The sequence below is a fragment of the Xenopus laevis genome, chromosome 7L (assembly GCF_017654675.1).
Source record: "Xenopus laevis strain J_2021 chromosome 7L, Xenopus_laevis_v10.1, whole genome shotgun sequence".
Classification (NCBI taxonomy): Eukaryota; Metazoa; Chordata; class Amphibia; order Anura; family Pipidae; genus Xenopus; species Xenopus laevis.
This window is the reverse complement of record NC_054383.1, coordinates 118358970-118431058: the sequence shown is the minus strand read 5'-3', so window position 1 is coordinate 118431058 and position 72089 is coordinate 118358970. Positions and strand designations below refer to the sequence as shown.

At 40.0% G+C, this 72089-nt stretch overlaps 3 protein-coding genes across 3 annotated transcripts; 1 reads left to right on the top strand and 2 right to left on the bottom strand.

Moving 5' to 3' along the window:
* Positions 1–14917: 14917 nt before the first annotated feature.
* Positions 14918–33319, bottom strand: LOC108696752. The gene is made up of 4 exons (XM_018226367.2): positions 33043–33319; positions 30105–30598; positions 16973–17143; positions 14918–16209 (listed from the first exon to the last, which is right to left on the bottom strand). The coding sequence occupies exons 2-4, from the start codon at positions 30592–30594 to the stop codon at positions 15995–15997; spliced, it is 876 nt and encodes a 291-aa protein (XP_018081856.1). The 5' UTR covers positions 30595–30598; positions 33043–33319; the 3' UTR covers positions 14918–15994.
* Positions 33320–36353: 3034 nt separating this feature from the next.
* LOC108696751 (uroplakin-2-like) lies at positions 36354–47247 on the bottom strand. The gene is made up of 5 exons (XM_018226365.2): positions 47073–47247; positions 43708–43866; positions 41249–41414; positions 38537–38613; positions 36354–36660 (listed from the first exon to the last, which is right to left on the bottom strand). The coding sequence occupies exons 1-5, from the start codon at positions 47149–47151 to the stop codon at positions 36518–36520; spliced, it is 624 nt and encodes a 207-aa protein (XP_018081854.1). The 5' UTR covers positions 47152–47247; the 3' UTR covers positions 36354–36517.
* A 4862-nt stretch (positions 47248–52109) lies between these two features.
* LOC121395628 (tuberoinfundibular peptide of 39 residues-like) lies at positions 52110–58661 on the top strand. Its single transcript, XM_041569618.1, has 3 exons — positions 52110–52504; positions 57255–57361; positions 58065–58661. Exons 2-3 carry the CDS (start codon positions 57258–57260, stop codon positions 58510–58512), a joined length of 552 nt encoding a protein of 183 aa, XP_041425552.1. The 5' UTR covers positions 52110–52504; positions 57255–57257; the 3' UTR covers positions 58513–58661.
* The last annotated feature ends 13428 nt before the right edge of the window (positions 58662–72089 follow it).

Here is a 72089-nt window from a genome sequence, read left to right as displayed (position 1 = left end):
TAGACCGAAGAGAAGAAGATGGCGCCCGTGAGCTCCACTGCGCTGAATCTGCAAAGAGAGGAAAGTAAAGAGTTAGAGGCATTTACCAAAGGAAACAGCTAGGCTGGGGGGTGGGGGAGCATGGAGAGAGGTCTTTGTAGGGTTGGGGGGTATGGGTTTTATAATTAAGGGTTTGGTTCCCCTTCAAATATCCTGTCAGGATTTCCTAATTTGGAAATCCAGACAGGTGGCATACCTAGTTCAGCAGCTCTCCAGTTTGGAGTTTCAGCAGCTATGGTTGCTTGGGTACATACGATCCTAGCAACCAGGCAGTGGTTTGAAAGAAGGATTGGAATATGAATAGGAGAGATAAGTTGAATAATGAGTAAAAATAACAATAAAATTGTAGCATTATGGAGCAATAGGTTTTTTTAGCTTATCAAAGGTCGAGTTTGTGAGGTTTTTTTTATACCTCAAATTAACTCGAATGTTTTCTGATTTATGAAAAAACTTAAATGGGAAAAACTATAATCAGTGAATTTGGGTTAAAAGATATGAATACTCAAATTAATTGAGTTTTCAACGCACCCAAAAAAAAAACAAATAACAAGGTTACATGAAGGTTACAAACATCTTCAAATACTTCAAAGGGCCTCTGTCATTGACTTCTACATGACCTCAACAAGTTTTAGCTGGAGTATTTTAATATTCGAGCCATTTCCAGCTTCATAAATCTCAAAAAATTTAGTTGTTTTTTTTAAAAAGCCCCAAAAAAAATCTTTAACCCAAAAATTTGCGTTTTGACTGAAAAATACCATCAAAAATTCAAATTTTTCAGGTAAAATACAACTCAACCTTTAATAAATAACCCCCTAAGTGTTCTTAACACAATTTGCATAAGGTTGCCTCTATGTCTATGTAAATAAAGTTGCTGCAGTACTTGATTTTATTCGCCTTATTTGTGCCTGCTCTAAACTCCTTGTTCGCTATCAATAGGAGAGGCCTGAATAGAAATACGAGTAATAAAAAGTAGTCACTGACCCCATCTAAAAAGCAAAAGCTCTGTAACAATACAAATGTATTGTTATTGCTACTTTTTGTAATCTATCTTTCTATTCAGGCCTCTCCTATTCATATTCCAGTTTCGGATCATATCAATGCATGGTTGCTAGGGTATTTTGGACCCTAGCAACCAGATAGCTGAAACTGCCGAATAAAAAGTTAAATAACTCAAAAACCACAAATCATAAAACATGAAAAAAAATTGCAAATTGTTTTAGAATATCCCTCTCTACATTATACTAACAGTTAATTCAGAGATGAACCCTTTAAAGACTATGGCAGGGAATAAAGATAGCCAGCCCTAGGTCATACACTGTGGAGTAAACATTTGAAAATTAACTGCAGTTGCATCTTGGGCTTCTCCCCCAGTCTAACCCGTGTATAGGATAACATATAAATATTCCCAGTGGTGCCCTATAGGGAAACATTAATCAAATCTTATTATTATGCCCCCTTGATTGCTATACGTTGTTAGGAAAGTGATGGAGAGGATAGAAAATCTCTACTTTAGACAGGGTTGTCATGGGATGTGACTGTGGGCTACAATGTTTTTACACAGGACAACATGGCTGTGTGTTAGTCCTACGCTTCCGATGGTGGCTGATTTTTTTAATGTCACTGTGAAACCACCTTAAATAAAAACAGATTACAAAAAAAATGTGACTGCTGCTAGAAGAGTATGTGACATGACCCTGCGGGGTGAGGAGAGGTGTTTAATAATGCAGCAGTGAAGGAGAAATGGCTCTCTGCAGCAGCCACTGGGAGGGGATGAAAGGAGTGATCTGTCAAACAGAAATAGTAACCTACTTACACTGGGTGAGCTTTGCCGCAGGGCTGGGGAATCATTTGGCGGGTGTAAGGTTTTGGCTAATGGGAGCCTGATAATAAGCCTGAGAAATAAATGGGGTTAATAAAGATTGCTTCTCAATGCAGTGCTAATCAGTTCATAATAGCAGAACAGATTCACTTAGGTCTTAGATTTTCTATAACCGGGACTCTGTCTCTGCTTAGTTTTATTCAAATGGGTTTTTTTTCTACTTTAATAGTTACTGGGCTGAATGTTGAATATGTTTTGTTCTTATATAAAAAGAACCTTCAAATATTTTTGTATTTTTATGTATAGTCTCAAGCCCTGAAAGGAAGCGGTGAGATATAGGAAGTGATCCTGTGAGCAGAATGAGGATGGTGGGGATGAAGTGAGATGAATGAGATGGGAAGTAATCCTGCAAGTAGAATGAGGATGGCAGAGAAGATGGAGGATGGAGGATGCAGGAAGTGATCCTGTGAGCAGAATGAGTATGACAGAGAAGATGGAGGATGGAGGATGCAGGAAGTGATCCTGTGAGCAGAATGAGAATGACAGGTAAAATGTAGGGTACAATACAGTAAGTGATCCTGTGAGTGGAATGATGAAAGCAGAAAAGATGTAATATACAAGAAGTGATCCTGTGAGCAGAATGAGGAAGGCAGGGAAGATGTGGCATACACCTGAACAGTAACATATCTCCCAACATTTTGGAAATTAAAACAGGGGCAAAGATAGTAGTCGTGTATTTGCTGTTATATCTGTAACTACCTGTCATTCCGCCCTTGGCCCAATCCCTGCCTATATCTAGGGTTTATCGCCCAAGGATAGGCCACATACATTAATACTCCATCACATTTTGCATCACTGCCCCTCCCCAAACATCCTCACCCCGCCCATACACATTACTGACCTGCACCCTCTGGTCCCACCTTGTGATGTGACATGGCCTGGTAGAGCACTAAGGAGAGCTGTAGGAGAAGGGCAGTGAATTAGGAGTGCACATCAAGTTATGCTAAGAACCATGTGCATGGAACTGGGGTGGGGCCCAGGCACATGATGTTACACTCCTGCGTGCACCTCTTAATTTAGAGGTAATTTAACAATGTCCTGGATTCAAATGCTAAATTGTACCCTTAAGTGTCCTTCACTGACCATTTGTGTCTGGGATACAGCAATACTCTGCACCTTGAACAAATAAAGCTCCTTTGTAAGGTGCATATGAAATTACAGGGCAGGCTGGGATGTGAGGTGCTTGATGAACAGATATACACACATATGAACATCTGTTCAATCTAAAAATATGCAGAGGTCTTGAGGAGAAGTGTAATACAGCATACTGCTGTACATCTCAAAAAAGGCAACATTTTGGTTAGCAAGATGGACTGTGAAAACACTTATGGGTGGATCGTTATGAGTTCAATTACAAGGGATAGCAGCAGCAAACACAGCCCAGATTGTATTCACTGTGCCGCAGGGAAGTGTAGGTGCAACGCAACTTGAAGCTCTTAATAAACGATGGCCGTGCCCAGGACCACCATCAGAAATCGCAGGGTCCCATCCGACAAAATTTCCTGGGCCCCCTTGGCTGCACCCACCGCAAGCCCCACCTACAGGTCCACCCTACCCACCCCCACAGGTCCACCCTCACCACACAGTAAAAAAACGAAAAAAACATTGGTGACTAGGGTTCCACATGTTAATAAAAAATAATAATATATTGGTGGTCAGGGCCCCCTATAAAAAAACTTTTGTGGCCAAGGCCCCCACTATTAAAAAATATTGGTGGCTAGGACCCCACATGAGAAAAGAAAAATTGGTGGCCAGTGCCCCCCCCACATTATGAGAACATTGGTGGCCAGGGCCCCTTAAACGTCCATGCCTTCCCGAAGTCAGCAGCTCTCAGAAAGATGGGGGGCCCGGCTAATCTAGTAAGTGTGGCGTGGCAGGGCCCCCCTTACCCTCGGGCTCCCTACAACTCTCCCCCTGTCCCCCCCTGATGGCTGCCCTGGCCGTGCCAGGTCAGGGTTGACAGCTGGCCAGCAAGTGAGGGAATTTTAGAATGGCCTCTTAGTACATAACACAAATGTCATATTATCAGTTTAAAGGTTAATGAATGAATGAATCAATTAATCAATAGAGTCTGCTGATTGGTATCTTGAGTGTCTCCCGAAAGACAGGCACAATAAATTGGTATTCAGAAGGCAATTGGTCACAATGCAGATAATGGCTTTAAAACTCTTGAATGTACACCATTGTGACATTAATCTTACAGCGGTACCATGACAAATGTAGTTCCTTTATTTTATCAGTGTCAGACTGGGGTACCTAGGTCCTTCAAGTACGTGACTTTGATGTGCCTACCCTTCCAGTTTCCATCAGTGTCACTGCACACCGCAACTGACAAAGCCCCCTTCCTCCCCTAACACCACACACTTTATCCTTCACCCACCCCTCTGGTACAAGGAAACAGAGCATGTCGATGGCAGGGGAAGTGATATCCAGTGCCAGTGCCCAGCAGGATTTTACCTACTCTACCAATGAACCAGTCCGACCCTGTCATTTATTCACTGCCAGTTTGGTCAGGTTATAGGAAGCAGCTATGATTAATGCTGCCTGGTTACTTTGCTGTTAGCAGTTTTATGCCAAAAATCACAAACTAACATTTGCCTACCACTTATTCCATTGGCTGTTATGTACAAGTCAACATACAAGTCCCTCCCAATTAAATATTTAAATGTATAACATGATATAGGCAAGAACAGCTCATGGTTTAGTACCTTTTCTTCACATTAATTAATAGTCACTGAGGTGGTTTCATCATGATGATTTTTTTTTATTTGCTGGACCTTTAAGAAAATTGAATGTCCAATAGGATCTAGAGCACATATTGCTCTAATCTCCATATACATACTTTTTTTATTATTCATCTTTATTTTCAGGCCCTCTCCTATATGTATCCTAGTCTCTTTTTTAAATAAATGCATGGTTGCTAAGGTAACTTGGACCCTAGCAACCAGATTGCTGAAATTGCAAACTGGAGAGCAGCTGAATAAAAAGCTAAATAAATACACAATAAAAGCCACAAATAATAAAAAAAGAAAACCAATTGCAAATTGTCTCAGAATATCACTCTTTACATCATACTAAATTTAAAGGTGAACAACCACTTTAATAATCATCACAGTAACTATAAGCTGCAGTTTTCAGTGAAATGCATTGCTGGACTTGCCCTGCTCTAAACATGTTCTAAGCAGCCAGGAAGCTTCTCATAATCCTTTCCATTAGTTTATTTTTTAGCTGAGGAGAAGATCACAGAGCTTTGCAATCTGTCATTGGGAGCAGTCCCTGCTAATCCTTCTCACCGCACCAAATGTTGAGCGAGAAGAGACACAGAACAGGTGACAAGAGGAGACAGGAGCTTGGTAAAGGCAGTTTATCTGGGATTTGGTTATTTTCTTTTATCTTTCCACTCCCACTCACATACAGAAACACTGATGACAGACGCCATTGAGGGACGGTAACACCAAATGCTGTATAAGGAAGGTTGTGGGCTGTCCTATAATAATTATCATATATATTATGGATTGCAATAAAATGCGATGCCAAAAAGGCAGCACAGTGGTGCAGTATTTTTAACATAAACACTGATAATATATATTTGTTATGATTAGTTATAAGTCACTTACAAGGACATTTACTGACCAAAGGAACCAGAAAAAATAGGCATCTCTCTTTAACCCCCACAACTTGCCCTGTAAACTTAAGACAGTGTAGGGAATGTGTAAGAATCGACATGCTCTAAAGTAGAGGACTCCAATCTTACCCATGAGCCACATTCAAATGTAAAGAGAGTTGGAGAGCAACACAAGCACACACACAAAAAATATTCCTGGGGGTACAAAGTGAGGATTGTGATTGGCTATATGGTAGCCTCTATGTAAATTGGCACCCTAAAGGAGACTCTGTTTGGCAGTACACTTCTTTTTTATACAACCAAAACTTGCATCTAAGCCACAAATAAATAAATAAGCACCCGTTTTGAGGCCAGTGGGAGCAACATCCGAGATGTTGTTGAGCAACATGTTGCCCCCAAGCCACTGGTTGAGGATCATTGTTCTAAAAAGCAATGAATGCCTTCTAGGTAGGGATGCACCGAATCCTTTGCGAAAGATTCGCCCGAATACCGAACTGAATCCAAATCCTAATTTGCATATGCAAATTAGGAGTGGGAAGGGGAAACATTTTTTACTTCCTTGTTTTGTGACAAAAAGTCATGTGATTTCCCTTCCCGCCCCTAATTTGCATATGCAATTTAGGATTCTGATTCGGTTCAGCCAGGCAGAAGGATTCGGTTGAATCCTGCTGAAAAAGGCTGAATCCTGGCCAAATCCTGAACCGGATCATGGATTCGGTGCATCGCTACTTGTAGGAGGAATGTGTTTCTACTGCCCCAGTCATGTTATGGGTGTAATACTTGTGATACAATGGTAGCAGCAGCTCTTTAGTCTCTACTTCAGGGGTTCCCAACCTTTTTTACCCGTCAGCCACAATCAACTATAAAAACAGTTGGGGAGCAACACAAGCATGAAAAAAGTTCCTGGAGGTGCCAAATAAGGGCTATGATTGGCTATTTGGTAGCCCCTGTGTGGACTGGCAGCCTACAAAAGGCTCTATTTGACAGTACAACTGGTTTTTATGTAACCAAAACTTGCCTTCAAGCCAAGAATTTAAAAAAAGCACCTGCTTTGAGGCCAACATCCAAGGGGTCAGTGAGCAACATGTTGCTCACGAGCCACTGGTTGGGGATCACTGTCTACTTCATGGAGAGAGTGAATGCTGGTGAAGGTAGGAGGTAGGAGGCCTCCATAGAAACCTAATGTAAACTAAAAACTTTGACTCTAAGGTATGGAGAACACCTTAGTGGAGGTTGGGGAAATGTACTCCATGAATGAAGGCTTTTGGAGTGTACCTCTTTTTTCTTCCTATTTAAATTAGTTATACCTGTTTATGAACCTCTGGTGCCCAAGAGGCTGCAGTTTTGAGGGCATGCTTGTTGGTGGCTGCATATTAATAGACAGTCATATTGATTTTGTGACTCATGTCACCTAAATGGCAAGCAGCTGATTGTGGGACACTAGAATGACTTATTGGATAAGAATTGGCATAAAAAGAGAACAATGATGACTTAGTGAGGCTCAGTCTCCCCAAAAATAGATCACCTACTACATATTCACATACAATTCTGAGTTCTCTGAATTCTACTAAAAAACTGAACCCTCCTTCCCTGGTCCGGAGTGGAACTAACTATGTAATGCATCAGAGAATTGCTAGCTTGCTTTCAGCTATTAAATACACACTGAAAATAGCAATTTCTTGGTAAAGAACGCTGAATGTAACAGTAGGTTGGAACTAACTGTGATCTCTGTGTCTCTCATTATAAATGGAGAGGCACAGGTTTTTACATCATGTTACCCCTCATATTGGGGCTCCAGGACTCCTGCAAATCCAAGGGCCCCCTTTTTTTCCTTATTTCAGATGTATATCATTGCCATGTATTTTAACAAGGAGTTGAAATGAAATGATTTGAATACAGGTGTGAAATAAGAGCGATGTGTAAAAGAAAGGCAGATGTGAAAAAATGACTAATAATAGCAGAATGTGCAAAAGACTGTGCAAAACATCCTGGAGGTGTGAAAAAAGGAAGATTCCAGAATTTGCTTTTGCATCTGTCATGTTTGGCTCGTTATAAATAAGTGAAAAATATAATTGTAAAAAAAATTCTGGGTATAATTTCTAGCTTGTGATGCCCTCGGCAACTCCAGAAGGGGGTGTCTCCCCTAGCCAATAGCACAAGTGTCATCAATATATCATTCTCCCCATTTACAGATCTCTGCAGCCAATGCATGATTAGCCTCAAATCTAGCACCAGACTGTCCGGCATCACATCCAGATTTCCTATTCTCCATGAATAATCACTTCCACACTGAAGTATTCCTGAATCATCCTGAATCGATATAAAGTTACTCAAAGTGCTACTATGAGCACTTTTGCGATTTACAGTTTGAGTTGTTTCTGAGATATTAGCAGGTTCAGGCAGTTTTAGACTGCTAATACCAGACTTTCTGTTCAGCAGCTCTTATGAAGGTCAGAGTGTCCCAATACGCTGACACTGCTCAGACAATCACTCTGGATAAAAACACATCAACTCGTATATTCCCTTTAACTGTTGTATCTTTGTACTGCATATCATGTGCATGGTAACGTATATCTTCTATGTGGTATGTACAAAAAAAGTAGTTGCTTGTATCCAGACTGGCCCCGGATATAATCTCTGGGTAATTTGTGGCCATGCACTGATCTGCCTTGATTCTGCCAGATCCAATCAGACTCAGCTATGCACAGACCATGGTATAAATAGCGGCATGATGGGGTTAGAGGTCTATGTGTAACGGCACACACTATTCCAATAAGCACACTTCACTCTTTATAGCTTTTATCATTATTTTGCTTTAGTCAAGACCCCCAGACAGCACCGAGCAGCCGCAAATCTAATGAATGTAAAAGTAGGAAAAGAAAAAACATATCTGTCAGCCCACCTGTCTTTCTCCTCTTTCCCATCTGTCGCTCTGTGTTTCCTGCACAATTGTTCAGACAGTTCCACGTTTACTTTTTTTGGGGTTTTATTTTTCTGCCATAGAAATAGACAAACCAGGTGCCTTTAGTCCACGGGTCCCCAACCTTTTTTACCTGTGAGCCAAATGTAATGTAAAATAAGTTGGAGAGCAACATAAACATGCAAAAAGTTCCTAGGGTGCCAAAAAAGGACTGTGATTGGCTGTTGGTAGCCCCTATGTAGAACTGGCAGCCTACAAGTGGTTCTGTTTGGCAGTACACATGTTTTTTATACAACCAAAACTTGCAACTTGCCTGGAATTGAAAAATAAGCACCTGCTTTGAGGCCACTAGGAGCAACATCCAAGGTGTTGGTGAGCAACATGTTGCTCGTGAGTAACTAGGGGAATCACTGCTCTAAACAGAGCTCCCTGGTAAATAAAGAGTAAGGGAAACCTACCTGCTAGGATGATATTTGCCTGAGGCTAAAGTATTTGTAAAGTTTGGATGGACCCACTGAATAAATCAGGGGAAAGTGCAGCAGCAGTAGTAGTAGTGTGGGGTCATTCCTGAGCATGTGGTGCCAATAACATGCAATATGGATGTGTCTAGCAACACCCACTAGGAAAACCCTGGAATTATCTCCTGCTTAAGGCATGGTTCCCTTTCAACAGAGTGCACTGAAGGTGAACTGAAGGAACACGAAGGTCATTTAGTGTTGTGGCTCAGCCATGGTGACTTCAGGACAGTGGACGGCATTTCCCTATAATTTGCCATGTATTCTTACGTGCAGTCCCTAATTGATAACTCTGTTCCCTTGTGATTTACTCAGCTCTATTTGTTGCTTATATTGCTTCTTAAAGGCTAGTGTGCCTGTGTGCTTCCAGGTCTGTCTTTAAAGGAGAACTAAACCCTAAAAATGTATATAGCTAAAAATGCCCTATTTTATATACTGAACTTATTGCCCCAGCCTAAAGTTTCAGCTTGTCAATAGCAGCAATGATCCAGGACTTCAAACTTGTCGCAGGGGGTCACCATCTTGAAAAGTGTCTGTGACACTCACATGCTCAGTGGGCTCTGAGCAGCTGTTGAGAAGCTAAGCTTAGGGCTCGTCACTAATTATCCAGCAGAAAATGAGGTTGGTCTGTAATATAAGCTGAAGCTACAGGGCTGATTATTAAATTCTGATGCTAATTGCACTGGTTTCTGTGCTGCCATGTAGTAATTATCTGTATTAATTACTAATCAGCCTTATATTGTGACATTTCTATTCTATGTGTACTGTATATTGTGAGTAGGTCCCTAAGCTCAGTAAGTGACAGCAGCACAGATCATGTGCAGTGAATCAGCAGAAAAGAAGATGGGGAGCTACTGGGGCATCTTTGGAGACACAGATCTTTACTGATAAATGGCTGTTGTTGCCTTGGGCTGGTACAGAAGCCCAAAACATAATGTACAACATTTCTGTGTATTTCTTTAGTTAAGCTTTAGTTCTCCTAAAGGGTCAGACTAGGAAGACTGCCCATGGCCTGGCACATGGCAGGAGACTCACAGAATGTACATGGAACACTGACAGTGGCGTAACTACTGGGGGGTATGATCGCACCCAAGCCTGCACCCTCTAGGGGCCCGCCTTATCTCAAGCAGCAGAGCAGGGAAAGTTTTCGTTGCACACACATCAGGAATCTATTCTGGGAGCTGCAGGGGCCTGAGTTCATATCCTACTGCACCCAGACACGGCCGTGGTTAGTTACGGCACTGAAGTGCAAATGCACCAACAATACAGCAATAGTGCTCATCACAGCATGTGAGCAATGTGTTAATATGTCCAATGGGAGTAGTCCCAGGGTTCCCTAGCAGGAGATAAATAAGGGGGGCACTATCCTACCCCCCTGCAAACTTGTGACTGTACATCCAACTATCTCAGTATTTAAGAATTATAGAGAGAGAAACAGGTACTTTTTTTGTTGGGCTGTTGCTGCCATCTTGTGTCTAATTCTTGCAAGGCAGGTTATTTTTCCTGCCAGACTTTTGCAGTTTTACATTGGGTTAACGGGTAACGCCACCCAAATCTTTTTTTCCATAATGAATAAAATAAAATGTAATTCTAAGCAGCTTTCCATTATCAATACATTGCTCAATTCTGACTCCTTTGCGTTCTCAAGTTTTGCAATAGTGCAGAACAACATTTTCTTTGAGTTTCTGAGCCTACAATCATTTTAAAATTCACGCAAATTCACTAAATTTGATTACGTTTTACATGTATATGAGTTAAGATAAGTTTGTCCCAAGCCTTTCTTGCAATTACACTAAGGGATACACATGTTGATTCTCAGCTTTGCTTTTAAACCTGTATTTAATGTATTACAAGCCTGGGATCCATTATCCAGAAATTATCCAGAACCCCTTTTTCAAGAAAGCTCCAAATTACAGAAAGGCTGTCTCTTATAGACTCTTTTTTGTCCAAATAATCCAAAATTTGCAAAATGATATCCCTTTTCTCTGTTATAATAAAACAGTAGCTTCTACTTGATCCCAACTAAGATATAATTAATCCTTATTTGAGGCAAAACCAGCCTATTGGGTTTATTTAATGTTTAAATTATTTTTAGTAGAATTAAAGTATGGAGATTAAACAGAAAGAATTAACAGAAAGAATTCATATCCGGAAAACCCCAGGTTCCAAGCCTTCTGGATAACAGGTCCCATACCTGTATATTACCTGTATAATTATACAAGATTATTAAGATATTTATACATTTAATGCAAATATATCAAACAATAAGTGCGAGGGGAAAAAAGGGTGACCTTTTTACATTTTTTTTATCTCAAAACTAGCTTGTTTAAGAAGAAACTTGAACCAAATAGTCAAGTTCTTTTGGCAGAAAAATAGTTGCACACCCACAAGAATCATGTTCCATTTATTTTCAATGAGGTTGAGAATCATGCATATTTTAATAAACTGGGAAAATAAACGAAGTTGTTGAAGACGATTCCCATTGACGTCTATAGAATCTAATCTCTAATATTTTTGTAATTCTTGCGTCTAAAAGTCTTCCAAATATTGTCGAGGAAAAATCATTTTCAACCTTCTACTCTTAGGGGTACATTCACCAAGCTCGGGTGAATGAATAGAGGGAAAAAAATTCGAATTTTGAGTAGTTTTTGTGCTCCTCGACTATCGAATTGGTGTAAATTCGCCTGAGTAGAATGATTCAAATAGATCGAGTGAAAAAACGCTGCGACTATTTGCCCATTCGATATTCGAAGTACTGTCTCTTTTAAAAATCATTCGACTGCCTACTTCGCCAGATTAAACCTACCGAATTGCTTTAAAAGCCTATGGGAAAGTCCCATAGGCTTGTTTTCTAAGTTTTTAATCGAATAAAAAGGCATTCGATCGAATGAAAATCCTTTGATCGAATATTCGATCGTGCAACTATTCTCCGGGCGAATATGTCACCAGTCGAACTATTCACCAGCGCATAAATTCGCCCGAATTCCCTATTCGATTCTATTCCCCAGTCGTATTTCGAGGGATTTAACCCCTCGAAATTCGACCCTTGATACATCTGCCCCATAAAGTAATACGATTCAAATTGTCATTTTAGCCATAATATTGTGTAATGTACAAATCTTTATTGCAAAAATCTTCTTCTCATACAGTTAATACATATGTTTTTTCTGTAATATGTAATTTTTATATATTTTCAACTTATAAATTCTATATGTACCTTTCCTCCTTTGGATAAACCAATCATTTATGCATTAAGCACTCTAACTGGCTATCGAGAACACTTCTCTGATTGGTGCTTTTTCATTTAAATATGACTGGTTGTACAGAATATCCTTAGCCTATGACTAAGTGCCCAAAAGGCGCGAAACACGTAAGGCTACCCTCTGCGATGTTCCTTTTTGCGTATTTTGGAGTGAAGTCCAGTTTTTGTGCCTACCACTGAATTATACATGTCTATAGAACCTCGCCAGCTTTTAATTGCCGAGTTTTTTTCTGGCGACTTTTGACATTTTTCTTTCTTAAACCTGACTTTTCGAAGTTTCAGAAAATACAAAAGTTATCACATTTGGATTTTTTCTAAAGAAAACCTCAGTTTTTAAATTAATAGTAGACAAAGGGCCTTATTTATTAAAATTCCAAATTGAAAAATGCTTACAAAACGCGGGCGTGCTTGCTTTTTTTTCCCCTCAAGCAGTACCTTACCATGTTCCATTCATTCATTTTCAATGAGGCCAAAAAACTTGAATGTTTGAATAAACTGGGAAAATAAATGAATACAGTTGACTTCTATACAACCTCTCCAGCTTTTTACTCGCCAATTTTTTTTCTGGTGGCTTATTGCATTTTTATCTTTAATAAGTCCCGTCTATTCAAGGTTTCAAAGATTTTTCGTGCTTTTTTTCCACATACATGTATTGTCTTGCCATTTTGCTTGAAACGAGAGAAAAAACACCAACTTGATTTTTGATAAATCAGCCCCTAAGTGTTGGATAATTTCTGCCTCTTAATATGTAGTTTACCTAAAATTACAGATTTCTTTCCTGTACAGGTATGGGACCTGTTATCCAGAATGCTTGGGACCTAGCGTTTTCCAGATAACAGATCTTTTCGTAATTTGAATCTTCATACCTTAAAGGGGTTGTTCACATTTGAGTTAACATTTAGTATGAGTAGAAAGTGATATTCTGAGACAATTTGGTTTTCATTTTTTATTATTTGTGGTTTTTGAGCTATTTAGCTTTTAATTCAGCAGCTCTCTAGATTGCTATTAAAGCAATCTGGTTGCTAGGGTACAAATTACCCTAACAACCATGTATTGATTTGAATAAGAGTCTGGAATATGAATAGGAGAGGCCTGAATAGAAAGACGAATAATAAAAAGTATCAATAACAATAACAGAGCATTTGTTTTTAGATGGGGTCCATTTGAAAGCTGGAAAGAGTCAGAAAAAGAAGGCAAATAATTAAAAAACTATAAAAATAAATAAATAATGAAGACCAATTGAAAAGTTGCTTAGCATTAGCCATTCTATAACATACTTAAAGTATTTACTTTCAAATAACATTTTACAATGAGGTAGGCACACAGCAATTTGCAGGCACATTTAGACTCTTTATTTTACGATCTGAAATATAATGCACACATTTATAGTTCAATACATTTTTGCAGGTACTTCATGAACAACTTGTATGGGATACATGGTTATATGCAATGTAAAGCTCAATGCATAATGATTCTTTTACTCCTATTATGCAGAAAGTAAATGCTCTATAAGTAGAGACAATGGTGATCCATGTTATGACTTTGAGATTTAGATGACAGATATGGATGTCACTACTGAGCTTGGTTGCCATGGATACTGCAATATATCTTCCTAACAGACTAAAATGATTCAGATATAAATGAATTATTATATATATATATATATATATATATATATATATATACAGTATATATATATATCACACAGTTTAGCTCTCATCAGGTCTTGATAAAGCGTTTTTTTTTATTTAGAACCTAATATTTTGGTCCCAGTTTTGCTTTATCGTGACCTGAAAAGCACTATACTGGGGGATTTCTACATATTTCTTTGTTATTAGCACCCAGGCTAATGGGTCATAATTGTAATAATAACTTAACAGCACTAAAACTCATTTTATTTATTTATCTATGTATTTGTTACAATTCGAGAAATGACTGCCCCCTCCCAACTTTGTACCACCTGTTCCCCACTAGATGTCACTATATAAAAAAAAAATTCTTACTTTATATCCCACAACTGTATGTGCCAGACAGATGATTCCTGAGTAGGTTAATTTATCTTGGGCTTCCAGAACTTTCCCTTTAATCAAGAGCAGCAACAGGCAGACCAATATATTTATCTGATTAAGGCCTATAGAACAATGGGTGTTCTTGACCGCTGCTGTTATTTGAAGTAAAGGCCCCCTGTCTCACACTGGATCAGGGAAAGCTGTTATATATATTTGAATACAGGTATGGGATTCGTTATCTGGAAACCCATTATCCAGAAAGATCTGCATTACAGGAAGGCCATCTCCAATAGACTTCATTATAAGCAAATAATTCCAATTTTTAAAATAAGATTTCCTTTTCTCTGTAATAATAAAACAGTACCTTGTAGTGCAGGGATCCCCAACCTTTTGAACCCGTGAGCAACATTCAGAAGTAAAATAGTTGGGAAGCATCACTAGCATGAAAAATGTTCTTGGGGAGCCAAATAAGTGCTGTGATTGGCTTTTTGGTAGCCACTATGCGGATTGTCAACCTACATTGAGACTCTGCCAGTGCAACTAGTTTTTATACAACCAAAACTTGCCTCCAAACCAGGAATTCAAAAATAAGCACCTGTTTTGAGGCCACTGGGAGCAACATCCAAGGGGTTGGAGAGCAACATGTTGCTCACGAGCTACGGGTTGGGGATCACTGTTGTAGTGGATCCAAACTAAGATATAATTAATCCTTATTGGAAGCAAAACCAGCCTATTGGGTTTATTTAATGTTTACATTTTTTTTAGTAGACTTAGGGGCAGATTTATGAGCCGAATTGAAAATGAGTGTTTTTCTGGTAAAAACTGTCAGACTCGACTAGGGAGTTATTCAAATTTGATTTGAGTTTTTTTTTTAAACTTTCATTTGATTTTTGAGATTTTTTTTACTCTGGCCTTTTAAGAAATCAAATCGACTATTTGCCACCTAAAACCTGCCCAAGTGGGAGAGGTCCAGGGATCAATTTGGAGTTGTCTGCAGCCTTCCTGACATTCTAATTTTTTTCAAAGAAAAAACTCGAATTGAATTTGAATTTGATTCCAGCTTTCGGGTCGATTGCATTCATCACAGTTTAAAAAATTTGATTACAATAAATTTTAATAAATCTTAATAATAATACTACATTTTGATTGGTCGAATTTCAAATTTATAGGAGTTTAGGGTAATTTTTAAAAACTCACTTGAAATCGAAATTCGACCTTTGATTAATGTGCCTCTTAAAGTATGGTGATCCAAATCGGGAAAATCCCAGGTATTCTGGATAACAGGTCCCATACCTTTATGTATGTGTTACTAATTTATGGGTCCATATGGCTTTTATCCTAAATATATTTACAAGTATTTCCTTTAAAGAATGTAAACAGGTTTCCCCTACCACTACCAAGTAATTTATGTGAGCATATAAGCATTGTTCTGTATAAGGCTTTTTAGATATATATATATAATTCACTGCTATACTTTATTTAATCATATAGGATAATGTACCCTGACTGTTATTTATAAGACAATTAGAAGTCACTGAGGAGTTCCATGACCATATGAAACCAAAGATGCCAATAGCAGGGCTAACATGAACAACTATGGGCACATAATGAGAGCAATGACCAGCACAGAACTGAAAAGGAACGGCTATGGGCACACTGACAGTTGACAATTGTAAAATGCCCATCATATTTCTAATTAACACAAATTTTTCAACAGAAAACTTTTTGAAGCCAAAGGAGAGACCCTACATAAGCTTAAGGGGTCCCAACTGAAAAATTTGCCTCAAGTGCTCGTTTGAGGAGGTGCCTTTGGGCACATCTACTTTGTAGTCTCCTTTTGATGAGTAACCAGCGTTCTTCTGCTCTTCAGTGTTCTGTTCTTTAAGGGCGGGTGTCATTGTGTCGAACTCTTTGAAGGAGAAGAAGTCATAGTGGTCCATTGGGGTGTCGAGATGCAGAACTGTTCAATAGGAGAATAAAAATGTAAGATCATAGCCTAAATTTATAACAAATGCCAGTTATTATAGTGTTATTTTAAACCATTTGGACCTTTCCTCCTTCTGGATTACAGGTATGAAAATCCTTAACCCCCTTCCAGTTCCAAGAATATCTAGGACCACAATTAATTGTTCACCCCAAAATGTATTATAAGTTGCCTTCAGACTGGTTTCTGAGAATTTCTATGAGCTATAGGATGAATCCCCATTCACTCTATTTACCCCTGATGGAGTTGGTTTGGGAAATTGTGGCTTCAATCTTTTTTGATGAGAAAGCAAGTATTGGCAGGGAGCCTGGGAGGCTTCAAACACTGGGTTGCCGGCTATAACAATGAAGGGCCACAGAAGTCTTCAAAACTATCCAAGATGGTTTGTTCATGTTGAGAATACAAGTCTCAGTAATGTGAATAATCTCATCTAAACAGTTGACTTTCAGTGAATGCTCCAGTATTTCCCATTGCAATTTTTGCCCTAGAAACTCAACATCACAGGTTTATTGGAAAATGTGACTATTTTTTTTTCTAACTAGGGGTAGGTAAGTAGATGAAGTTCATGCCTAAAATCCCCACCCCCCCTCTCTAAGGCACATGCCTCTTCCACCTACTCCTAGTTCCAGCCCTAATAAGCAGCACACCTTTGCACTCTCCCACAAGTCTGTGTAAACAACCCTGAGGTCTTTCCCAAAAATTTTATTTTACGTGAAACAATTTCCACAGAGCCCTTTACCTGGATCTTCAAAACCTTCATCGTAGAGTCTGCGGTGGGAAAACATTTCCTCCTTGCGCTGCCGGTTGTAGATGCAGTAGACAAGTATTAACAGGCAGGCCAGCACCCCTGCCATTCCCAGAAACAAGGCCAGCAGTCTGTAGGCTCCAAAATCCTTTCTGGCTTCATATTCTAAGAAACAAGCAGAAGAGAAGAAATAAAAGGATGGGAAAATAATGGAAGACTTTAGATTTAAAAAAATGTATTTGTTAACCCCTGATATACCATAAACACCCACTGTAAGGCTCAATTACAAAGCTGGCCAAAATATAAATTAAATCAGGAGGCACAAACATTTGCACATGGTAGTATTCAGTGAAAATATGAGCACATTTATGTATATACGGTAGTATGTTGACACTGAATCCAACTGCACACTACTCCCTGGCACACGAGAAAGCGTTTATGGGTGCTGTGTCTGAGGCATAGAGACATGGGGGGGCAAAATATGATTGACGGCTGAGATTTTTAAATATGGTTATAACCGGTATGGATACAATAATTAAAAAGAATGTGGGGGTTCATGAAACCTGTTATCCAGAAAACTTTGAATTATGGGAAGGTCATCTCCCATAAAGTCCATTTGAAACAAATAATCTTAGTTTTTAATAATTATTTCCTTTTTCCCTGTAATAATAAAACAAAAACCTGGTACTTGAGGGTAACTAAGCTGCATTAATCCATATTGATGGCAAAATAATCCTTTTTCATTTTTAAATGTTTAAATGATTTTTAGCAGACTTAAAGGGCACCTGTTGGGTAAAAATGTTATCTCCACCAAAGGAGCGGGCTAATAGAGCCCGCATTCCGGTTGGTGATAACAGTAGTTTTTTTTTTTTTTTAAATGCCCCCCGCCAGCGCTACACTACTCACACCGAGGGGGAGCTCCTGGTGCGAGCAGCTATGTCTGGTCACTCGCATAATGAAAAGCTGCCCCAAATTGCTCATTATGCACACACGCGTGACGTCACATGCGCGTTGTGCAAATGCGAGTGACCGGACATGGCTGCTCGCACCAGGAGCTCCCTCTCGGTGTGAGTAGCGTAGCGCTGGCTTTTTTTTTTTTTTTTAAAAAAAAAACTACTGTTATCCCCAACCGGAATGCGGGCTCTATTAAGACGCAAAGATTTCTCTTGCCGAACAACCGATTTTAGCGAAGTCCGACCAAGCCTTTGAAATTATCGTGCGGTTAGTGGGATTCGAACGACCGTACATCTTACGATTTTTCGGCCGACATCTGTCAGAAAGTTGATCGGCCAGGTTAAAAAATCTTTATCGGTCCCAGTGCAATCTATCTATAGCTGGCCATAGATGTAATGATTTTTAAAAGATCCGATCGTCATCGTGAGACCATGATTATCTCGAAACGATTGTACGATCGGTCCCAGTGCAATCTATCTATGTTTGCAGGGACAAGCAGGCAGCTCCCCTTTGTTTTCCTGACAATATCGCCTGAAATGGTCTTTTTAGTTGATGGACAATTCATACGATCGTACGATCATTTCGAGATAATCGTGGTCTCGCGATGACAATCGGATCTTTCAAAAATCTTTACATCTCTGGCCAGCTTTAGCCCGCACCTTTGGTTGGGGATAACATTTTTACCCAACAGGTGCCCTTTAAAATATGGTGATCCCTTATCTGGAAAACCCCAGGTCATAAGCATCCTGGGTAATAAATCTCATAGCTGTACAGGTTTCTATGTCTGTGCCACAGGCAGTGTCGGACTGTGGGACCCGGAGCCCACCGGGGAAGCTACCTCAGGTCCCCATGGCTGCAAAGGCCACCTCTGGCACTTTTCCCAAGCCGCAACCCTCCTCCAGCCCCCTGTGCACACCCTTCTCTTCTTGTGGCCATGGCAGGGGTTACGTAAGGAGGTCAGAAACAGCTGTAGGGTCATGGTGCAGGGAGTGGGTCTGGGCAGGCAGTGCCCATGAAGGCTGGGCCCCCCGGGTTTTTTTCCCCAGTGTCCCACCGGCCCAGTCCGATCCTGGCAACAGGTCACCGTAAAGCAACAAGGTATTGTTATGTTTTGGTAGCCGAGGATGAGTACAGTATAACAGTGCTTTATTAGCAGGCTCATGCAGCCATTACAGAACAGTAAGCACCTCTAACAAAGTATGCACAGTATAAGTCTTGAGCACAGTGACATCTACAGGCCATTTGTATAAACACCACAGGTATGTAGGATTAAATGAGTGGAGGACGAGATAGAATGATAAGAGGCGCAGGACTATAAGAACATTTTATGAGTGACCCATAGTGTCAAAGCCTCAAATGTGCACTGGCGTGACCAGTAATAGAGTATCCCTTGGTTACACCATAGAGTTTATGTCAAGTTGGTCAGATATACTCAGGTAGAAGCAACTCTTAATTAACACTCCAAATAACTAGTGACCCTATCAAACCTTTCTAAGTAAAGTCGTCAGACACCCAAACCCCGCTGAACTCACCCCAGATAAATTCTGGAAGCATTGTTCTAAAGAGCCTGGCCAGCATTAGGGATCAAAAAAAGGCAATAGTAATTCTATAAATTACTGGTTTTTTTCCTGATATATTGGGTAAAGAAGATCAATCTTTTAAAGATCTTTTTTGTACAGTAAATGAATGTGTTTACTACTAAACTGGCAGCTTGCAAAATAACGAATTCCCACGGCAATTAATTAGAGTGGCACCTTTTCCTTGTGTTCCTACAACACATACACACGTTGCTAAACTCCCTGTGGAGCTCAGTATCCGTGGCAATCATTGTCCTAACTAAATGGCATTTGGGGTAATGTAATGAAAGGTGTCACTGGTCTAGTCACCCATAGCAACCAATGTATTCTAGCTGTTGTCAGTGAGGCACCCTTTGCATGTGATTTTGTAGTAAATTTGCTAATGTGTTTGTTCTGAATATACTATAAAATCCTGTAAATTGTGACAGTTGCAATGTTATGACTGCCATCGGAGCACTGACCACATTTTATTGCTATCATTTGCTGCAGGTTAAAAGCAGTTAGAGGATATGTTTACATTCACAATAAACACACCTATATTGATTACAATACACTCAGACATTATATACAGGATCATTGGGAACCAGGTACAAGCTGACAGTTGATGCCGAACCATTCAGTTGAGCTGATTAACAAATACATTTAAAGGGAAGCTTTTATATGGATCCATTATGAGCTCAAAAGGTATTCTGGGACAACGGGAGAATAGGGGGCACACAAAATCGCCCCAGGAAATTGAAGCAGGGCCTCTAGCATGAGCGCCTACATTAAAGGCTGATCACTTAAAGGGCATGTAAACCCTATATTTTCCTACCATGTATATAAGTTGGGCACCCAAATGACATCATTTGTACTGCATATATCCCCTCAGTTGGCCAGCCCCGTCACATTTTTCTAAAACAAATAGCAGCTTTCACTTGGCAGCCATTTTCCCTTTACAGCAAAAGCTATGGGAACCAGCAATGCCATGTCTTTATTGGTGGCTAGACTGGAGTGGGTGTGTTTTGTAATCTAAGCTGAAAAGCTTCACTGCCTTAAATTGAAATTAAACATACTCAGTAGGTAACATTTAAAGGAAATTCCCAAGGGAGGGGGATGAGTGGGTTAGAGGAGGAGAAGCAATCCAAAGTGATTAAGTGTATTCTGCAGTCTTACTATTAACCTTTAAACAACAGAAGTGGCAGGTACTTAAAGATTTCAAAGAGGCTGTTTACAGATTACATTTTTTTGTGGGGGGTTTACATGTCCTGATCTTATATAAAAATATTTGATTCTACTCACACAAAGAAACATCTTTTTGGCTACAAAGATACCACAGTGCACCTGTTAAATTAGACACACAGTACAGTATTTTTGTTAAAATTCTGCTATATTATCATACTGTATCAATGGCCGTGGAAGGACTTGGCCATGGACGTTTCTATCCTCCTTCGATCCTTCCTATTATATTAGGAGTTGTCTAAGAAGAGATTTCTCTTTAACTCAAGTTACATCCCTTAAAGAAGGATAAGACTCATTCCCTTTGAAGGCCCAAATTGAGAAACTACACCTACTCCAATGTACAATTGTTAGCAGACCCCAGAATGTCCACACAGCCCAGTAAGACAAACCAAGGGCAGGGACTGAGAATAAAAATCATCCAATAACAATATAGGTATGGAATCCATTATCTGGAAACCCGATATCCATAAAGCTCTGAATTACAGGCCATCTGTCATAGACTCCATTTTATCCAAATAATCAAAGTTTCTAAAAATAATTCCTTTTTTTCTCTGTAATAATAAAACAATGCCTTGTACTTGATCCCAACTAAGATATAATTAATCCTTACTGGAAGCAACACCAGCCTATTGGGTTTATTTAATGTTTACATGATTTTCTAGTAGCCTTAAGATAGATCCAAATTACAGAAAGATCCCGTAGGTCCCGAGCATTCTGGATGACAGGTCCCATACTTGTACCTGTATTACTACTAATGTACGTAGTTATGCAGTAATATAGGCTAAATAGTTGTGCTCATTTATATATCTTCAGCAATTCCCATCCATATCATTAGGGGTAGCACACAGGCAGACATAAAGGCACTTTCTTACCCACCCTCAAATTGTGCACAATTCGGAGTGTGAGCTCAGTGTGCAAAGAGAACTGTGGAATTGATGCCTGGCCAAAAGTAGGTAAAAAAAGAGATACAATTATTATCCCTTTGCCTTGCACAACCAGTGGCGTAACTACAGGGGGAGCAGGGGGTGCGATTGGGCCACGGCCCGCAGCCCCTCAGGGCCCCCCGGCAGCTTTCACGCCACTGACTCCGGTGTCAGAAAATGTCGTACGGAGGGGGGGCCCCGGGTGCAAGTCCTGCGCCAGGGCCTGCCTGCCTCTAGTTACTGTGTTTTTGTCACCAGCAATGTTAAGGAAATAAAAAAAATATTGCAACATTCTGGAGAAATATTTAAATTTGCATATGCATAAATGATAGTGCCTCGTTGTTCTTGTGTGGATAGTGTGTTTCCTGGTATTCATGGGAATTTATATTAATTTCTTGGCAAAATGTCCAGTTTTGGAAAAAACATCAGTCCTCGTATTTTTAGGGGTAGCACGCTGATAGGCACACTGGCATTCTCTTACATAACCTCCATTTGTGCACAATTTGGAGTGTGAGCTTAGTGTGCAAAGGGGACTGTGGCCGAAAGCAGCTGGAAAAAAGGATAAAAAGCTGCACTTTGTGGCAACTAATGTTGAAGTGAAGGAGAAATAGACACTCTCTAGCAGCGTCGTATTTATATATAAGCCCCCGAGGGCCTGTACCTAGGGCGGCACGGTTTTGGGGGCAGCCCTCTGGGTACCTATTTTTTTTTTTTTTTTTTTTAACCTTCCACCCTCGGCCACGGATTTCCATAGGAAATTTGATATTTTGCTTGTAATCATAACTTACACACACTCAAGCAACTTAGCTTTGTATGATAGTGATTACAAATATAGCCAGTTCAGCATCAATTCAGCACAATCTGGGAGCCCCACAACCTTTGGTGCATGACACTTAGGTTCCCGATAATCAAGCAATGATCCAAATCCTGGCACCCACTCCTGGGTCTGAGGCAAAGCTACTAACCAAAAGTTAAGGCTTTCTTTTATAGTCAAGATCTGGAGTGACCTCTAACCCCGAAAGTTGACCTGTGCAATTTTGTTATAGTATTTCAAAAGATTAGCAAGAACTTTGGATCTCTTCAACCAGGTCTGTCTGCTGTCTGTTTATTTATTCTTAAAAAAAATGAAAGTGTTTTAAAGTAATAAAAATATAATGCAGTGTTGCCCTGCACTGGTGTAACTGCTGGGTTTGCTTCAGAAAAACTAATATTGTTTGACTTGAGGGGGCCACGTGGGTCATAACTGTTGCTTTTGAATCTAGAAACATTTATTTTGCAAGGCCTATCTATTTATCCAGTTTTTAATTTTACACTGAACTGTTCCTTTAAGGATGTTTGCTGTGCAATAATACCTATGTTTGCCCAGCAATATAAGTACACCAGGGACATTGGACTCAACTATGCCCAAATCTTTATAGATTTACAATCTATATTGTAAATCATTACATTAAGTGAGAAAATATCCACCGTGCTTGTATGGTGGATGAAAATGGTCTTGTATGAAAATGCAGTGAATGCTGATTTAAATGTGAGTAAATGAATGAGATGTCTATGTGGGATTTTGATGTTAAAAAGTTGAAGTGTTAAAAAAGTTTTGCAAGGTTTGTCCACTAGATGGCAGTGAGTTCCCATTAGTTATAAAAGGGTTATATAAAGGTGTTATGTAAAATTCCCCGGCCACTAGAGGGAAGTAGTGAGACAGGACAGAAAAGGTATAAAAGGGATGGTTCCACCCAGGGCGTGGTTAGTCGGATTGGAAGGTTATATTGGTAGAACTGTAATGGGGCACTAGGTGCCATAGCCAGTGAGGGCAAAGTTAGAAAGGGTAGCTGGCACCAAACCAATTAGTAAGAGGCTTAGTAGCCGTGGCTATCACAGATAGCGAAAAGAGAGATAGACAGGGCAGTGCGGACAACCCAGGCCCGTGGTGAAAATCCTACCAGGAAAAGCTAGGGGCCGCTGTTGTGGTGGCTGCTGGCTGAACGAGGGAGGTGGCACATGGAAATTCCTACCGGGCGAGGTGGAGGGCTCGTAGGACATACGGCGGACTGCCTGACCGGTAGGTGGTGCAAGAAAGGCCAAGAGACTGGGTTCGCAAGTAGTGATGGGCGAATTTGGGGCGTTTCGCCAAAAAATTTGCAAAATTTGCAAATTCGCTGGCAAAAATGCGCCGGCGTCCAAAAAAACGGGAATTCGCACCTGGCGAATAAATTCACCCATCACTATTCGCAAGTCCAGTAGTGTGGGGAGACTGTGGAAAATACCTGTAAGTCTGTAAAGAAGATATACTGTATGCTGGTGGTGAGTCGATTTGACAATTCTTTAGATAAAACTATTTCAAGTTTTTTTAAGAACTTTGGTGTAGTGTGCCTTTAATCACTGGAGGGCCCCTACATGCTACACTGGAAAATATGGAATTCTTCAACGACAACTTACACTTCTATTTATCAAATACCTATCATTAGTGATGCTCGCGGCAAATCACGCAGAAACAAACAGATAAATAGAAACTTGGTCCCAAGTGTGACCCACTAACCTGATTATCATTTAAAGGCCACATTCACAAGATTGTTTTCCTTTTGCCTGAAAAAAATGTGTTATAATAAATGAAGCAATGTTGGAGGGGGGTATTTTCATTTATTTCTGAAAAAATTATAATCCCTTTTTTGTTTCCTGGTATTCATGGGACTTTTTATTCACTTATCGGCAAAGGCATTCTCTCACAATTTGTGCACAATTTGGAGTGTGAGCTGTGTGCACAAAAGGGAAGTTGGAAGCTGATGCCTGGCCAAAAGCAGGTGGAACATAATGGATAAAGTGCTGTTCTCTGTGCCTTGCATCAGTCACACATAGGAACAAAGGAAGAATTGACATTAGATGCTAGACTGACAATGGGTTGTTGCCCCTAGCAATGTAAAGGAATCATCCTGGAAAATATGCAGTTCTTCAACAACACCATATACTTCTATTTATTAAATACCATTATCATTAGTGATGTGCACAGCATCAGGGAACTACATTGGCTAAAAACACAAGCAGATAAATAGAAAACCGGTCCTGAGTGTGACCCACTAACCTGATTTTTAGAATTTAAAAACATTTACATAGCTTCGTATGAGGGTAATTACAAGAATTGCCAGTTCAGCATCAATTCAGCACAATACGGGAGCCCCAAAACCTTTGGTGCATGACCCTCAGGCTCCCGATAATCAAGCAATGATCCAAATTCGTGACACCCAAACATGGGTCCGAGGTGAAGCTACTAACCAAAAGTTGAGGCTTTATTTTATAGTCAAGATCTGAAGTGACTTCTAACCCCAAATGCTGTCCTAGGCAATATTGTTAGCTAAGTAGACCTCCAAACCCAAATACTGACCTGAGCAATATTGTTATAGTATTTGTAACAGATTAGCAAGAACTTTGTATCTCTTCAACCAGGAGTTGGGCAACAATACCTATGTTTGCTATAGAAGGTTTGCCCAGTAATATAAGTACACCAGGACATTGGACTCAACTAAAACCAATAAACCTATCCTATACTTACTCAAACTTACGCTTGAATCACTGTAAATCAGATATATTGTAAATAATTACATTAAATTAAAAAATAACCACCGGGCTACCCTGGAAAATATGGAATTCTTCAATGACACCATACACTTCTTTTTATCAAATACCGATCATTAGTGATGCTCACGGCATAACGTGCAGAAACTACATTGGTTGAAAAAAAACCCAGATACTGTAAACAGAAACTCAGTTCCAAGTGTGACCCACTAACCTGATTCTCATTTAAAGGCCACATTCACCAGATTGTTTTTCTTTTGCCTGAAAAAAATGTGTTATACTAAAGGAAGCAATTTTGAAGGGCGTGGGGGGGGGGAATATTTTAATTTATTTTTGAAAAAATGATTTCGTTTTTTGATTTTATGTGGATAGATTGTTTCCTGGTATTCAGGGGACTTTCTATTCACTTATCGGCAAAATGTTCCGTTTTGAAACACAAATTTATGGAACGCTGGGAAAGGAGACTTAATAAGGTGCAGGAGATTGCCCTCGACAATATCAGAAAGGCATCTATTAATACAATTATTAAAGAAAACGCCTATAAAATATTGTATGACTGGTACCTCACTCCAGCAAAACTACACAGAATCTATGACTCCAACCCTAACTGCTTCCGGGGATACCATAGAGTGGGAGAAGAACTACATATGTGGTGGGAATGCCCACTGGTCTCTGCTCTTTGGATAGAAATATTCACTCTTTTAAAGGGGAAGTAAAGTCTAAAATAGAATAATGCTAGAAATGCTGTATTTTGTATACTAAAGATAAACATGAACTTACTGCACCACAAGCTTAATCAAACAAATTATTTATGCTTTCAAAGTTGGCCACAGGGGGTCACCATCTTGTAACTTTGTTAAACATCTTTGCAAGACCAAGACTGTGCACATGCACAGTGTGGTTTGGGCTGCTTAGTAGTGAAATGTGTGGGTCACGGGTGGGTACGATTCAAGTTCTCCCCGCCCGCGACCTAGTACTGACGGCTTCCGGCGCCAGAATTTATAGACTTCCACCTGCCCTGCCCATTTTGTGATGCCACTGCGGGGTGGGCGTGGTTGTATAAATAAAAGGGAGCAACGGGCCCGGGTCGGATGCGGGTAGGGAGTGGGCGGGTTAGGGTCGGGTGCGGGTCGAGAAATTCTCGACCTGCAAATCACTACTGTTTAGGGATCATCATAAATTATCAAAACGGAAACAAACAAAGCTGCTTGAGTTCTGCATGGCTGGGAAGTAAGACGGGGGCTCCCCCTGCTGTTCATAAGTATGATTGTTTCCCTGCAGAGCAGTTAGGCACCGTCTGACAATTCCTATCCACAGCAGTAAATGAAGGGAGAATTTCACTGCATACAGTCAGGTTTCTTATAAAAACGGTACACATTTTTTAATTCAAGTATATTGGAGATAGGTTTCTTTTTCATTAAAGATGCCTTTACATGCCCTTTGTGTCTTATTAAACAAAACTATAGACCCAGACCCCTGGCTCGCCCTGCTTACCTTCAATTCTGACTCTCTCACCAAGAAAGAATTTAAGCTGTGCTCACTAATCTGTCTAGCAACAAGCACTATAGCCCATAAATGGAAGGAAGGCATTCCTACAATATTGGAAGTCAAAAGGAAGATATGGTGGGTGTCCTCAATGGAAAAACTTACAGCAATGATACATCACACAATGGATAGCTACAATGCTATCTGGTCCCCATGGTTAACCTGGTGTGAAACCCAAATTCCTCTAAATTTGGCAAATAATGTAACATGAAGCATTTAATAGAGACTTTTAGTGGCATAACTACTGCTTCAATTTGTTAATTATAACAAATGTGTAAACTTTTAATATTGTGCTTACTCTTAGCGAGAGTCCTACCTCCCCACCCTTCCTTCCTCTATCTTTTCCTCCCTTTTCTATCTTTTTCTTTCTTTACTTATTTTGGTGGTTTTTTTTCGTTCTTAATATTACAGTCTGTAAAACAGCATTTGACATATTAAGCAGAAACAAAATTTGTATGTACTAATGCTTGAATATACAGATGTAATGATTATCCTGCTTTAATAACAAACTGTCAAATTGGTAAATAAAAAGTTTAAAAAATATAAAATGTCCAGTTTTGATTTATGGAGACATCAGTCCTCATATTAGGGGTAGCACACAGGCAGGCACAGAGGCATTCTCTTACACAATTTGTGCACCATTTGGAGTGTGAGCTGTGTGTGCAAAAGGGAAGTTGGAAGTCGATGCCTGACCAAAAGCAGGTGGAACATAAGGAATAAATGCTGCTCTCTGTGCCTTCAGTCACACTTAGGAGCAAAGGAAGAATTGACATTAGATGCTAGACTGACAATGGGTTGTTGCCCCTAGCAATGTAAAGGAATCATCCTGGAAAATATGCAGTTCTTCAACAACACCATATACTTCTATTTATCAAATACCATTGTCATTAGTGATGTGCACAGCATCAGGAAACGACATTGGCTAAAAACACAAGCAGATAAATAGAAAACCGGTCCTGAGTGTGACCCACTAACCTGATTATCATTTTTATGGCAGGGGATTTTGTAGCCCCAACATGTAGCCATCTAATGAAGTTAGCAAGATATTGTTGCATGGTTGGCGTGGCAGTAGAGGTGAGCCCCAAAAGGTTTTACATGACATCACAAGAATATCACAGAAAGTAGGGTCCAAAGGAAAGACTTGGTGGCTCGGGACCTTAATAAACGTAACTAACTGAACACCTTTGTTTTAGAAATTGTATCCATTTGTACAGAATAAATGACTAATATAACGTGGGGCCAGGGAATGCGTATTGGCCAGCCCCCTCTCTGTGGTGTATGTATATATATATATATATATATATATATATATATATATATATACAGGGTTGGACTGGGGGGGTCAGGGCCCACCGGGGTTGCCACATCAGGGCCCCCCGCACCCCCCCCCAAGGGCCCCCCTCCCCGGTCGAAAATCCCCCTCGCCGGTGCATACCTTATTTATGCGAGTCATTTTTGTGCAATTGGGCAGGGAAGAGCGGAAGTCAGGAGTGGAGGAGGTCAGGCCAGGGTCAGCTTTCAGCGGCGAGCCTTGCAGTCCCAGCGCCCGCCGCTCCAGCAAGAGCAGGAGCACCGGAGCAAGCGGCTGGGCGGTATGCCACCCCTACCAACTTGCCGCCCTAGGCCCGGACCTTTCTGGCTCTGTGAAGAGGGTCTGGGCTGATAGGGCCTACGAGAGCTCTGGCCCACCGGGTTTTTCCCGGTGTCCCGCCGGCCCAGTCCGACGCTGTATATATATATATATATATATGATCTATTTTCACTGAAGGAGTTAAACGATTCTCTTGGCAGAAAAAGCTTTTTTCCCTTCCTGCTATATTGTCTATATTGTTATCGTATCATTCCATTAGTGCTGAAATTAGACTCCCGCTGTGACACACACCCCAGAATATGGCATTTACACAGAGAGGGTGCAGTCTATATTTAAGCAATACATGTAATTAAATGACACTTGCAGGAGGGGGAGAAGAAAGAGGAGATGTGCAGTATAACTTGAGTGGCAGGCTGCTTCTTCACCTGCAGCTTTAGTCCTATAACAAGATAATGTGTCAGTATTATATGTAACACTGGATTTTTCCTGTGATCTAGCAGCTAGGAAGGTATTTACAGTCATCGTGTTGCTTCAATTTACCCTGTCTTTCTTGGACATTAAAGAACTCCTTAAGGGGACACATGCCTCTGAATTTAAAGGAGAACTAAACTCTAAAAATGAGTATGGCTAGAAATGTCATTTTATATACAGAACTTATTTATCCAGCCTAAAGGTTCAGCATCTCTACAGTTGTAATGATCCAGGGCTTGGATTATGTTAGCAGTGTCAGTGACACTGCACATGCTCAGTGGGATTTGAGCAGCTGTTGAGAAGCTAAGCTTTGGGGTCATCACAAATCAAGCTGAAAATGAGGTTTGCCTGTCATAGAAGCTGATGCTACAGGGCTGATTATTCATTCTTATGATAATTGTACTGGTTTCTGAGCTGCCATGTACCAATAATCTGAATTACTTACTAATCAGCCTTATAATTTGACGGGGAGGCACAGGTCTACACTGCTAAAGGGCTGTGGTTGCATTGGGCTGGTATAGAAGCTCAAAACATCATGTACAATATTTCTGCCCAACTTCTTCAATTAAAGCGAACCTGTCACCCTAAGAAATAATTCCAATCATGTTAGTTGAGCAAAATGAACTTTACTTACACTATATTTATTATTTACATTTTGTTTTGTAAGGCTACAAGTTTATTGTTATTGCTACTTTTTATCACTCAGGCCTCTCCTATTCATATTCCAATCTCTTATTCAAATCGGTGCATGGTTGCTAGGTTAATGTGGACACTAGCAACCAGATTGAAACTCTAAACTGGAGAGCTGTTGAATAAAAAGTCCAGGGGCCGGCCCGAACCCGCCCGACCTGCGGGTCCCGTGGGCCTCGGGTCGGCCCACACATCACTACTAAGCAGCCCAAACCACACTGAGCATGTGTGCAGTCTTGGTCTTGCAAAGATGTTTAACAAAGTTACAAGATGGTGAATAAAAAGTAAAAAATACTAAAAAGAAAAAAAGGAAAAAAAAATGAAAACCAATTTGAAATTGTCTCAGAATATCACTCTAAAAGTCATTCTAAAAGTTAAAGGTAAACAACCCCATTCAAATCAACCATCTGCCCACTAGGCCTTGAAGTCAACAGACAGATCTAATCCTATGTTCCTACCTTAACACATAAATCTTTTCATTTATCCTAAGGAGAAAAATATAAAACCCTGCAAAGATAAACCCCCCAAATAGAAGCTGTTTTTGTAACTAATACACATTTGGAAAACGTAGCCAGTTCATTGCTCACCTTCTTCCCCGTGTTGAGTAAAATAATCAGTGGAGGCATTTCCCAGCTTGCCATGATTCCATATCTTGTAGAACAATACACAGATTACATTGCCTTTTTCTTTGCTTTCAGGAGTAGTCAATTCTGTAGTGCTGTGGTTTTCCTGCAAAAACTCAACTCCATCTGTGAGGCTTGTGTTAAAAATGGCGTCTTGGGAGGCACCAACTTCTGTTGAGTTCTGAGCATCACCATGGAAGAAGGCTATGGAAAGATTCAAAAGGCTTTGTGTCGAGTCAAAGTCTTTGGTTGAGATTGACTTATTAGATGCATTTTCTTTCAGGTCACTGAATTCCACAGGTGGAAAGTTAGTGCCACCACTATCAATAGTGACATTTGCTTCAGACGGTGTCAGGGTAACCTCAGCATCTGTTATCTCCAAACAGCAGGCCAACATAGTAGTGAATATTACCGCACATACACGCCTGACCCTCATCTTTCGTTTGTCGCCCATCAGCCTGGAGTAAAACAATTGGATTAGTTCTCTGATTTGGACATAATGATTTTACTACCTATTGTATCTACTACAGGTATGGGACAACTCGGGCCCTTCGGTTTTCCAGATAACAGCTTTCTGTAATTTGGATCTTCATACTCTAAGGGTAGAACACCACGGGCGATTTTACCTGCGACACCTTCTGTTCCGGCGCGATGAAGCTAATCGCAGGCATCACATCGGATGCGCTGAATCTAATGTAAGTAATACAAATGTCGCACGTAGAAGCTTATTGCATCTGACACAACACAACTGTCGGATGCGAACGCTGCATGTTGCGTCTTCGTCTGACAGCCGTGTCCTGTTGGATACAATCACCTTCTACTTGCGACATTTGTATTAGTTACATTAGATTCGGCACAACCGACGTGACGCCTGCGATTAGTTTCATCATGTCAGAACGGAAGGTATCGCAGGTTAAATCACCCATGGAGTTCTACCCTTAAACCCTAAATCCAATAGGCTGGTTCTGCTTCCAATAAGGATTAATTATATCTTAGTTTGGATCTACTACAAGGTACTGTTTTATTATTATAATAACATTTGATTATAATGGGAGACAGGCTTTCTGTATTTCGGAACTTTCTGTATAATGGGTTTCCTGATAACAGATCCCATACCTGTATCACCATTCAGTAGCGATGGGCGAATTTGTCTTGTTTCGCTTTGCCAAATTTGCAACAGTTCAATGGGCATCCGTTAATCGTCGCCGGTGTCTAAACCGTCACTGGCGACAATTTAGAATTTTCGCTGCAAATTTTTAGCGGCAAATTTTCGAATTTATTCACCAGTGGCGGAAAGCAGAGATTTGCCGCATATTCGCGGCTGCCGAATTATTTCGCCCATCACTACACATTCAGTATAAAGTCCTGCAGCCACACATATTGAAGCAGTATCCAATCCCTGACAAGGATCATTAAAGGGATTGTTAACCTTGAAGTTAACTTTAGTATGATTTAGAGTGATATTCTGGGACAATTTGCAATTGGTTTTCATTTTTTATTATTTATGTTTTTTGAGTTATTTAGGTTTTTATCAGCATCTCTCCAGTTTGCAATTTCAGCAGTCTGGTTGCTAGGGTCCTCATTGCTCTAGCAACCATGCATTGATTTGAATAAGAGACTAGAATATGAATAGGAGAGGCCTGAATAGAAAGATAAGTAATAAAAATAGCACTAACAATAAATGTGTAGCATTTCTTTATTAGATGGAGTCAGTGACCCTCATTTGAAAGCTGGATAGAGTCGGAAGAAGGAGGCAAATAATTAAACAACTATAAAAAAAAAAAATAATGAAGACCAATTGAAAATTTGCATAGAATTCGCCATTCAATAACATACTAAAAGTTGAACCACCCCTTTAAGACAAGCACTTCTATGAGGACACTAGCTTGTCTATAGCTAACACACCCTCCACCTACAGCACAGGGGGCCCAATAGCTGTCTCCTTATTCAACAGTAGAACGGTCTGCATCACCTAACAAATTGAACAAGACATTACGTTATCCATTACTAAAATTGTTTCGGAATATCAGAACTGATAACTTATAGTTCTGAGTATTTGTCTGTGTGGTGATGATAGTGAAATTATCCTAGAGTCAATTATCCTAGAGTCAATTATCCTTGACAAAGGCCATGAATATCCTGTAACTTAAATCCTTATAAATGGTGTTTAGTGATGTCATCAGTTATAAAGTGAGTAGTGATGTCATTTTTGTCACATGACTCACTTAAACTTGTGTAATATATAAAGTACCCCTTGTTGGAAAATATGAGGCTATTAGTAGTATATTACCTGTATATGGTCATGGAACTCCTCAGTGACTTCTATTGTCCTTATATATTACAATAGGGGATACTTTATTCACTAAATACACTTACACACAAGGTTTCATCGGCACTTACTATTCAATACGCACAGGCTGGGTGCTAATCATTAATATTACATTCCAAAAATAGAGAGCACTCACGGCAAACAGGTTAGTGTAACTACTTGATGTTTCTGATGACTACGATCCCCTGTGGAATGAAACGCGTTGATAAGATTATTGAGGTATAAAGATTTATCATATAATTACACAAACCTGTTTGCTGTGAGTACTCTCTTTAATGGGAATATATATATTATCTGGTCTTTCGGTTGTTTATAATGCTTGTTCCCAGAATTCCGCACAAATGCTAGAAGTTGCAGTTGCAGAACAACAGGAGACCACCAGATTGTAACATTGGAACCCCTGCCTGGATCATTCTGATTTCAATCATAGTTACAAGATGCATGAAAGCCAGAGCAACGTTAGCAGTCGGCAGTTTAAAGACTCCAGAGAGCTGCACATGTAACATCACACACACTTAGCAACAACACCAACATAGAGCAAACAGGTGGGAAAGAAGCTGCCACAACACTCACCTGTTCTCTTGCTCACAAACTCTGCTACTGGCAATCTGTCCTGTGTGAACTGGGGCAGCTGAGCGACTGTTGTGTACAACAAGTGGTGTGTAAGTAACCGGCAACTCAGCTCACCTGTCCTCCGAATGAAAAGAATGTGCCTCTGTCACGCCCTGTCCCTAGACATATGCACTGGATGGATAACTTGTGCTGGAGGAGGTCCCTAGAGGGCTTTTCCACCCTTAAGTAAAGCATGAAAAACTATGATGTTAGCCAGCATTCCTGCCCTCTAATTCCAGGCCCCTTGCGAAGAGGAGAAAAGGTTATACGGAAGGGAAATGTTCTATGTATAGCAAAATGTATCATGTGCCGTTAATTAGTATCCGAGCGTTCAACTAGGGTTGCCACCTCACCACTTTAAAACCAAACATATGGAATCCACAGCCTGCATGACTGATTAGCATTTCATTTAGATGCATTGTTGCACATAAGGGCTCTTACAGACGAGCGTTTTTACCTGCGCTCCCCTGCGTTCAGTTTTTCTGCGTTCAGCCGCAGGGGAGCGCAGGAATAGACGCATTACATTTTTTCCAATGGGGCTGTACTCACCAGACGTGTGTAGGCGCCGAACGCAGGTTGAGACGCAACATGCTGCATTTATCCTGCGTTCGGCGCCTACACGCGCCTGTGTGAGTACAGCCCCATTGGAAAAAATGTAATGCGTCTATTCCTGCGCTCCCCTGTGGCTGAATGCAGAAAAACGGAACGCAGGGGAGCGCAGGTAAAAACGCTTGTCTGTAAGAGCCCTAAGGGTAGAACTACATGGACGACTTCGGTGCATTTCCGGCGGATCCGACACGCTGCCCCAAAACGCAGGCATCAAATCGGATTAGTCAGAAAATAAGGTAAGAAATACAAATGTCGGATCTTGTCGCATCGTTCATCCGACACGTCAACTGTCGGATGCAGATGCAGCATCCGACAGCCGTGTCGTGACGGATGAACGACTCAACACCATCCGACATTGTTATTGCTTACCTTATTTTCAGTCGCATCCGATTTGACGCCTGTGTTTTGGCGCAGCATGTCAGATCCGCCGGAAACGCACCGAAGTCGCCAATGTAGTTCTACCCTAAATCTTGTTCAGTCTGCAGCATGCATCTAAATGAATTGCCAACTAGCCATGCAGGCTGTGCATTCCATATGTGTTCGGTTTTAAAGGGGTGAGGTGGCAACCCTATATTCAACACAAATCAGGGAAGCCATCATAGAGGCACAGTGGGAGAATAAGAGACAATTACAATCGAATACATTTCTGATGATAAGCTCCTAGTACAAGGGGTTCATATTGAAGTTGCTACTGCAAATTCTGTTCTTATGGAAAACTTGATTTTTTTCTGACCCTTATCCCAGTGTTATACAGGTATAAGACTTTTTATCCAGAATGCTCGGGACCTGGGATTTTCTAGATAATGGATCGCCGTAATGGAGGAATACCTAAAAAGAGCAACTGTCATCTGTATTCAATATCATCTTTAGCCCGTGTAAAGAGTAGGCATGCACTAAATCCAGGATTTGGTTTGATATTGTCCAGGTTTCGGCGTGAACAATTTAGGGTTTGGTATTTGGCCGAGTCTTTTAGATCTTCATACCTTATGGCGGGAACTACACGATGTGTCTTCTTGAGATCCGACGCACTCAGAGGAAACGGATGCGACGAAAATAAGGCAAGTAATAGACATGTCGGACCTTGTCGCTGCGTGCATCCGACACGACTGTTAGATGCAAATGCTGCGTCTTCATCTGACAGTCGTGTCGGATGCACGCAGCGACAAGGTCCGACATTTCTCTTGTTATTTTCATCGCATCCATTTCCATTGTGTAGTTCCAGTCTACTAGAAAATCATGAAAACAATAAATAAACCCCATAGGACTGTTTTGCCTCCAATAAGGATGACAAATCTTAGTTTGAATCAAGTACACAGTACTCTGTATTACAAAGAGAAAACAAAAAATAGTAATTTTTAAAAATTTTAATTATTTGGATAAAATTAAGTGGACGGAAAGGCAAGGCAATAAGCCCAGCGTACAGAAACTTTTAGGAAACAGACACAATATTGACAGCTGGTTATACGTCACCTAGAATTCTTGAAGGATTGTCAGACTGACCCATGGGAAGCTCACCGATTATTTACTCTTTACTAGGGGTGTACTGAAATCACTATTTTTTAACTCAGCTGAATCCTTCATGAAAGATTTAGCCGAATACAAAACCCTAATTTGCACATGCCAAAAGCTGGTAGAATCCCAAACCAAATCCTGTATTCGGTGCATCCCTACTCTTTACACAGTCTAATGATGATATCAAATACAGATGACAGTCGCTCCTTTTAGATATTTCCCCATTGCCGGGGGGCTGGGCCTAGTCTACTTGGTTAGACATTACTAAAGACATATGGGGTAAACAGGTGTAAGCATGCTACAATTGGTGCCAGTCATACAGTTCAGGCTATGACAAGAAATTAACATTTGCAGGTTCCTTTTCTTTGTGGTTCCCTATAGTCAATGCCAAAGCAAAGACTTTGGACAGAGTACATCATTTGACAATAAAATCCCCACTTGTTAGCCCCTGCCTGCACTCTATTCCTTGTTCCCAGTTATCATTGGTTTTCTTAGCACATTGATGACTTATGGGAACATTAAAGGAAAACTATACCCCCCAAACAATGTAGATATTACATAAAACAGCTCATATGTAAAATCCTGCTTCATGTAAATAAACCATTTTCATAATAATATACTTTTCTAGTAGTATGTGCCATTGGGTAATCATAAATAGAAAATTGCCATTTTAAAAAATAAGGGCCGCCCCCTGGGATTGTAGGATTCACTGTATTCACAAACATACCAACAAACCATACATGTTAGGTCACATGAGCCAATTAACAGACAGAGTTGTGTCTTTTGCTTCCACACTTCTTACTGTTACAGTTAGAGCTGTAGTATTTCTGGTCAGGTGATCTCTGAGGCAGCACAGACACCATCACGAAATGGTGGCTCAAGGCAAGAGACGTAAAAGGGCAATATTTACTTAAATATATATTCCAGTTTGGCAAGATTCTTTAATATGCCACTTAATATAATATGAACTGTTGCTTAAGTGTTCATTTTGGGGGGTATCGTTTTCCTTTAACCCTTTACCACATTATATCTAATCATATCTTAAAAAAAAAAAAAAAAAAGCTGAAGCTCCTGCGTGTCTTCATTTCACAAAGTGTAAGCATTTATTAAGTTAAGTGTTGTTTTAGAACAATACAGAAAGCACACCCATAAAACGTTCTCTCTTTTATTGAATAACAATAATACATATTATATAAAAGAGCGAGACCCAAACACAAGCTATCCTACAGATGCAGCCCTGTATTGCTGAACAGACTAATAAATGGGACTGAGACAAGTACTGGTTAATAAATACAATCACACACAAACTTCCAGCCTACGGCTGTTTAACCCCGAGGACGACAGCAAGTCCGACCAGCAGACAGAACATGGATATACTGAGCAGCACCGTAATGACCACCATTCCACCAGAGCGACCTTGCAGCCTGGCATTCATGTCCTGAGGAGCTGTGGGAATGTCTAAAAGATGAACAAAAATGAGTTATTTCAATAGAAACATCACTATGTAATCCCTAAACCCATTAGACTGGTTTCAACTCAGGCTACACCTTGTTTTAGATATGATTTTACAGTCTGTGCTCCAGCCAGGCATATAGGGTCAGGGCACACAGGCATATTCGGGGAGATTAGTCGCCTGGCGACAAATCTCCTCTTCTTCAGGGCGACTGACCTCCCCAAACTGCCTCCCCACTGGCTAAAATGTAAATTGCCGGCGGGATGGCAATTCGCCTAAAAAGTTTCCTTGTGAGGCGACTTCAGAAAACGAATCGCTCCGAGTGCCATCCCTAATCTCTACTCTAACCCCCCCGAATCTGCCTGTGTGCCCTGACCCTTATAGTTTGGGGGCCCTGGGGACAAACTAACATGGCACCCCCTCATAAAGCCAGCATATACGTAGTATGTATAGCCTTCACTTAAACTACAATTCTCAACACCCACTGAAAGTCAGAATTCCACTTTTATTGGCCTTTACAGAACTTTCCTGTTAAAAGGGTGAAGGTTTCTACTTTATGCTGAAGGGGTGGCATTATAAATTTTATTACCGGCAGCACGGGTGGAGACTGTTCTAATGTAAGCTTTGTGTTGTACAGAAGAACTCTAGTTTCGTTTTTTGTGAAATACTGCACTTGCTGGTTTCAGTTTTCTTAAAAAGGAATCACCACCATCATTTTTTTTATTAGCGTGATTAAAGAGTGCTGTGGCAAGTTTTGAGAATAAGGAGCACTCACCCATTACTATAGTAGGAAAATATTTCTAATGTATTAAATGGGATCATGGATACCCACCCAAAATATTATAGGGGCATATTTTTGGGTCTAAATCCATAGGCAACTCTGCAGACACAGTATTTGCAATCACTTCCTTGCAATACATTAGACATGTTGACCTTGATTATTGTGACATAGCTAAGGGCACATTACTAAATGAACAGAAACCAGCAGTTTCTGCACAATTTCACACAAAGTCAACACAAGATTTCTCCTGTGCCACACAATGCTTACAGTAGAATTTTCTTCTCCTGCTCTCCAGGTGAAAATGTCATCATTAAGCCCAATGTTAAAACCTCTACATTTACAACTGCAGAAGGCTGGAAGTTGAGTAAAAAAGGAGTGTGCTACAGGACAAACTATACCCAGAAATATAGTAGTGGGAGTGCTGAACCAAACAGAATATCTCAGCCACCCCTGACAGCATTTACTTATTAGCACGTGCTAGGAGTTCTTAAAAACAAAAAATAACCCGAACCCTAAAACTAAAGGACAAAAGTTGTGCAAAGCTGATATGAAGTGCTACTTCCCCAACTTATATGTAACCTGCAGCCTAGAGGCTGTTATACCCACAGCTACCATAGGCACCATCTCTCCCTACTATGCCACATCCACAGTCCCTTCCCAGAGACTATTATCCATTGTTACTATAGGCACCATCTCTCCCTACTATACCTGCTATCCCACAGTCACACTCCCTTCCCAGAGACTATTATCCACTGTTACTATAGGCACCATCTCTCCCTACTATACCTGCTATCCCACAGTCACACTCCCTTCCCAGAGACTATTATCCACTGTTACTATAGGCACCATCTCCCCCTACTATACCTGCTTCCCACAGACAGTCCCTTCCCAGAGACTATTATCCCACTGTTACTATAGGCACCATCTCTCCCTACTATACCTGCTATCCCAATGTCACACTCCCTTCCCAGAGACTATTATCCCATTGTTACTATAGGCACCTGCTTCCCACAGCCAATTTCCCCTTTCCAGAGAATATTATCCCACTACAGACAGAAAACTGCACCTGCTAGTAGCCCCCGATACAGAGCACTGCTTACCTCGAGTTTGAAAAGGCTGAGACCAGTTGGTAAAAGCAATCTGTGTATTTGCAGCATTATACAGTACATAGCGGACCCTTAAAAAAAAAAAAAAAAAAAAAAAAAGCACAATACAACAAATTAAACAATTTAGAAACATTTTGTGACCTTAGCCTTTTTCACAAAATAACCATTTTGAGACAGGCAAAAGTATAGAAAGAAAGTTTGAGATTAGAATCAGCAGACAATTAAAGGCTGGATCTATAAGATGCAGGAAATAGTGGTTAAAAGAGCAACATAAAACAAATGCAATCAATGGAGTATGTGGGTAATCTTCAGTTCAATTCCTTTATTTAGTCAGGCCAATTAGGTTCCTTTCTGGATATATTGAGTTCTGAGATCAGTGACAAGGAGGAAAGGTTGACACCACAAATACGAGTGGTGCTTGTAAAACAGCACAAACAAATTATCTTGTGAAGAGGTTAAAGGATCTGACCGACCTGATTCTCGCTATTGAAGTGATATTTCTAGATTTACATGCTCTTTGAGAAAAAAAATGAATTAACCCAGTAGATACTTGGAAGAACAAGACAGTGTAACCACATGGGTGCCTTCCAAAGAATTCTCGCCCACACTTGCACCAGAGAGATTCCTTATCCTGTCAGGTAAAGGGGATGTTTTAAGGGGATGTAAATAAAAAGTTTTCTTGCAATATGCATTCATTAGAAATTTGTGGTTTTAACATTGATTGCACATGTGGATTGCACAGTATCTGACCCTTTCTGCACTGCTGGTTCTGTCTCTTGAAACTAAGTAGCAAATATAAGATCTGCATGCTTCTTTACATGTCTGTTCATCAGCTCGCTACTGCTAGATTGATTCAAAAGTCAGAACTGACTAGGGAAAAAAAAAAGAAATTGAAATGATGTTTTAGATGGTTAATAGTTAAGTTTTTGTAAAATAACAAACCACTGACAATTTAATTATTGTACATTGAAAAGCTGCTTAGAATTAAATTTTTCCCCCACATTAGGCAGTGTCTTACTTTTGGGTTTATATCCCCATTACCATATACAACAGAGGTCAGCTGTTAATTAAAAGATAGAATACGTTATCCATCCATTATCATAAGCACATTGCGTTCTGTATGCATATTTAAGATTTTAACAAGGAAAATCTCTGTGTAGCGCTGCATTATGTAAGGGAAAGATTAACTAGGTGACGGACAACAACTGGGTCGTGCTAGAGAAAATAAAAATGTGCCTTTTAACTTTTATCTGTAGACGAGGAAGAAAACTCCTAAACAAATATTTGGCGTATGGTGGCAACCTTGTTTTGGCCTAGATTATACTACTGACATGGGATCCATTATCCGGAAATCCCTTATACCAGAAAGCACCGAATTACAGACTCCCACAGACTCCAAATCTAAATTCTTAAAAATGATTTCCTTTTTATCTGTAATAATAAAACTGTAGCTTGTACTTGATCCTAAGATAGAATTAATACCTATTGGAAGCAAAACCAGCCCATTGGGTTATTTAATGTGTACATTATTTTCTAGTAGGCTTAAGATACGAAGATCTAAATTACAGAAAGATCCATTATCCGGAAAACCCCAGGACCCTAGCATTCTGGATAACAGGTCCCATACCTGTATTATGGTACAGTGTGTAGTTAGTCACATTGGGTGCTACACACTCAGACATTAAGTACTGGAGAGCTAGACAGGCTGATCATATGCCGAATGGAGTCAAGCATTTTAAACCATTATTTAGCAAATACAGACGTTGGATCCATTATCTAGTAAACAGACTCCAATGCATTTGACCTGATTGTTAGAGGTTGGGGCACCCTTTTAGTGTGCAGCACTTTTACCTGCATGATGAATGAGCAGCAAATACACATGGTATGAACTTTAACCAATTAAGCACATTTGATCACACCTGTACTCCCTGGGCCTCCCCAATGGTCCCGGGATCTGTTTACTCGGCAGGGCCGGATTTATCTAGTTGGTGCCCCTAGGCCTGCTGCCACTAGTCACATCTGTCTAATCCCCTTTACACATGGGCAAGTGCACTTTCCTTCATCGGGTCCGGTGCACTGGTGATTGCTGTGCAGGAATTTTTTAAAAATTATTAAATCTCCTGTGCTCCACCCAGTGGCAAGTAATGAGCCAATGAGGATGTGGCTGGGGGGCATGGCCCCTAGACCTGGGCCTTTGTGGCCTTCCCACAAATCTGGGCCTGTTCCTCTGTAGTTATCAATCAATAGTGCTGCTCCAACAGAATTCTGCACTGAAATCTGTTTCTCAAAAGAGCAAACAGATCTACCAGCTGCCTGGTAGATCTAAGAACAGCACTCAATAGTAAAATCCAGGTCCCACTGAGACACATTCAGTTACATTGAGTAGGAGACACAACAGCCTGTGCAACAGAAAAGCAGTTCCATCCTAAAGTGCTGGCTCTTTCTGAAATCACATGATCAGGCAAAATGACCTGAGATGCACCTACACACCAATATTACAACTTAAAAAAAACACAGTTGCTGGTTCAGGAATGAAATGTTATATTGTAGAGTGAATAATTTACAGTGTAAACAATGTATTTGAGACATAAAATCTACACCATAAAAATCGTGACAGAATCGCTTTAAAGTTAGACTATCCTTAAACTAGGGTTGAGGGGGGGGGAACAAAAACACTGGGATTCAGGAAATTATAGTACCACCTACTTGTAACTGTGATTTGGCAGAACCAATTGGACACCTTTACCATCAGTCAATTCAATGTTGGGGCCAACCTGATACACAAATGGTTCTGTTGCTTGAAGTTCATTAAAAATAGGTCTGCACTGTGGTATCACATATCCCCCTTGAACAATGTATGTACTATTGTCACCTTAAAGACAAAGAAAAATAAGAAGTTAAAGGATAAAGTGTAATGCCAGTTCAGTGAATGGGATCGAGTTTATAAACTTGTTGGATAACAATTTTATACCACAGGTTAAAGGGAAATCATGCTATACTGGATTTAGCGATCTCAAGTGAACCAGAACATATAGCAAATGTGCAAGCAGTTGAAACCAGGGGCGCCATTAGAAATCACGGGGCCCCATACAACAAAATTTTCAGGGCCCCCTGGCGCCCAAGCCCCACATCACAGTTAAAAGACCACACAGACTTCAGCGCTAAAAAATTAACCCCCACACACACACACAAGCTATTGATGGTCAGGGCCCCCTTATAAGTTAAAAAAAATAAAAAACACTGGCACCACGGCCCACCTTACAAGTTAAAAAAGGTGACCAGGGGATTAAAAATAAATAAAAAAAATAAAAAATAAACGCAAATTGGTGTTCAGTAAAATTTAACTCATGGCTTCAACTTCGCCTCCTTTCGTGACTTCAATTTTGGCTGTTTTCGTGACTTTGGGTCTTTTCGCCGCTTCGGGAGTTCGGCTTCGGCTGTTTTTGTGGCTTCAGGTCCTTCGGCTGTTCAGCTTTTCGGCACTTCTGCATTTTGGCTGTTTGGGACTTAGAAAATGGCTGCAGGCTTCGGCGCTTGCAAGGGGGGCCCGGCTCTTTCAAAAGTGCAGCACTGCCGGCCCCCCCTTCATGCCCGGGACACTTGTCCCCCCTGTCCCTCCCCTGATGGTGGCCCTGGTTGAAACCCTGGGTAATAGTGACCATAATATGATCTAATTGAATGTTTGGTGCAAAAGGCAAATATACACTTGGGCAACAAAAACCCTGAATTTCAGAAAAGCAAAATTTAGTTAGCGGTAGATTGGTGCATTATATTTTCCACCAAAAACATGGCAGAAATGTTCATTTAAAATGAAATCCTTAACTGTGTAAACGTAGGAGTGGCTCAATTCAGAAGTTCATAGGAAAGCATTTAAAAAAAGAAAAAAAAAAAAAAAAAAAAAAGATGACCGTCACTGTATTGCTACATTAATTAATGGTAATGTGACTTTAAAGAATGCAGACATACAGAAAAGGCAAATGTGCTTAGTTAGTTCTTTTTTTCAGGGTACAATGGAGAAGCCAGAGTTTCAAGGCCCACTCATCAGGGGCACGGATGGCTCAGCTCAATCCAGTCGATTTTTAAAACACAATTTTTTTTTTTTATTTCTTGAGCTAAACAGGGAAATTGAAGCTTCTCCATGTTTGGTCCTTGCAAGGTTTATAATTATAACTTGCAGAGCACAGATAGTCCCCTTGCATAATGGACTCCCAGTCCACAACAAAGGGGAAAAGGAGGGGGTTGTATACTGATAATTATGTACCGCAAGGACCAAACATAAGAGTAGCTTCAATTTCCCTGTTTAGCCCAAGAAATAAGTAAAGCCATGGATTATTCATGATTAGACAATAGGTCTAAAGTATGTTTAGCACATGCTCTATTCATTGCACTCATGTTGAATCATGGCTATACTGCTCCATAAAATTGCCCCTTTTCCCAAGCCGAACATGGCCAGACCTTCCATACCATTTACCAGCTTAGCCGCTCTTATTTGGACTTTCACGGTTTCATTAATATCCTTTTTTTACACAATGGGGACCAAATTGCTCTACATATTCTAGACGGGGCCTTCCCAATGGGGACCGAACTGCTCTGCATATTCTAGACGGGGCCTTAACATTTCTTTGTAAAGATGAAGAACAACCTTTTCCTACCACAAAACGATACCCCTTTTTAAAACAGGGCAATACTGCTACTGATTGGCATTGCTTGGTACAGCTACATTTATTATCCACAGATACCCCCGGGTCCTCCTCCATCAGGTATTTGATGAAGTAATATTACCAGTTTGTCCAGATCTTCCTGTAAGGATGACACTTAATTGGGCTGAATATTTTTGTCATGTGCAAACAGAGAGGCATTGCTCACAATGCCCTCTCCCAAGTCACTGATTACCAAATTAGAGTGGACCCAATACAGAACTTTGCTGCACCCACTAAGAACCCTACTCCAAGTAGAGAATGTACCATTCATCACCACCCACTCTACATTATACTTTAGCAAGTTTTCGATCCACGTACATACAGCTATGGAGCCCTGGCTGTATCATCAAGGGATGATCCGGTAACACTTGAGCAATAGTCTGACACTTAATTAATGTATGGTAACATATGTTATCAATATAGCTAAATGAAGATACACATTCTATGAGGTTCTAGTCTGTGCACCTTGGATCTGTACTTGCACTATGATGCTTGATGTCTTCCTGATAGCCACAGACAGATCTACAGCGTCACTTTGCCATTCTTCAAATAAACAATAAGCAGGGCGAAGCCACAGCACTGTTGAAAGCCTTAGGGAGTCCGAATACAGGGAAATTTTATAGTCTAGGGAGAGAAAAAATAAAAACATGATGACATTTACAGTGAGACATATATGTGCATAGTTTAGAGCTTTAGGAGTCAAACAGTTGTTATAATAGTTGTGCCTTTCTCCTTGGAAAGTGTTCTGTGACTAAATATCATATGGCTGAACATAAGACTTACTTTGGCACGCCAGTTTAACTTTGAGGGATTCAGCAATATTCAAAGCAAATGTGGTTTCTACTTTAACAGTTTTCCTTTCTCATCTGCCTAAAATATAAAATTCACTGTGGTTGCCGGTATTCAAGGCCCTAGTGACAGACAGCATTTAAAATTTTAGGCAATAAATAGATTAATCCTGATGCTACATTTTAATTACTAGTTTTCCTCTCATCTTTCTTTTTAACCCCTTTGCTATTCACCTAACAGTCTACCAGTCTAACCAGTGGTCTTATCTATTTTAATTCCAATATGGGAGAGATGCAGAAAAAAAAAAATATATAGATGGAAGTTTTGCAACTAACTCTGCTTCCTAAAGAGAACACTGACCTGCAATGCCATATGAGCAACTAGGGTGGAGTTTTCCAATTTTTCCTCTATAAAAATCTTTTATCCCGTATTAACGATGGCGGCCAGGCATACAAAATAAAAGAAAAATACCACGAGACATGCAACTCTGTAAAGGTAGCCATACACTGCCAGATCCCCTTGTTTGAAGAGGTCACAAAACAGATCCGAGAGCCCATCGGCCTAGAACTGTATTAATTCTCCAATGCGCTCCTTGTCTGACTTGATTTGTAAACCGTGTCGAACAGGCCCATCAGGGGGTCCCATACACATGCAAATAACCTGCCGTCAGGGTCTGGAAGGACCGATTTGACAGATTTTTATTGGCCCGTGCATGACCTTAAGGGTTAAAGGGGAACTCCACACACGTGAGCTTTTTGAAAAGTAAACAATTTAAAAAAAAACTTTGCAATATAGATTTAAAAATATGCAGACTTTAAGATTTTTAATGGTTTGGAACAGTTCCCTAAGCCTAGCCCCCTGCTGATCTGTCTGACTACTTTTGCTGAGCTGGCTGACTACTGTTACTTTGTATCAGCAGCCATCTGTCCTTATCCTACATCCTCCACAATTCCCTGCACAGGTGATTAATAAAAAAAAGGAACATCACAGTGCAATGCATTGTGGGTAGGGATGCACCGAATGCAGGATTCGGCCTTTTTCAGCAGGATTCGGATTTGGCCGAATCCTTCTGCCCGGCCGAACCGAATCCTAATTTGCATATGCAAATTAGGGGTGGGGAGGGAAATCGCATGACTTTTTGTCAGAAAACAAGGAAGTAAAAAATGTTTTCCCCTTCCCACCCCTAATTTGCATATGCAAATTAGGGTTTGGTCGAATCTTTCACAAAGGATTCGGGGGTTCGGCCGAATCCAAAATAGTGGATTCGGTGCATCCCTAATTGTGGGTTATGTATTTCCTGCATGCTGTCTGTAAGCTGTGGAGAAGTTTTATACACATCCAACTTGTAGGATGCGATCTGTCAATCCAGCAACATCCAACAAAATCGCCAGTGGAGTTTAGCTCTAACTCAGTTGTAGGCAGTTGCAACAGCACCTGGACTTTTTAAGGAACAATTAAAGCCAAGGATAAGTGTAGAACTCTAAGGGGGATTTTAAGCGCGATTACCATCCGTTCTGACGCACTGAGATAAATCGCAGGCGCCATGTCAGATGCACCGAATCTAAGGTAAGTGGTAGAAATGTCGGACGTTGTTGCTGCATGCATCTGACACGACTATTTTTATTAAAGCAGCCCTGAATACTGCCACTGCCCTGAATACTAACACCACCCTTATGCACCAACTGCAGAAGATAAGGGGTACCATGACCTCCCTTAGGGGAAGTGTTTTTTTTCTGCAGAGAAATTGCCTCCCCCCAAAGCTGCAACTCCACGCATTACATTTTTGTAAACCATTTTACACCAATTGTGCCTTTATGCCACTTTAGTACATTCTCCTAGAGACTTGGGAAACGGGGTAAATGCATCATGTAGGTACAGTTAAAGGTATAGGACAATATTTTTCATATAAAAGTGAACTTTTTATGCCACTGGATCTCAAGGGGTTGTTTACCTTTAAGTTTTAGTATGATATAGGATGTCATATTCCTAGAAAATTTGCAATTGGTTTCCATTATTTATTATAGTTTTTTGATTATTTGCTTCCTCTGCCTCTTTCCAGCTTTGAAATGGGGGTCACTGACTCCAGCAGCCAAAAAGCTTATGCTATATGAAGATACAATTTCGTTTTTATAACTTATCTTCAGCCCCTCATCTATTCATCTTTTAGTCTCATTTAAACCACTGCCTGGTTGCTAGGGTAAATTAGACCCTAGCAACCAAATAGCTGTGGATATAGAATGTCCTATTCCTAGAAAATTTGCTTTTGGTCTTCAATATTCATTATAGTTTTTTGATTATTTGCTTTCTTCTTCTGACTCTTTCCAGCTTTGAAATGGGAGGTCACTGACTCCAGCAGCCAAAAAGCTGTTGCTCTATGAAGATACAATTTTATTGTTTAAGTTATTATTTTTCATTACTTATCTTCCATCTCCTCGTCTAGTCTCTCATTTAAACCACTGCCTAGTTGCTAGGGCAAAGTAGACCATAGCAACCAAATAGCTGCTGAAATGCACTGGTGAGCCGCTAAACAAAATAACTTAAAAAACGAAAAACAGTAAAAAATGAAGACCAATTGCAAGTTGTCTTAAAATATCAATGTCTACATCATACTAAAATGTAATGGTAATGAAATCATTGGGGGAAAAAATGCACACTGTTAAAGGGGGTCATTTTGCCATATACTCTACATACAGGTTATATTTTAACTTTGTATGACCGTAATTAAACCACATGCGGCTGTGCATTTATGAAATACAACATGGCATTTTTAGCTTTCAGTTGGTTTGCCCCCCTACCAGATACATGTAATCCACATCCTGCATGGATAATCAGCTAATAATTTAGACACATACTAGACTGCACTGCTTTTAGGACAACCACATCCCTTTCATACTTAAACTCAAGTAACTATGCTACTGCTATTAGTCTATAATATTCATATGTATTTCTGTACAACACAGATTTAATTTCAAAGTATATTTCTAGTAAGCCCAGATATGTAAACGTGAATTCCCCAGTAGCCTAGGTTTAAACAGACTTACTTGGCAGAAGTACAGGTTGGAAATGAAAAGGGATGACATTAAGCAGAGACACAACACATAGAAGTAGCCGCTTATTCATTTTAGTAGAAAGTTCTGCTGTCTACACCTGAGCGTAACACCGGCCTCAGAACTAACGGTTCTAATGATGATAAATTGGAAACACCTCCAAACTCAGCCCATCCCCCACACTCCTTAAAGGGCATGGATGAAAGGGAAAGTATAGCTCATTTACACAAGTTTATTTTCATTGAGCTTTCACAATAAAATCTGTCATGCTGAAGCAAACCTGCACCTGAGTAATAGCCTACAGAATCCAAACAGTGATTAGCTGCAGAAAGGATGAGCAAAAAATTTGTTGCCAGGGGTTGCTGCACTAGTGTATTGGGGTCTGAAACCCATGTCTCAATAAAGGCATTTTAAACAAAGGAATCCATGGCTGGTGCTGTCAACATCTGTAAATTAGGGGTTGCTGCACTAGTGCAGATTTGCCCAGTGTTAGTAAATACGTCCCACTGGTAACTCACAGCAACGTCTTAAAGTGGTAGCCCTACCATATTCTCAGACCTAATCTCAATATAAAACCACAAAAGTCTTCCTCTGCCTGACTTCTACACTTTGGGGCAGATTCACTAACTTCGAGTGAAGGATTCGAATGAAAAAAATTCGAATTTCGAAGTATTTTTTGGGTACTTCGACCATCGAATTGGTTAAATTCGTTCGAATTCGAACGAAATCGAACGATTCGAAGTAAAAATCGTTCGACTATTCGACCATTCGATAGTCGAAGTACTTTCCCTTTAAAAAAAACTTCGACCCCCTACTTCGGCAGATAAAACCTACCGAAGTCAATGTTAGCCTATGGGGAAGGTCCCCATAGGCTTGCTAAACATTTTTTGATCGAAGGATTTTCCTTCGATCGTTGAATTAAAATCCTTCAAATCGTTCGATTCGAAGGATTTAATCGTTTGATCGAACGAAAAATCCTTCGATCGAACGAACGTTTAGCGCTAAATCCTTCGACTTCGATATTCGAAGTCGAAGGATTTCAATTCGAGGGTCGAATTTCGAAGTATTTTTAACTTCGAAATTCGACCCTTAGTGAATCTGCCCCTAAGTGTGAATATCAGGGTTCTAGCATGCTGTAAGAACCATAGCTAACAAATATAACCCCATACTGGTTGTGTTATCTCAGCCAACTCTAAACTATAAAATGCAGCTTTGGCAACTCTTTAATTTTACAAGTTCTAGACATTAAAGGGCACCTATCATGTAAAAATAGTTTCTCCGACATGAAGTGCAGGCTAATAGAGCCCACATACAAAATGTTCAAAGTAACAGTATTTTTTTTTTTTTTTTTTTTAAACCTCCCTCAGGAGCACTCTGCTCCAATGTTAGGGCACATACATACACATAATGAGCTCTATTAGCCCAGACCTCTGGTGATAGGGGCCCTTTAAATGACCTGTCACATTTCAATTTGCCTTTAACTAATGGAGAATCCTTGGTAAAAAAAAAATCAACTGAAACTGAACCAATGCCCTAGTCTGCATATTCAGTGCACTATGATTATGGCTGTATACAAATATTATATCTATGTTAGATGAGAGGCTGGCACAAAACTGGACCACAATTAATTACTGCTGCTATTTAATTTTTTATATTAATAGAGGTAACGACCAGGGCTGTGTTATATATATTTGAAATAAAATTTAAATAAAACTTTAAAAATCCCCGTCAGCCACAGTGCAGCTGGAGGGTGAGAGGTACAGGGCCCAGTTTAGAGCTTCAGAGTGACATTCCACTGGACGTGACATCACACACACACCGTGACTTCATTCCATACTTTGGGGGGGAGTGCTCTATGGTCCGGTGCCTAGAGCACCGGACCATAGACGGACGTTACTCCACAAATTCACTAAGATGCGGATTTTACTGAAAGTTTCCTCTTTCGCCAGACTTGCCTTCGCCAGTCCTGTTCCCTGCGCTTATCTTCTTGGTGCACGTCACGGCAAATACAAGCTGCGTCTGCAGTGGCGTAACTAGATATTACTGGGCCCCACAGCAAATTATTTTTCAGGCCCCCAAAATTTTTAGCAGTTGACTTGTTTTACCAATATTTATTGAAACTGTATATGAATTAGGGCCTCGTGGGGCCCCTATACCTCCTGGGCCCCCCTGCAGACACATGGTCTGCTTCCTCTATAGTTACGCCCCTGCGCGTGTGTATGCACGTATGTGCGATGAGAGGGTGGCGGCTCGCCAGTGGAACCCGGAGGCAGGGGACCTGGAAGGGGGCTCGCGAAGTCCTGTTCCCTAAGATTATCTTCTTGGTGCACGTCACGACAAATACAAGGTGCGTGTATGCGCACATGGCAGCTCGGTGGGGGAACCTGGTGGCAGGAGACCCAGAGGGTGGCCCTGTGATAGCAGCCCCGGTGGGCCCCCCAGTCCAACCCTGTAAATGTAGCTAGGCGATACTAGGACGGTGCATGTTGGACTTTTTCAGTTGAGCCCCCACTAAAGATTACAAACTTTGGGGGTTTATTTATGAGAGAGCGAAGTTAGAGGCCGCCACAGTCCTCTTGAGTGAAATTCTGCCATTCTCTATTCACTTCTATGGGATTTTTAAAAGAGTATTTATCAATGGGTGAGAGTGAAAGTTCATCCTTTGATAAATATGCCTTTTAAAATCCCATAGAAATGAATGGAGAGTGGCGGAATTTCACTCTAGAGGACTGTGGCGACATCTAACTTCACTATTGATAAATATACCCCTTGGTCTGGGCTCCCCATAATGGAAGATATTAGTGTATCAGTCATTCAGTCAGTGGGGTATATTTATCAAAGGGTGAAGTCTGAGATCACCACAGTCCGCTAGAGTGAAAGTCTGCCATTCTCCATTCATTTCTATGGGATTTTTAAAAGAGTATTTATGAATGGGTGAAAGTGAAAGTTCATCCTTTGATAAATACGCCTTTAAAAATCCCATAGAAATGGATGGAAAGAGGCAGTATTTCACTCTAGCCTACTGGGCGATCTCTAACTTCAAAAATGCAAAAAACTTGTTGCCACAAACCGTATCTGTCAGTGATGGCTCAATCCAACAGTGATCTGGGTTTGCCACGTCCAGAAAAGCGATATCATGTAGGAAATAAAGATTTCACTGGAGAGCTTTTTTTAGTGAAACAGTGAAGACGTTTATTCAAGATGCATTAAAGATTAATGCATCTTGAATAAACGTCTTCACTGTTTCACTAAAAAAAGCTCTCCAGTGAAATCTTCATTTCCTACATGATCTCTAACTTCAGCCTAGTTCCATCTAAGGGGTATATTTATCAAAGAGTGAAGTTTGAGATCGCCACAGTACGCTAACGTCAAAAACCGCCTCTCTCCATTCATTTCTATGGGATTTTTAAAGGCGTTTTTATCAAATGGCAAACATTCACTTACACTTTTTGATAAATATGCCTTTAAAAATCCCACAGAAATGAATGGAGAGAGTCAGAATTTCAGGACTGTGGTGATCTCAGACTTCTCTAAATATACCCCTAAGACAGAAAATGCAATTTTTCCCCACATCTTGCTTGAAGTTGGGCTTTTAACTGTACCTATGAGAGCAAGAAGGCATTCTCCAAATCTTACTCTAACTGGCTTTCAGGATGAACCTAGGTCCACACTGGCAATCTGTGGATTCTGGCAAATGCCAGAGGATCTGCTGTAAGATAGACAGTCACTATGTAGTGGGCTGCTGGGGGTTGTTTGGGCCTCTTTGTACTTAAAGGAAAACTATACCCCCAAAATGAACACTTAAGCAACTGATAGTTTACATCATATTAAGTGGCATATTAAAGAATCTTACTAAACTGGTCTATATATTTAAGTAAATCTTGCCCTTTTACATCTCTTGCCTTGAGCCACCATTTCATGATGGTCTCTGTGCTGCCTCAGAGATCACCTGACCAGAAATACTGCAGCTCTAACTGGAACAGGAAGAAGTGTTGAAGCAAAAGATAGAACTCTGTCTGTTAATTGGCTTGTGTGACCTAACAAGTATAGTTTGTTGGTAAGTTTGTGTGCACAGTGAATCGTATAATCCCAGGGGGGCGGCCCTTATTTTTTAAAATGGCAATTTTCTTTTTATGATTACCCAATGGCACATACTACTAGAAAAGTATATTATTATGAAAATGGTTTATTTACATGAAGCAGGGTTTTACATATGAGCTGTTTTATGCAATATCTTTTTATAGAGACCTACATTGTTTGGGGGGTATAGTTTTCCTTTAAAATGCCAGGGCCCATTTTAAATTTCAGTCCACCTTAGCTCCCTCTACTACTGTTCCAAACTCCCCATTAGAACCTACTCCAGAGTATGAGAAGCACTGAAATATATCATGAAAGCAAGGAAAAATAATGCCACGGGGGCTGAATATTTCTCAGAACAACACTTTATATAGCAGGATATATGACTTAGTTCTATATTGGGAACCAAAACTCATTTTAATTACTGAATAATGAGTAACAACAATTAGGCAAACGTCAGCGTTATCTCATGGTGTACATGAACAAACCATTTCGAATGCACGACGGCTGAACTTATGCCGGGTCCTCATCTGGGACAATTAGGTAGAAGGTACAGCTTGGTCCATTCTAAACAAAACCTAATTATCTGCAAACTTTGATGCTCTAATGACAGAAAACCTAAGAACGAGGACTGCTTGTTTTACCGTCTTGTTCTTGTGATGCAAGCAAGGCCAGTGACTCACTCCTGGTATCCGATGGCAAATCTTTAACAAGCAATCGACAGCTCTTTCTGTAAACAATTAGCTGCATTTTTAACAAGATCACCCTTAACCTCCTTTGCGGGAGGTCATAGGGCTTCCTGGACATTTTGAGTTTGATATTGGAAATTAAATGCAAAACAGGAAGAGGGGGGGGAAAGGCGAAAGACAGAGGGAAAGGACTTTTTTTTTTCCTGCGGACTTTGAATTAAACTAACAATATCGTCCTGACACCAATTGGCTCTGTTTAGCCCACAGAGCGCAAGCACTTGATTTTTTTGTGTTTCATTATTCAGTTCATTATAGCGTTTGCTTTACCCTATCTGGGGGCATATGCATCTCTTGAGAAGCAAGTGTTAATAGCAAAGCTGAGGATCTTGCCGTTCTTTCTCCTCCCTGTGTCTCGACACTAGAGTGCAACTTTATAGATGTAAAGGGCCACTGCGAGGACCTCGGGATCTGACAAGCAAAAGGTGACACAGTCAATTTGTAGGCATAAATATGAAGTAAGGTTACGTGACGTCACTTCGCAGATAAGGGATATGTATAAATAGGAGACATGGCATGCGTTGCAAGAGGGAACAAAAGTCGTATTCCTGTGCAGCTTAGGAAAGAAAGAAGTGCAGAAGAGCAGGAAAAAGAGATATTCAGGTATTTGGGAGAAACTTTTCTTAAAAATGTTGGCTTTGGTACATTCCATAGCGATCAGACCAGAGCAGGCTGGTACATTGCTTCGACAGGTATGGGACCTGTTTTCCAGAATGCTCAGGGCCTGGGTTTTTCCAGATTATGGAGCTTTCCATAATTTGGATCTTCATACCTTAAGGGGCAGATTTGAAAATTCAAATTTCGAGTTTATTTTAGTGTAATTCGACTAGTCCAAATTCGATTGAAGCTTAAAAAAAAATTGAATTTCGAAATTTATCATGTACTGGCCCCTTAAGAATTTGACTATTCGCCATTATTCTATTTTCTATTTTCTAATTTCGAGTTTATGGGATTTTTTAAAAACTTCCATAAACTCGGAATTCGACCCTTGATAAATCTGCCCCAAAGTCTACTAGAAAATGATCTAAACATTAAGGGGCCGATTCATCAAGAGTCGAATATCGAGGGTTAATTAACCCTCGATATTTGACTAGGAACTAAAATCCTTCGACTTCGAATATCGAAGTCGAAGGATTTAGCGCAAATGCTGCGATCGTACGATCGAAGGATTATTCCTTCGATCGAACGATTAAATCCTTCGAATCAAACGATTCGAAGGATTTAAATCCAACGATCGAAGGAATATCCTTCGATCCAAAAAACTTAGGCAAGCCTATGGGGACCTTCCCCATAGGCTAACATTGACTTCGGTAGCTTTTATCTGCCGAAGTAGGGGGTCGAAGTTTTTTTTAAAGAGACAGTACTTCGACTATCGAATGGTCGAATAGTCGAACGATTTTTACTTCGAATCCTTCGATTCGTAGTCGTAGTCGAAGGTCGAAGTAGCCCATTAAATGGTCGAAGTAGCCCAAAAAATGCTTCGAAATTCGAAGTTTTTTTACTTCGAATCCTTCACTCGAATTTAGTGAATCGGCCCCTTGATAAACCCAAGGTGTTGCTTTTGCTTCTAAAATGGATTACTTATATCTTAGTTTGGATCAAGTACAAGGTACAGTTTTATTATTATTACAGGAAATAAGGAAACCAATTTTTAAAAATTTGTATTATTTGGATAAATTGGAGTTTTTGGGAAAAAGCCTTTCTGTAATTCAGAGCTTTCTGGATAAAGGGTTTCCGCATAACCTGTACTGAATAATGTAATATTGATCAGAGCATATATTGTTTTGCACAAATGCATTCAAATGTGGCTAAATCTCATAGAGAAAGTAATATTTTGCTACTACAGGTATGGGATATCTGATCCAGTAACCTATTACAGGTATGGGACCTGTTATCCCGAATGCTCGGGACCTGGGGTTTTCCGGATAACGGATCTTTCCATAATTTGGATCTTCGTACCTTAAGTCTAATAGAAAATCATGTAAACATTAAGGGGCCGATTCATCAAGAGTCGAATATCGAGGGTTAATTAACCCTCGATATTGGACTGGGAACTAAAATCGTTCGACTTCGAATATCGAAGTCGAACGATTTTACGCAAATCCTGCGAATCCTTCGAATCGAACGATTCGAAGGATTTTAATCCAACGATCGAAGGAAAATCCTTCGATCAAAAAATCACAGGCAAGCCTATGGGGACCTTCCCCATAGGCTAACATTGACTTCGGTAGGTTTTATCTACCGAAGTAGGTGGTCGAAGTATTTTTTTAAAGAGACAGTACTTCGATTATCGAATGGTCGAATAGTCGAACGATTTTTACTTCGAATCGTTCGAATCGTTCGAATTCGATCGAATTCGATCGAATTTAACCAATTCGATGGTCGAAGTACCCAAAAAATACTTCGAAATTCGAAGTTTTTTACATTCGAATTCTTCACTCGAATTTAGTGAATCGGCCCCCAGATAAACCCAATAAAATGGGTTTGCTTCCAATGAGGATTAATTATATCTTAATTTGGATCAAGAACAAGGTACTGTTTTATTATTAGAGAAAAGGGAAATAATTTTTAAAAATTTGCATTACTTGATTATAATGAAGTGACGGCATTTACGTAGTCCGGAACTCTCTGGATAATGGGTTTCCAGATAACGGATCCCATACCTGCATCCAGAAAACTCTGAACTACAGGAAAGCTATCTTCCATAGAGTCCATTTAAAGCTCATAATTTTTAAATATGATTTTCTTTTTCTCTGTAACACTAACCCTATTGGCTTTATTTCTTGTTTAATGTTTTTTCAGTAGACATGAGGTATGGTGATCTAAATTATGGAAAAACGCCAGGTTCCAAGTATATTGGATAATAGTTCCCATACCTTTATATATTTCCTTAATTTATTTTGGATGATTTTAAGGAGTAAAAGCCAGGGTGATATTTGAACAGGAGCAGCTTAATATATTATCCCTCAGAGTAACATGCTTTGCAACTTTGCTACTCACTATTTAGCAGAGCATAATGGGGCCATCATGGGATAATGGGAGAATAATGAGATAAATATCTTATGCTGTCTTAATTACATTGGTGTTTGTGTGTCTTTGTGAAGTTTAGAAATACTTTATATATATATATATATATATCCAGTTCCAAAGGTGCACTCCGTAGACCAAGGCAATACCTGGGTGCTCAGCAATGAAAGTAGATAGCATATGGATTGGGCAGGCAGACCCGACCCGCTCCTCTGATTGGCCGGTTCATTATGGGCTGAATTGGTGGATTGAATTTGACACGATGAGCCATTCTTCCTCATTCTTCCTTCTCTTTACCGATTCTTTGGCGCACTAAAGCGCTAGGGCTGCCTTAGCTTAGATATGCCTATGGGTTCTGTTGTTTTTATTACACACATATTTTGTACTACGAGTACTGAGCACTGGTGAGCGTTTGGGTCGCCATGGCAACCTATGTTTGGCGCCAAATGAGGGTTTAAAATGTATGGGTTTGTGGGGACTCTGTTTGTTCATTTGTTTTCTGCTGCCGAAGAGCCCTGTGTGGGCTCGAAACGTCGAGTTCAATAAAAATCTTTTATTTGCACTAAGAAACCCTGTGAATGCCGCTATTTTGCAAAACTATATATATATATATATATATATATATATATATATATATATATATATATATATAGCGTCACCTCATATTTGTGGATTACAGTTGGACACTTATGTATGCACAGATTATATATACAACATTCAGTAGACAGGTTTAGGGTTTTAGATTTGCATCTTTAAGGAAGTCAATAGTTATAGTTCTGTATTGTTGCTTTGCACCACAAATGCAGAGAAATGGATTTAATTTTTATTTAATTTACTATAAATTCCAGTCTAGCAATACAAGGCTGAAAATAAGTTTACGTGCATAACCCCATCATAAATACATGCCTGGAGCTGCACCTGAATTTGTGTACGTTCATTCCACTTTTAGTGGACTTTTATGCCTGAACTTTATTACTGAAGTATGCACACACATATTTAAATATATATGATACTATATATTATATTTTTATGATATTATACTATATGAAGTTCACACATGCTTATATGTAGGCATGGGAACTGTGATCTGGAATACATTTATACTTATCTATATAACGATATATAATATTTGTCTTTATATCCTGTCTCTCCCTAACCCTACAATCACGTACAGTATTACCCAGTCACTTGCTGACTTCATATGCTATTTATGAGTTGCGGAACTTGTACTTTCATAAAATGTTTCATCCTACAGGTGTGAACAAAGCATTGCATAACAATTTACTATTGCTTGAACAAATAAAAACTTCAGAAATTTATGTGAATCTGACATGTATGAAAGTTACAGGGGTAATAACACTAAAATGTGATAAACTTTTTTGACATACATTTATTGATTGCAGTTGTCTTATTTCATGTGAAAAATGTTTTCATGCTATCTCAGTGCCAGCCAGGCACCTTAGGCTATGGGAGGAGGTAAATGATAGGTGGCAGTGGGGGGACATGAACCTGAACTAGGGGTAGGAGACTAGAAAATCATTTATGGCCGAGGTTCTATCTACAGGTATGGGACCTGTTATCCAGAATGCTTGGGACCTGGGGCTAGAAAATGATGTAAATCTTAAATAAATCCAATAGGCTGGTTTTGCTTCCAATTAGTATTTATTATATCGTAGTTGGGATCAAGTACAAGGTACAGGTATGGGACCTGTTATCCAGAATGATTGGGACCTGGGGCTGGAAAATTATGTAAATCTTAAATAAATCCAATAGGCTGGTTTTGCTTTGCTTTTGAGCACCATGGAGCGATCCTCTTACAGCTTCCTCTTTTCTTCTATAAGTTATGTTGCTGAAATCTTGTCAGTTTTTTAATTTATCTCACTATGGATGCCCCTGGCAAGGGCCAGAGTTAAGTAAGGAGCTGCCAAACAATTCTCTTTCATGGAGCAGGGTACTGTGGAATGTGTACAGATACTGTATATAGAACCAGTCTCACCTTGTTTCAGGCAGATTTACCATTGTTTGTTATAAGTGCAGCAATCAATACATTAGGAATTGGACTAAATAATCATGGAGAGATCACATTTTAACAGTCATACATACTTCCTGGGGATTATTGAAAGAAGGACAAAACTAAGCCATATGCATTGAAACAACTTGTTATGTTATGCTCTCCATTCCCCCTAAAATAGCACCAAAAGCATATGAAGCATAGCCAGTCCTTGAATTTGTTTCCCAAGCCATATACACAATGTTAGTAGTAAAATACTGTATGACAGGCTTGCCAACCACATGAAGGTGAAATTGTGATATTTATTCCCCAAAGGGCATGGATAAAAGGACTTCCAGAAGAACATTCCTTCCAATCACGATCCTTGTTGGGTATTGCATCGTGTTGTCTTCTACAGCCATCATTCCAACTCTGCAAAACAGGCATGTACTCTGCTATACCATCCCCAATCATCCTCACCACTGCCCACCATATATCATACGTTCATTAGCATGTATGAGCATTTTGCTCACCAACCCCTTGGCTGTTGCTCCCAGTGGCCTCAAAGCAGCTGCTTATTTTTGAATTCTTGTCTTGGAGGCAAGTTTTGGTTGTATAAAACCAGATGTACTGCCAAACAGAGCCTCCTTTAGACTGTTCATCCACATAGAGGTTAACAAATAGTCAATCACAGCCCTTATTTGGAACCCTCTAGGAACTTTTTTTATACTTGTGAAGCTCCCCATCTCTTTTCGTGGCAGGTTAAAAAGTTTGGGAACTCCTTTTCTAACTAGTCTTTCCTTCAAAATATATTCCACATGATAAGTTTTGGGTTTGCTTGTAATCTTTTAAGTTCTTTTATAACTCAGACCATGTACTTCCCATTTTTTTATTGTTTCTTTCAAAACCAATGAAATCCTATTACTTGGGAGATACATTCATCAAGCTCTGGGGAGTTCTGAGGTTCCCTGTTGCACAAAGGGTTGCTTTTTAAGTGAACCCTACCATTTCAGAAGGTTCTTTGATCAACTGAACTTATTTCAGGGGTCAGTAACTTCAGACTATGGATGATGTATAATGCTAAGCAATACTTACCATACCATATACATGTATTACTGATCGATATATTCTATTTTTCCTTTTTAGACTTCGGAAAAGAGACTTGTCTGACCAAACTCTCAGTAATAAACAGCTGAACCCATTCCTGCCCAGACCAGGATCATGGGATAATCAGCTACCCTCTATAACCCTCCATGATTGGAGTCTCAAAATGTTGACTTCTGATGTGCTACCAAATGGACCTCCAGAAGACAGAGGGCAAAGGCTCCTCGTACAACCTGCCACCAGGCAGATTCTGTTTGGCTCTAACGATGTCTCCAAAAAGGGTTTGCCAGACATCCACAGGCTTAACAGTGGCATAGTTGATCAAAGATGGCTGCCAGGCTGGCCCACCAATGAGGAACTGGACAAAAGGAGTATTGTCGTGGCTGATGACGCTGCCTTTCGAGAGAAAAGTAAAATGCTCACGGCTATGGAACGACAGAAGTGGCTTAACTCATACATGCAGAAACTTCTGGTGGTGAATTCCAATTAACTGGAAGCTTTGCATTGTGTGATTTAAACGTATTATTTTTCAATAAAAATGATAGCTACTCATCTAATCCAAGTGCAATGATAATGCTTTTGTAAAGTGAGGCATGACAACCTTGCATGTAAAATTCTGAATGAACGAATTTAAACATGTATTCATTTAATTAGTCGTTATTTACTCTGCCTGGTTTCTTAATGATCCTGCTAGAATGTATTATACTCGCAATACCATATTGTGGCCCGATGTTGTGCTGCTTATAGGATAATGTCATATGGCATCAGTTCTATGTCTTTCTCCATCACATTTACATGCTACTGGAAGCTCATATAATTTCAAGACCTGAGCTTTCCCCTTTTGTCCTTCTTGAATACAGTGCTGCCAACCACAGGCGAAGCTGTATTTGTGTTGGACAGTTTCACATCTCTGTGCTGGAAACCGGTGTTCAGAGACCCGCAGAAATTATTATTATTTGCTACTTAATTAATCGGACTACCCAAAAATAACATTTTATAAATGAGGGAAAATATGATTCCAAGTGTTGAATATTTTTACAGTTATTTGTCAATGTTATTGCTACTGATGCAGAATCTGTCTGTCCCTTGTTTTCTCTGTACTGCTGATTCTGACTATTGAAGCAAAGTAACAACAGCCAGAAGATTAGCAGTAGCATGCACTGTGGGAAATGGGAGTCTGATGAAAGGAGAGCTGAATTCTATCACACTACAGTATTTCATGAGACCAAACCAGCAGTGCAGAAAGAGACAGAGATCGATACTGCTTACATTCACAAATAGCTTTAATACAATTGCAAAAGTTGTTTTGAAATACATTTTAGCAACATTTTTTTTGGGGGGGGGGGTTTACATCACCTTTAAGCCTTTCCCTGATGCAGTAGAAGGAATCTCTATATAGTGTATATAGAAAGTTGTAAAAAAAGGTGTAAAGTAGTGATGTGTGGGCTGTGCCAAACGGGTGGGTTTGGACTGATATTCACACACAATTTGCGGGCCATGGCACTGGAGGGCGTAAGGGAGATCTCAGCCTGAACCTGCCTGTGGCCTTCCTCTGCCTCAGACAGCCTCTATTTAAAGGAGCACACCTGCTGCCCCACCTTCTTCTTGATATCAAAGATGGGGCAGGGCAGGCATAGCTCTATAGGGTCTATAGGCAGGTTAGGGTCAGGTGCCCATTGCTAGTATAGAGTTTGCCCCAGGTCTAATAAACCATAGCAGCCAAAATCAGCAGTTAGCAATTAATGGGCAGCTGTTTGAATGTTAAAATCTGATTGTTTGTTATGGTTTAATAGTGGCCAAACCTTTTACTACATCATCCAATAGTTCTTTGGCCTGAGGTGTGTGAGGCTAACCTGCACTGTAATAATTGCTCAACCTCCCATAAAGTCCATGCACAAATACAAAGCTTTTCCATTTAATATCAGTACACGTCTAATAGAATGTATGGAGCATGCTGACATACAGATATATAATCTATATAAATATCTAATTAACTCCATAAAGAGTAAGATATTTGATATTTGCAATACATTGGATAAAAATGGTTTCCATTACTGCTCTTTGCCTCCAAAATGAAAATAGCAATTTGGGTCCTAAGCATTTTACTGATTTTAAACTTCACTTACTGATTTTAGTACTATTTAATCTAACACTCCAAAACTGGGATACCCTTACATAAAACATGGGTGGGGAGATGGTTTGGTACAAGGTAGAATTGGGAATGCTGGGAGATATGTTATCGGCTATTAGGGACTAGTTCTAATAGCGAGGATCTGGCTGGTGTCTTAGGTAACCCAACGTGAACACAGGTTAGCATGAGAGAATGAAGCCTATTTAATTTCCTAGATACAACTTCATTCTAAACTTGAAGGTACATAAGTTGTGATTTGGAAAAACACCCATTTTCTGCCCTATATATTCTTGGACGCAAAGCTAAATCGCTGAAGTTAGTGTTTCCATAAATTTGTATCCTATGTATGCCCTTCTAAAAGCCAAGAATTAATTAAAGGGGGTGGTGGTCAGTACATAAAATTCCAAAACTTGTGTCCAATTCTTTTATAGTTGCTCTGTGCTAATTAGTGAAATCCAAAAACAAAACAAAAAAAGGAACAGGAAATCCAGAAGTTTGAATTCAAAAACCTTTATTCCAAGTGAACTTGAAAAAGGGTATTGTACCCGAAACACGTTGTGTTGCCACAACCTGGAATAAAGGTTTTTGCAGTCAAACTGCTGGAGTTCCTGTTCCTTTTTTTGCTTTTTAAGAGCCAAGGATGTAGGGCAGATTCATTAATTTATGACACAACTTTAGGTACATCTCTATTCATCCTGTTGTGTTCTGCTCTTTTGTCAATCATCTGGGTTATCTTCCAGCTGATTTACGTAAATATGCAAAAGATGTTGAGAGAAGCAAATATCAACTGAATTTTTATCTTTTCCAAATAAAATATAGATTTTTCGTTTTCTCAAATGTTATTATTTATAATATAAAACATATTAGAAAGAAAGTGGAGTTCAGATGAGTAGGAAGGATTAATGTAAGTAGCTATGGCTGGACTACATGATGACAGTGAAACTAATCCACTCTTGCAACAAGTTCACTAATCTTCTTGATGTGCCACCTAGGTGCTGAGCCAATTCAGCCTGGGGTGAACATCTGAAACCAATGCTTGGAACCGTCACACAGAACACACCAAAGCAATCCTATTTCAGGGCAGTTGCTAAGCTCTAACACTCCTCTTCTTTATTACTCACTGATTCACATTGGAAAACAGGTTTAAGGATTTTTTAAGCACTGAAATGAATTAAATGTAAATATACAGTATAAAATGAAATCTGTAAAATCAGTAACTGCAACCATCATTTAAAATGATTCAGCATTTGCAAAATAGGCGCATACACTTTAATGGAAGAAGAGTTGCAAAGATATATTTGCATAAAATTATTCATTTGATTTTTCTATAGACTGCTTATGCAATTTCAGGGGAGACACTCAGGTTAAAAAAGAAAACAATAACCTTGGGAATATAAAAATGCCTTAGTATAGAGCATGACAAATGGACTGAAAAAATGCTTTATTTCTTATAATTTGCATAAAACTGCAGTAGCAGGAAACAACTTTTATGTTCAAATCAGCTCTTCGAAATGTGTCCAAACGTTGATAATTGGCCCCTTTAATACCACAGGTATAGGACCCCTTATCCTATATCCAGAAATCCGTTGTGCTCCAAATTACGGAAAGACCGTCTCCCAATGACTCCATTATCCAAATAATCTAAATTTTTAATAATGATTTCCTTTTTCTCTGTAATAATAAAACAGTATCTTGTACTTGATCCCAACTAAGATATAATTAATTCTTATTAGACGCAAATCCAGCCTATTGGGTTTATTTAATGTTTACATGATTTTCTAGTAGACTTAAGGTATGAAGATCCAAATTAAGGAAAGATCAGTTATCCGGAAAACACCAGGTCCGAAGCATTCTGAATAACAGGTCCCATACCTGTACTAAAATTTTCATTATCAAAATAACCACTAGAGGTCACCTTCTACCCAGATACTTTCTATTAGCAAATGTGTCAGAAGCAAATTTTCTGTATCTGTGAGTGTATATAAATCAGTAGGAAACAAACCCTTCGTTCATCTGCAAACCTTAAAGAAGAACTAAACAATTCTAAATAACTTGGCCCCCTCCAGAACGTAGCAGGGTTGCTCACACTACTTCAGGTCCTTAGAGCTACCGTTAGAGTTACCGCCCACAGAGACATCGCCAATTTACTAATGGGCGCAAGCGTCACTTCGCAAGTCATTCACACTCTATCGCCAGGAGACACTCTGGCAAATGGACGTTACTCCTCAAATTCGAATGAAATCAGGATTTTACTTAGGGGCCAATTCATTAACTTCCAGTGAAGGAATAGAAGAAAAAATACTTCGAATTTCGAAGTGTTTTTTTGGCTACTTCGACCATCGAATGGGCTACTTCGACCATCGAATACGACTTCGAATCGAAGGATTCGAACTAAAAATCTTTCGACTATTCGACCATTCGATAGTCGAAGTACTGTCTCTTTAAAGGGATACTGTCATGGGAAAAAAAAAATTCAAAATGAATCGGTTAATAGTGCTGCTCCAGCAGAATTCTGCACTGAAATCCATTTCTCAAAAGAGTAAACAGATTTTTTTATATTCAATTTTGAAATCTGACATGGGGCTAGACATATTGTCAATTTCCCAGCTGCCCCAAGTCATGTGACTTGTGCTCTGATAAACTTCAATCACTCTTTACTGCTGTACTGCAAGTTAGAGTGATATCACCCCCTCCCTTTTTCCCCCCAGCAGCCAAACAAAAGAACAATGGGAAGGTAACCAGATAGCAGCTCCCTAACACAAGATAACAGCTGCCTGATAGATCTAAGAATAACGCTCAATAGTAAAAATCATGTCCCACTGAGACACATTCGGTTACATTGAGAAGGAAAAACAGCAGCCTGCCAGAAAGCATTTCTCTCCTGAAGTGCAGGCACACGTCACATGACTTGGGGCAGCTGGGAAATTGACAAAATGTCTAGCCCCATGTCAGATTTTAAAATTAAATATAAAAAAATCTGTTTGCTCTTTTGAGAAATGGATTTCAGCGCAGAATTCTGCTGGAACAGCACTATTAACTGATTCATTTTGAAAAAATGTTTTTTTCCCATGACAGTATCCCTTTAAGAAAAAACTTCAACCCCCTAGTTCGCCACCTAAAAGCTAGCGAACCCAATGTTAGCCTATGGGGAAGGTCCCCATAGGCTTGGCTAAGTATATTTGGTCGAAGGATAATCCTTCGATCGTTGGATTAAAATCCTTCGATTGATTGATCAAAGTATTTGCGCAAAATCCTTCGACTTCGATATTCGAAGGATTTTCATTCCCAGTCGAATCATGAGGGTTAATTAACCCTCGATATTCGACCCTTGATGAATTTGCCCGTTAATGTTACCTCTTTCGCCAGATTTGCCTTCGCCAGCTCAGACCAGGCAAGTGCATTGGAGTGCATTGCTCTTCCTCAATATTCTGTTACTGACATCATATTTTTTAGTGGAAAAAAAGCTGGCGTCTTTTCCTTTGCCTGCAAAAGTCCTTAAAATTTTTTTTGGGTAACCAGCTTCCCCCATACATTTTCTAACATATGGAACATTAACTATACAGTGGGCTCATGTGTAGGGCATTATAACAACTCTATTTTCTTTATTAAGGTTCCCTGGACTTGTGTAATGTAATGTATTTGCTGCAAAATATACATCCATTCAATTTTAAATTTCCCGCCGTATGCAAATTAACCTGAGCGCAAGACCTATAGCGAATTTGCGTTAGGCAGAAATGAACACTAGCATATCTTCACTTTCAATTGCTTGCGTTGCCAAAGTAATGCCAGCGAAATGTCGCCAGCATGACGAAACTCCGTATCAGTTAATTTTGGCCTGCCGAATTTTCGCCCTCTGTCCCTAGGAACAAGAAGATGAAACCAAGACTAAGAACAACCTACCAACCCTGCTGGTTTTAGAACCATGTTCATCAAACTGTGATGTTTACGGGGGCTCTCACTAGTGCGATCCTGGAGGGGGGGCATGGACTCTGGAAGGGGACAATCTATTTAGAATGATTTTGCTGTCCTTTAATTATTATAGTATTATTAAGTAGTATTATTAAGAATATAATTGTACTCTAATATATATAATATAAGATATTACAAGGATGTAAACGCTGGCATTGGTCCCAGATATCTGTAATGTTGGTGGCAGATGCATTCTCTACTTATATAAACACTGTAGGTTTGTACAGTTACATATAGACAAATACAAGAGTCCTCTGCACTCAACCCATTATCAATATATTTAAGACAGAGACATTTTGTGCATACTGCTACTGAAAAATGCCTTACCCTTTAAACAAAACAGGGATTGTTTGTGCATATATTGCAATATATTTAAGCTGGCCAACTACGTCAAAGTCATCCCATATCTGGCCAGTCCTATGCTCAATTTTCATCTCATTCATTAAGAATTCTATTGCTTCATTATACATTCTACAAAGGGACTAAGTTTTACCTGCACCATACTAGCTGCTTTCAAAGTAAAACTCCAAACTTGGCTGCCCTTTTATTAGACACCAGTGGGATCACCTGACTATAGTTGGGAAGGGTGGGAGCTACAACATGGTTTGTACAGTTAAACCCCATTTCTTCTATAAAATGATGTATTAATTGCACAGGAATTATGACACAGCTTTTTGTATAACTCATGGTCTAAAACAAATACGGTACCATTGTTTCTGTTAACGGTTTAGAATATAGATTTATTTAGTTTCACCCTCTATCCCATAATTATGTCCTGAGGGAAGATTATGCGCATCCGGGTTAAATTTAGCACTCAGCGGACTTTAGGAGCAGAACCCTTGGTTGCTGTTTGCTCGGGATAAGTGTCAAGCAAGGCCTCCTAGGGCCCAACAGACAACTAGACATCCAGGGTACACACTCACAACAATTAGATGGAGACCAAATTGTATAAAACTTATATATGCTTACAGTACAAATGGAATTTTCCAAGATTTCCCACTGGGAAATCGTCTTTTACTCTGGCAGGCAACGCCAACCCAGTCCAGGACCCATTTAGCAGCTCTTTCTTTCATACATCCCTTTCCATATCCATTGTGCTACACAGCCTTATTAAAGCAAAAGAAGTGAACACAATTTTCAGAATAAAATGCTTCTGATCTCCTGAGCTTAACAACATTATTTTCCTTTTTGAAGAAGCATGTTCAAATAAGAATCAAGCCTGCTGTCTGTGTCTGGCATCCTAAGTCTTTTTGTGTTGCACCCTAATGAGATAAATCAAGTACCATTATCTCACAAGGAATAAATCATTATATATAAACACTCTTTGTAACTGCTAACGAGAACAATAAATGCATTCACAGTGTGCATGCTTTGTATTCCCTTTAGACAGAAGCTGCATTTAAACTGGCCATACACGTTCAGATTTTATTTGTGGTACAGGTACAAGATTTATTATCTGGAAATATCCCTTATTTTTTTAAGGAGAAGGAAAGGCTTGGTGCACCCCTAAGTGATTGTATTGACTTACCTAAAACCCCGGGCCGGTGCTCCTATCAGCAGAAAACTGCACCGGCCCGGGGTTATACCAGTGAGCATCACAGAGCGATCCACTTCCGCCTTCTTCTTTCTTCAAATTTCCCAGGGCAAACGCATGCGCAGTTGAACGAAATAGCCGACTGTTTAATTAACGTTTGGCTTTACGTTCTACTGCGCATGCGCAGCTGTGTGAAGAAAAAGGAAGAATATCTCTCTGTGGTGTTCACTGGTATATATATATATATATATATATATATATATATATATATATATATATATATATAGTATTAGGGTGATAGTTGCAGAGCTGGGTCAAAAGGTACCACTTGCATGGGCGCCACTCGATTGATTGGTAACGCCCCCAACCCACCATTGCACTCTAAGCACGCCCCCTCCTTCGTGCACTGATGTCATGTGTGCATGTGCTCAGGCCCGGAAACACTGGGGAGGCACAGGAGATACGATGGTTTTTAGAATTTCCTGTATGCCAATCCCTATTGCTCTGGTCCCGATGATGAAAATTTGATTGAATAAAAGGAAGGGGATGGGGTGACGAACGACAGCGGTCGTAGGGGCGCCTGCTGTGTAAATCCGGCCCAGCATGAGGTCAGGAGGGGGCACCAGAGAGCCCACATACACACATCTTTTCTGCCTACCCCTTGTTCCGGCCCTGCCGGCACTGAACCATTTAGAATCAGGACTGACAAATGGGGACAGAACTACAAATTAACGGGCGGAGCTTTCACTCCACGGGAGACAGACCCAGACGTTACTGACTGCAGTAAGACATATATAAATACTAACGCCTACCTTCAGAATGACTACAGTGGATGTCAGCTTAGGCTTTGTTGAGTAACTCTCTCCACACTCTGAAGCACAGACATTTTCTAGAACAATCTCTCTCTCACACAGTACCATGTGACCAATGAAAAGGAACAAAGTAACAAACATGAGGCTGCAGCCTAGGACAGAGAGTTGCAACATTATCAGGGAAGAGGCAGAGAATATGCAGGTACTACTTCATTATGAGGAGGACTTGGTTGGGGCCTTTGCTCTTGTCCTGCTTTCGGGAAAGACTCTGGGGGATGGGTGTCAGTTAATTTCCTTTGCCTGCCCCCTTCCCTCCAATGGTTGTCAAATGGCCTGTGCACACAAGGACACCCATTGACACGTTGCTATGCTTGCCTCTATTCTATTGTGTATCACACAAGGACAGCAGTGTAATTGCAGGTTGTTCTTTTGGATGGACACCGATGATAATAATTCTTACTACAAAGACAATAGCATTTAACATATGGTACCTAATCAATTGAATACCATTATCGGGGGGCTAAAGCTGGCCTGTCAGATTTTACCTGGCTAGAGGTTAAACACTCTTCGGAGTTTCTACATTTTTTATTTTAGTGATATGTTTAGCTAAAATAAAATCCAGTGGCCACTATATTGGTGGGAATAGCCATTTGAACTGCTGCAATATTTTCATCCTATTTTTTCTGGCCTGGGGCCCAACTGCTGTTGCTGAACTGCAATTCCCATCATTCACATAGGTTTGTAGGGAATACTGGACACAGTATATTCTAGCAGCAAAAGTAGCTTCACAGACTCATGTAGCCATACAGTGGGTGCTCAATGCAGATAAAAGGGACGGGGAAGTGTGCGACGTGTGAAAAATGCCACAGTCTGCCTTTTTTTTTTTTTTTGCACTTTGCACACTGTCTCCTGACACAAGCAGGAGAATAAAGATAGCAATACACACCACTAAAATATGTTTCCTATGAACATAGTATGTATATTGGTCAGTTCAGCAATAGTACATGCTGGAAAATGTAAAAGGCCAACACACTGTAACCATTAGTAAATGGTGCAGATGAGGGAGCAGTCTGTGAAACTGCTGTATTGTGGAACATAAACATGGCAATTGCACTTGAAACTGCACTTTGTTTACGGCGTCAAGGAAAGTTAACTGGCCTCTCCATTGTTTACACCTCAAATTCAGACTTTAAACTCCTGCATTGTTCACACGTAATCCCCCTGCATTTTTCCCACCTGTAACACCTCTATCGTTTACTCCCTAAAGCCCTGAACTGTTCACACTCAGACCCAGACTGAAAGTGCCCACATTGTTCACCTGTTCACAGTCATACAAACTGCTGGAGGTAGCACAGTATGAACTGTTCATCTTAGAGTGATCCTGACAGATTTCCAGGTCTCCTGCTCTGCCTGCCCGATGCTCACTGTATGTGCCATACTCTGCTTGCCCAATGCTCCCTGCGTGTATCATACTCTGCATGCCCTATGCTCCCTGTGTGTGCCATACTCTGCCTGCCCTACACTCCCTGTGTGTGCCATACTCTGCCTGCCCGATGCTCCCTGTGTGTGCCATACTCTGCCTGCCCTATGTTCTCCTTGTGTGGCATACTCTGCCTGCCCTATGTTCCCTGTGTGTGCCATACTCTGCCTGCCCTACACTACCTGTGGGACATGAGTCTGGCAGGGTTTGTTAGCATTTTAAAATTGTTGTAAGGGACCCCTAAGGTATTTAGCCATGTGCTGGGAGTTGACGTGTTATCCACAGGGAAGGAGGAGACATTTGGATTTAAGGGTATATTTTAATATTATTTAAATTTTTTACATATGAGTTGTTATGTTTTTGTAGCCAAGGATTAGTAGAGTATAACAGTGCTTTATTAGCAGACTCATGCAGTCATTACACAACAGTAACTTCCAACTCTATCACTCTTAAGCAGTATTGATAGTACTATGTATACACAGTATAACTCATGTGCACAGTGACACCTGCATGCCATATGTATAAACACCACATTAGTGATGAGTGCTATCCATGCAGTGAGCATCAACCATTTGGTTTTTTGTTAAGCTTCCACCATTAATGTAGACATGGTCTCAACAGTTCTTGTGGTACAGTGGGTGTGGTTTAAAGTGGGTGTAGTTTTAAACTTGGAGTGGTCAACACTGGCTTCCATTATTTTGGCCCTCAGTACAACAGAAGTTGGACAGCACTGATCTATACAAACAGGTATAGACAAGTAAATGATTCCTGCGGATTGGTGGATGATACTGGCTTTTTGCATGGACAGAGGGTAATTGTTCCCTGGTTCATATATCCCCCGGCGGGGGGGGGGGGGACATGTCATTTGTACAAGGGTAAAACTTGTAGGGTAAGTTCTAACTACCCTCTGCAATGGCATTGTGGGGGTAATGACCATAGCAAGGATATTATCAATTTTGTGGTATTCCTGTATGTTCTGATTGCATTTTTATTTAGTATGTGTCACATTTAATATCAACCACAAGCTTTATCTGGCTAGAAAAATGTAAGGCATGTCTGTCCCATTTAGCGTGGCCCACATAATATTTATATAAGGGATAAATGACAACTCAAATCGATTAATACATACAAAGCATGATAAACAGACACTGAACAACATGTGCTTGCAAATCTATTGTTTTCTAAGGGTCTTTTGCGTCAGACACTCAAGATTATCAGGAAGTGCACTGAGCCAGTCTTAAATAGAATTCCTCATACTTGGTGCTGAACTATTGTTGTATCCTCTCTATTCTTGTCCATATAAAAGGGATAAGCAATAAACGAGCCATAGGTGCATTAGTTTGTCTGTGTGACACTGTTACTTGCCGAGAAAGAAGCTGTTTACTATATCCTAAGTGCTACCAACTGACAGAAATATTGGTGTTGCAGTCCAAAAATTCACCATCAAAATGTAAGTAATATATACGCTATGGAGATGAATAAATGTGTCTCTAAAATGCACAGGTTTAGCTTGGACAAGAGATCTTTTATAGCAATATATTTGTGAAAATACATTTGCACTGGTAATAGATGGTTGACTCATCTACATGGTATCGTTGTTTTAAGTCATTTTTCCACTGCATTCCTGTGAATATAATCTTTATTAGAGAATTTGTCATCATTGATCTGTTTTGTTTACTGACAGTGCTGCAATTGCTGTATGGGGTTCAATTCTAATCAGGGTGCTATCTTAATTAAGATTACGCTCCCCTGAGTTATCTGAGGCAGGGAGAAGGATAATTAGAGTCAACTTTGGCAAAGAGACAGTTACTTGGAACACCAACTGTGGCATAATGCTCTCTCTCACAGGAAGACAGAGACTTGGGGAGTGCCCTAGTTAATGTAGATAGTTGCATTGGGGCCAAATGTGATAGAGAGATGGGCAGAGAGATGATTTTTTTGGGGAGCCAATGTTGATATTGAGACGTTTACTTGTGGAGCCAACTGAGAGATAGAGATGGGGAGCCAGATCTTACAGGGAGATAGTTACTGGAGCAGTTACCTGATGCAGATACATGGCTAATAAGTAGTTGGCTGATGCAGGAAGGTGGTTACCTGGGAAGCTGCTTGTGGTAGGAAGATGGTTACTGTGAGGGTTGGATGTGGCAGTGAACTTTTTTTTTACAGAGGGGGCTTTGGCAAGAAGTTTGATACTAAGGGAACCTTTGGCTGTATAATAATATAAAGTTGCAGCCTGTGTCCACTGCTGCACAGTAGAAAGAATCTAAGCAACCCAAGCCTTTGAAATGTATGTGACGGAGTTGTCTTATGCAGATAATCAGAAAAGGAATGGTAAAAGTGTTAATTGCATAATTGCATGCTGAAAGCTTAGCTTGACCTGTATAATGTACTCCCTCAATTGCTCTTTTACAGGCTGTTCTATAGGATTGCATGCACCAGGAACCTCTTGTGCAGCATTACGCTAGTGGCTGCTGTCTGCTGGACAATGTGCAGTGCTAGAGCCTTGCCAGATGATCCCAATTTGTGGAGAACAGGTAATTGCCACTACATGGACTTTAAAAGGACCAGCAAGTTCAAAAGCTGAGCATTTAAATTTACATTCCAGTTAGTACTGTCCTGTATGTATAATTTTATTTAAGGCAGTGTTTGACTATTGGGTTCAATGACTCCTTAAAGTTATCAGTTTTACAATGCCCAGCCCCTTATGGTTCAGTATCTGTTTCACAATAGGTTCTCCCATCAGCCCTGTTCTTAAATTATTGTGGGTCTCCAAGCCATAGTTGGTCCGTACAGAGGCTTTAACTTCCACTGAAGGAATTATGCGATTGGTGGTTCCTGGAGAAGAATGGGTTGGTAGGTGGGATGAGAGTGGTAAAGGGTGTTCTGACTATTTTGGATCACTACCCACCCATGACTTGCTCCTATAGCTAGGATGTCGGACCAAATGTAACACATTGTGATAAATGCACCATATTAACATGTATGTAAAGGAACCATGTTTAATGAACTTAGGTGGTTTGTTCTTGCATCTCAATCTGTGTATTAATCACTAACCTGCAGGACTAAACAGTCAATTTTAAGTTTTCCTTATGTAGCAGCACCTTGGTGAAATATCCAGCCTATATGTCCTAATGCTGTTTTTTTTTAATCCAGAATACACAGGTGGAGAAGGCAACTTGGCCCTGACATTGGACATCTGTGATATTCTTGACGTTCTTTCTTCTTCATCCATATCGCAGCATATTGCCAACATTCCACAAGTCAGCACTAATACTCTTCAGAACTACATAGAGGATCTTCTGGACAGCTTTTATTTCCAAGGTGGGAAGAAAAGACAAGCCCAGGTTGGCTACAATGTCAACTCCTTTGGTTTACGTTTTGGCAAAAGGGCAGCTAAACTTGAATATCAAAATTCTGTTAAGCTTCTGTTTGGAAACAAGCATCAATTTTCCATTCCCTTGAACGTTCTGCGACATGTCTTCTGCACGAAATAGCTCCCAGCTACAGGGACTATAAAGATATTATATGCAAGCTCTGTAAAGTTATCCTTTGGCATTGATTTGTACAGAAAATATTCTCATCTTTGTGTCATTATCTGTAATCTGAGTCTTTCACAGATACAAGCCCTCAGCACACAGCAGTATAAAGATGTTACCTAGAAACCTAAGTTCAGAAAAGAGGGCTCTTTTATAGGAGAATGGTTGAAGCTTTCTAAAGTAGTCACAACATAGCTCTATTAAAGCTTTAAAGAAAAAGAAGTGCAGAATAAATTCACAAGAGGCACCAAATGTCTGTGCATTGTGAATACATATATTCATGTTAATTCCTGTAGATTTATGTTAGAAACTCACAAACAAACCTTAATTTTACTGTATTTGTTACCTGGCGTATGTTTTAGTGGTGGCCACAAGATGACGGCTGAAAACTTATGAATATATATCAACATAAAATAAAGGGAAATGTAAAATTGATTTGTAATTAAGGTTTATTTTGTTGAAAACTGGCAAAAAAGAAGATTTTCTCTGTAATTGCATTTACATGTACAAGTAGGAGAAAAAGGTCTGTCTTGCTGAGCTTAAATTTATGTCTGCTTTAAATTGCTTAATGTTTTCATTCTGCAACTCAATTGCTCTAGCACGAA

Coding starts and splice junctions, on each gene's coding strand:
- LOC108696752 (XM_018226367.2), bottom strand. CDS start 30,594: ATGGGCGACAAACGAAAGATGAGGGTCAGGCGTGTATGTGCGGTAATA. Junction 17,144..30,104: donor TACTCAACACGGGGAAGAAG/GTGAGCAATGAA, acceptor CTTGTTTCTTAG/AATATGAAGCCAGAAAGGAT. Junction 16,210..16,972: donor TGAAGGTTTTGAAGATCCAG/GTAAAGGGCTCT, acceptor CCTATTGAACAG/TTCTGCATCTCGACACCCCA.
- LOC121395628 (XM_041569618.1), top strand. CDS start 57,258: ATGGATAAAAGGACTTCCAGAAGAACATTCCTTCCAATCACGATCCTT. Junction 57,362..58,064: donor ATTCCAACTCTGCAAAACAG/GCATGTACTCTG, acceptor TTTCCTTTTTAG/ACTTCGGAAAAGAGACTTGT.
- LOC108696751 (XM_018226365.2), bottom strand. CDS start 47,151: ATGAATAAGCGGCTACTTCTATGTGTTGTGTCTCTGCTTAATGTCATC. Junction 43,867..47,072: donor CCAACCTGTACTTCTGCCAA/GTAAGTCTGTTT, acceptor TTCTCTCCCTAG/ACTATAAAATTTCCCTGTAT. Junction 38,614..41,248: donor CTGCCAAATCACAGTTACAA/GTAGGTGGTACT, acceptor TTTTTTTTTAAG/GGTCCGCTATGTACTGTATA.